General features: G+C 41.4%; 1 protein-coding gene across 6 annotated transcripts; it reads right to left on the bottom strand.

Annotated features, from left to right (window-relative positions):
- Positions 1-10,022: 10,022 nt before the first annotated feature.
- Positions 10,023-49,133, bottom strand: LOC138732940 (ubiquilin-1-like). Of its 6 annotated transcripts, XR_011339343.1 has the most exons (12): positions 48,927-49,133; positions 40,015-40,166; positions 33,534-33,646; positions 32,130-32,392; positions 29,911-30,069; positions 28,987-29,227; positions 27,337-27,479; positions 26,209-26,292; positions 17,799-17,914; positions 17,280-17,448; positions 11,127-14,542; positions 10,023-10,326 (listed from the first exon to the last, which is right to left on the bottom strand). XR_011339343.1 is itself a non-coding variant. In XM_069879736.1 (11 exons), the coding sequence occupies exons 1-11, from the start codon at positions 49,083-49,085 to the stop codon at positions 14,387-14,389; spliced, it is 1,695 nt and encodes a 564-aa protein (XP_069735837.1). In that variant the 5' UTR covers positions 49,086-49,133; the 3' UTR covers positions 10,023-14,386. The 6 variants fall into 6 exon arrangements, 5 of the variants coding, with proteins under 5 accessions (XP_069735837.1, XP_069735838.1, XP_069735836.1 ...); XM_069879736.1 differs by having other exon boundaries at positions 10,023-14,542; positions 32,130-32,332; XM_069879737.1 differs by lacking the exon at positions 11,127-14,542.
- Positions 49,134-57,884: the final 8,751 nt, after the last annotated feature.

The following is a 57,884-nucleotide window of genomic DNA, read 5'->3' on the forward strand; positions in this document are numbered from 1 at the left end:
AACAGGCCTTATGAGGAGCGGCTAAGAGAGCTGGGGTTGTTTAGCCTGGAGAAGAGGAGGCTGAGGGGTGACCTCATTGCTCTCTACAACTACCTGAAAGGAGGTTGTAGAGAGGAGGATGCTGGCCTCTTCTCCCAAGTGACAGGGGACAGGACAAGAGGGAATGGCCTCATGCTCCGCCAGGGGAGGTTTAGGCTGGACGTTAGGAAAAAATTCTTTACAGAAAGGGTCATTGGGCACTGGAACAGGCTGCCCAGGGAGGTGGTTGAGTCACCTTCCCTGGAGGTGTTTAAGGCACGGGTGGACGAGGTGCTGAGGGATATGGGTTAGTGTTTGATAGGAATGGTTGGACTCGATGATCCGGTGGGTCTCTTCCAACCTGGTTATTCTGTGATTCTGTGATTATTTTTTGGAGGAGGAGGTGGTGAAATCAGGTCCTATTCCCGATTCTGATCCCAAACTCCAATCCTTGATTATTATTAACGAGGGGGTGGCAGAACCTGATCCTGCTCTTGATGCAGATCTTGATTTCAAACTCCGGCCCCTAATTATTACTGATGAAGGGGAGAAGTCTGAAACCTTTACTGTAACAAAAACAAATGCATGTCTGCTACCAGAACTGGCTGAATTGCAGGAGCTTTCCCAGTTGCAGGTGCATAAGGGAGCACCAGGCTTTGTGATTCAAACAATACTTTGCTTCGGTGGAGGAAATGGATTTTCGGAGCAGGATGATGTGATTGCGATCCCTACTCCTGCGATCAGCCACCTCACTGGAAGCATACAAAAGGCAGCTTGCTTGCAGTTGATGTGTGCCCTGATGCTAATGTTAGCAAACTCAGGAAAAAATATTCCCCTGCTAAGAGATGTGCCTGACCCCTTAAGGCTTCACAAAGTTTCACCGAGTGAGTTAGGAAAGAGGGTTCCCCAATATTTAATGGATGGCCTGCCCCATCTGACCTGCATTGGTTGGCAAAAAAGCAGCAACCCCCGGACAAAAGCTGCCTTCCCTCTTGAGAAAAGGAAATGCCTGCAACCCCTTTAACAAAGGGAGCAGCAGCCACTACTTCAGCTCCTGTTGGGAAGATTTCCTGGCCCCCCAGGCTGAGAAAACTCCTCGTTAAAGCAGACGGTGGGCTTATTTTATAAGGCTCACAGAAAGCAAACAAGGGGATTTATTGGCTACTTTCCCCCTCGGTAAACCTAGATACTGCCCAGGACAGCCTGTCCTGGTGAACCTCCCAATTTTTTTAGAGGTACTTTGAAAAACCCACTTAATCTGTATGCATGAGTAGCCACCAATGCCCATGGAAAGGAGTATAAAATAAATACACGGTGGATTGTTCCTTCCTTTTAAAACTGGTCCTGTTTTGGACTGAGTTTTCCTTTTCTTTCTCTTTATCAGGAAAAAACTCAAGGATCCACCATGGAGTCAGGTGGACTTAGGACACGCCCTGCTATGACCTCTGCCGCTAAAGGTGGGCTGAGATTTTTTTTGCAACAAGTGTTTATTCTGTGTTTAATATGATTAATGTGGCTACTTTCACTCTACCTGTATTACAGATTTTGAGTTTCCGTAAGCCAAATATTTCCTTTCATAAGGGAGTTGTATATTTCTCTGTTAATATTCTCTGTTAATGCTGTTATTGCTCCTCAGAAAGAGAGGTCTAGACACACTAATCTCAAGTGGGAGCAAGAAAGTGATGGTGAAGGATACTCTTTTGAAGATGTCATCATCACACAGTTTTGTGAATTCTGTCCTTGGGATCCAAAATTCCATCCTTTGGAGAGACCAGATTAGTACGAGGCTTCGTATGTGCTCCAAGTTTTGTAATACTCTGGTTTTAAGCCCCCTAAATTTATGTGAGCCAGTGGGATTCTGGTTACAAAACTGAACCTTAAAACTTTTGGGATAATAAGTGGCACCCTTTTGAATGCTCCAAAACTACTATTGTTTGTGGTTTATGCATTCAAATTGGAGTCATTTATTTACCATGGCTATTAATCTAAGAGATAGAAACCCAAGGATAAGAATTGCAGTTTCAACATGATTTGTTAAAATGTTTTTTGGGTTTTTTGATTATTGCTTGTACTGCTTCACTCAGCTATTGTTGCATTAATCCTGATCCTTGTATGATCATCCATGCCATCCTGGTTGTCTTTTCCTTCCCTTCTTTCTTCCTCTATCCATTATATCCCTTGCTTCTCTCTTCCTCGGCCTTTTTCTCCTCATCCTCTCCCCTTCTTGTAAGGGTTACCACTATAGACAGCACGGACAGGACAAGAGGAAATGGCCTCAAGCTCCACCACGGGAGGTTCAGGCTTGACATCAGGAAAAAATATTTCACAGAAAGGGTCATTGGGCACTGGAACAGACTGCCCAGGGAGGTGGTTGAGTCACCATCCCTGGAGGTGTTTAAAAGACAGGTGGACGAGGTGCTGAGGGGTATGGTTTAGTGACTGATGGGAATGGTTGGACTCGATGATCCAGTAGGTCCTTTCCAACCTAGTGATTCTATGATTCTATGACTTGAGTTTTGGATTTGAGGTCTGTGACAAATGTCATGGGATGGAACGTAAAGCCCAACATTGCCTCTTTCTTTGCCTTAAACATTTTGTCTGAAGGCTGGCCATTTGCGCATTTGTTTTGTGATGCCGGCAACGACTATCGGAGGTGGTGCAGCAGCAGGCCTCCCCAAAGACGATAAATGAAACCCCTCCCCCCATCAGGCCTGGACATGAGTTGATAGCTCGTGGATCTGGGGTGTGACATCCATCCTTGGCCACATCTTTTTTAATTATCTCCAATATTAGCTTTCCTCTTAATGTTTCAGTAGAGAGGGAGAAAGAATAGATTTTGTGAGTTTGATGTTTCAGGAATACGCTGAACTCCTAGGACTGCTGAGCCCTTGGGGTATTTGATTCCTGTTCAAGAGTCTAGAATTTGAAAGTCAGATAGAGAAGGAGGAAGACTGACTGACAAGATACCTACTTGAAGCCATGGAAATTGGCACTCAACACAGCTAGCTAGAGCTATGACTCATCCATGATGTTTCTCTGGTCACAACTACATTTCTGTGATGCTTCATTTCACGTATGTGTACTTTTAGTGCAAATAGAGGAGGAGTATTACTTTCAGTCTGCTATAAGCATGCTGTGTCACTTCTTGGATCCTGGGATCCATTTTAGAGGGGGTAAATGGAAGGGGAAGCAAACCACCTATCCTACATACCATCAGCCACTTGTCTCCCATAGTGTATGGGGATACCCTACTTACATAAATAATCTTGAAAATTATTCTACCAAAACTTCATGTCTAGTACAGTGTGGTGGGTTGACCTTGCCTAGGTGCTCACCAAGCCACTCTCTCTCTCCCTCTCCTCAATAGGACACCTCGAATACTGTGTTCGGTTTTGGGACCCTCAGTACAAGAAGGACATCAAGTTGTTGGAGTGTGTCCAGAGGAGGGCAACAAGGCTGGTGAATGGGCTGGAGCACAAGTCTTATGAGAAGCAGCTGAGGGAACTGATATTTAGCCTGGAGCACTTCCCTTCCCCTCCACCCCCCCTTCTTCTCTGACCCTGGTATCTCGCAAGGTGATTTCTCTCACATTTTTTTCTTCATTCCTCCCTCTCACAGCTGATGCGCAGTTTTTTGGTTTTGGTTTTTTTTCTGTTTTACCCTTTCTTAAATGTTATCACAGAGGCAACACCAAATTCACTGATGGGCTCAGCTTTGGCCAGCAGCAGGTCCATCTTGGAGTCGGGTGAGACTGGCTCTGTCCAATATGTTCTCTTCTCACAGAAACCACCCCTGCAGATACAGCCAAAACCTTGCCCTGTAAACCAAATAGACCCAGCTTTCTCTGCCTCTCTTGCTCCCATAAAGCTCTCCTTAGTCTGGCTTCACACCATGGTTGTTGCATATGCGCATTACGTGATCGTACCTTGGTGGAGTGTGTGTTAATTTACTGAGAAATTGAGATTGTTATGTTGGAACATGATCCATTGCTTCTTGTGACATGCCTGCCCAAGGTCACTGCCCAGCTCCAGAAACTTTGCAGAAAATCAAGTATACATTAACAGCACCTAATGGTTACAAGGTTTAATTACTAGCACTGATAAGTAGCTGAGTTTGACATTGGCTCACCTAGACAGTAACACTGATTAGGACAAGTTCTCATTTCCTTGTGAACCAAAACATGAGAAATGTATCATGATTTTTGAATAGGTTCAATTGTATAGAGGTCAATGATTGTGATCATAAGGTCGAGTGCTTATGGGTAAGGAGGAGGGGGAAGGCCAACATGACAGATGTCCTATTGGGAGTCTGTTATAGACCATCTGACCAGGATGAAGAGGCTGACAAGGCACTCGGTAAGCAGCTGGCAAAAGTCTTGTAATCGCTACTCCTTGTTCTCATGGGGGACTTCAACTTACCAGACATCTGCTGGAAATACAACACAGCAGAGAGGAAACAGTCTAGGAGGTTCCTGGAGTGTGTGGGAGATAACTTTGACACAGCTGGTAAGTGAGACTACCAGGGGCGGTGCCTCACTTGACCTGCTGTTTACAAACAGAAAAAGACTGATGGGAGATGTGGTGGTCGGAAGGCTGTCTTGGGCTTAGTGGCTATGAAATGACAGAGTTTTCGATTCTTGTTGAAGTAAGGAGGGGGGTCAGCAAAACCACTATTGTAGACTTCAAGAGGGCAGACTTTGGCCTGTTCAGTCACTGGTTGAGAGAATCCCTTGGGAAACAATCCTGAAGGGCAAAGGGCTCAGGGAAGGCTGGACATTCTTCAAGACCCAAGTCTTAAAGGCACAGGAGCAGGCTGTCCCCATGCGCTGCAAGACGAACCATCGGGGAAGACGACTGGCCTGACTGAACAGGGAGCTTTTGCTGGGACTCAAGAAGAAAAAGAGTTTATCATCTTTGGAAGAAAGGGCAGGCAACATAAGAAGAGTACAGGGACCTTGTTAGGTCATGCAGGGAGAAAATTGGAAAGGAAAAAGCCCAGCTGGAACTCAATCTGGCCACTGTTGGCCACTGTTTACAAATCAACAAAAAGAGAACCAAGAAGAATTTCCATCCTTTCCTGGATATGGAGGAGAACATTGCTACCGGGGATGAGGAAAAGCTGAAGGTGCTTAATGCCTTCTTTGCCTCAGTCTTTAATAGTCAGACCAGTTATCCCCAGGGTATTCAGCCCCCTGATTTGGAAATCAGGGATAGAGAGCAGAATAAACCCCTCATAATCCAGGAGGAAGTAGTCTGTTTTGCGGATCAAACTCTATAACTCCATTAAGGGTTATAAAGTAGGTATGCGTTTATTCGTCGGCGGGTGCGAGGGGATAATCCTCCTAACTCGCACACCGAACAGTCTAACAAGCAGATAGTTATAGTGTAAAGACATGCCTATTCATAAGCGCCTATTACATATTCATGACCTTTCCCCGCTTCTTATTATAATTAGATGCGAGAAGCTTCTCCCATACTCGCGCAGGCGCAGTGTTGCGGTCTGGGGCTCAGGGCTGAAGTAGCCTTCATCTTCCTCATGAATTGTCCCTGAACCCAATCTGTGCGCAGTCGCATTCTCATCCTGGTCGAGCTCCAAGACTGCAGAGACAGGTGCAGTCAGCTTTCTGCTGTTGCTCACATTCCAGCTTCTCCCTTATCAGTGAATGTCTGCAGATGAGCTCCTTCCTTATCAACCTCCAGGGTCTTCAAGGCCTTTACTAGCAGACAATGCGTATTTCAGCAAGCTAAGCCTTCTAAGTTTTTCTAACTTTTCCTCTATATCATATGCCCGCACATCAATTCAATGACCTGCTATGTCACCTGGACACCCACAAGTCTATGGGACTGGATGAGGATCCACCCAAGAGTACTGAGGAAGCTGGTGGAGGAGCTTGCCAAGCCACTCTCCATCACTTATCAGCAATCCTGGTCAACAGGGGAGGTCCCAGATGACTGGAAGCTTGCCAATATGGCGCCCATCTACAAGAAGGGCCAGAAAGAGGATCTAAGAAACCAGAGGCCTGTCAGCCTGACCTCAGTACCAGGAAAGATTATCGAGTGGTTCATCTTGAATGCATTCACCAGGTAAGTGCAGGCCAACCAATGGATCAGGCCCAGCTAGCATGGGTTCATGAAGGGCAGGTCCTGCTTGATCAACCTGATCTCCTTCTATGACCAGGTGACCCACCTAGTGGATGAGGGAAAGGCTGGGGTGTTATCTACCTGGACTTCAGTAAAGCCTTTGACATTGTCTCCCACAGCATTCTCCTAAAGAAGCTGGTGAATCATGGCTTAGACAGGTATACTCTACACTGGGTAAAATACTGGCTGGCTGGCCAAGCCCAGAGAGTTGTGATGAACAGAGTTATATCCAGTTGGCAGTTGGTCACAAGTGGTGTTCCCCAGGGCTCAGTGTTGAGGCCAGTCTTATTTAATATCTTCATCAATGATCTGGATGAGGGGATTGAGTGCTCCTTTAGTAAGTCTGCAGATGACACCAAATTGGGTAGGCATGTCAATCTGCTTGAGGCAAGGAAGTCTCTGCAGAGGGACCTGGACAGGCTGGATCTACGAGCCAAGGCAAAATGTATGAGATAAAACAAGGCCAAGTGCTGAGTTTTGCACTTTGATCACAACAACCCCATGCAATGCTAGTCTTGTGTGGCTGGAAAGCTGCCCAGCAGAAAAGGACCTGGGGGTGCTGGTTGACAGCCAGCTAGCTGAACATGAGTCAGCAGTGTGCACAAGTATCCAAGAAGACCAACAGCATCCTGGCTTGTATCAAAAATGGTGTGGCCAGCAGGAGTAGGGAAGGGATTGTCCCCCTGTACTCAGCGCTAGTGTGACTGCACCTCGAATACTGCATTCAGTTTTGGGCCTCTGAAGTGACAGTGTGATTGTGCTGTGCTGTTCTTGGCACAAGAAAGTGTGAGAAAGAGGCAGTAAGCAGCTGGGGCCAGAAACTCTGCATTTTGGGGGTGATGTAAGTTGTTTGTTCAATGGTATAAAGGCTAAGCCCCTCGCAGCAATGGTGGGGAGACCTCACCCATGGGTAGAGGCACCACATGGGCTTCCCAATTGCCTCTCAAAATCCTCACTGTGAAAAACAAAGCCCACACCCCTGCAGATCTGGATGATAAGAAAACAATCGGTGATGTATCTTTTTAATCACTGTACTTATTCTCTTGTAATGATTAGACACATTGCCCTTACAAGCTGTTGCTGTTAACTTGTTGATCACTACTAATCATTTGCTTTCTTTCTTGCTGTAATAACTTGAGTAAAACTTGATTTCACAGAGTATTTGAGAATTTGGGCATTTATGATGATTTTTGCTAAAAGCCCCCCTTTGTGGTAAAACAGCCCCTCAGTACAGGAAATATATTGAGCTGCTAGAGCATGTCCAGAGGAGGACAACAAAGCTGGTAGAGGGTCTGGAACACAAGTCTTATGAGGAGCAACTGAGGGAACTGGTATTGTTTAGCCTGGAGAAGACGATGCTGAGGCGAGACTTATTGCTCTCTATAACTACCTGAAAGGAGGTTGTAGCAAGGTGGGTGCTGGTCTCTTTAACCAAGTAACAAGCGATAGGACAAGAGGAAATGGCCTCAAGTTGCACCAAGGGAGTTTTAGATTGGCTATTAGAGAAAAAATCTTTACTGAAAGAGTGGTGAAGCACTGGAACAGGCTGCCCAGGGCAGTGGTGGAGTCACCATCCCTGTAGGCGTTCAAAAAACGTGTAGATGTGGTGCTTCAGGACATGGTCTAGAAGGCATGGTGGTATTGTGTTGATGGCTGGCCTTGATGATCTTAGAGGTCTTTTCCAACCTTAACAATTCTATGATTCTATGAAAGTGATTTGCCCTAAAAGCAGAGATAAGAAAGGGATAGATTAGGTCTGCTCCAACAGTATGGTACGGAATCTTGTCATGAGCTCCAGGGAAAAAGCAGTGAGCCTTATAATAGGTGTTCATGATTCTCAGATTTGTACTTAGTTAATGAAATAAGGTCGTGCTCCATGATACTTCAGCAGTAGGAAACAGAGCAACTACTAGGAAGACCTCCCAGTGGGCTGGCTGGAATTGTACCCAACCCACCTTTTGGCTTTCCAGGACCTTATTATTATTAGTGGTGGTGGTGGTGGTTTTTTTGCTCAGGTAATGGGATAAATATAACTGAGAGATATTAATACCAAAGCCAGTACCAGGTCATCTTCTTGATTAGCTTGTAGGACATTTATCCTGTTTGTGAAAGTCACTCATTTAATTACTTTGAAAGTGTCTGAGAATAAAAAACCCCAAAAACATAATTTCAGTGCATTCAACTAAGATTATTTTCTCATTTTCTTTAAAATAGTTTGGGGTTTGTGACAGTCACTGCTGCTACTAGAGCAAACAGTATTTTTATTATCTATTATTTTTCCCTAAAGCAAACAGTGAGTTTTCTCCCCGAGAAGCAGCTGCTAGGAGTATTGCAGCTTCCCAGGGAGGGTGTCAGAATGATGTCAGCACAGCAGATATCTTCATGGGGGAGTTCTGACATACTCACATAGAGATTCTTGTTTTTCAGACTACTTACAGGCCTTTAATTCAGGTCCCAGTTCAGGAGTAAGGAGTAGCTGACAAGTCAAATAAAACTGTTTTGGTTTGGCATTTCTTCTATGCAAGAGCTGGTTTTGAAAATTCATTCAGAGATTAGAAAGCTAGCGTGGTGCTACAGTAGAAAACAAAGTTCCATGCTCTCTGGTGTCCATTCTTTAATGTTCCCCATGCTTGAGGGAAAGATATAATACTTCTATAAAGGAGCAAAGCATATGGCACCTTTATACCCATGGAAATACTGAATTTTGATTTTGAAGTTGATGACCAGTTTGTATCTGTGAAATCTAAAGATCTGATGCTGTTTTATTTTTGTCAGATATAATCTAAGGTATCACCAAGTATCACGAGTCCTTTTCTACTCATATCTGCTTTTTAGAAGCTGTTTTGCAGGGCCACTACTTGCAGACAGAGAAGCAAGGAAAGCCTTATGAAAAGTGCTTTCTGGAAATCAGATTTTTCTCACATTTTACCCTGATGTGGCAAGACACAGCTTTTTCGTCAACTGGGTTGACTTTTGCCTGAAACAAAATTAAGAGTAAGACAATGCTCCCCGCCCTGCAAGTAACATTGCAATAGAGATTTCTAATAAACTTCCCTTTTTGCTCTCTTCCACCACCCTCTTTTGCCTAAGCAGAGGCCACCAGTGGCAAAGCAAAACCAGACAAAGAGATGCTTTGGCACACAGGCAAAGAGCTGAACTGCCACTGGGGATATCTTCTGCCACGTCAGCATGGTTTTCACACACATCCTGACATATTAATTGAAAGATCTTTAATTTGCATGTGGGAATTATCTGATTGACTCTCTTCCATGAACTCTCTTTATAACTATGCAAATAGTCCAGCACAAGGGAGAAATGAGTCATTTTATTAACTTCTAAAGCAGTATGTTTCAAATAAAGTAGACAATGCCAAAACTTGCTGATGACACACCGAGCACTAACAACAGGTCCAAGAAACGTATGCTTAGCCCCTTTAGCAACTGAAGTCCTTTATCTTGCAGACCTATATTTATTTTTATTGCTCAGAGATATGGTTTAGTAGTGGACAGGCATGGTTGGACTCCATGATCTCAAAGATTTTTTCCAACCAAACAATTCTATGATTCTAATTTTAATTTGACTGCAGACATTTCAGTCACTGATTTATGATAACTAATTTTGGATTTGCTTTTTGATGTAACACACCTCCACAGTTTAATGCTTTTATTTCTTTATTTTAGGAAGCCTTGTCAGTAAAATATATATATGTATATATATGTATAAATATGCACGCAGGCCATTAGTTTAACTACATCCAATCCCTTGCATAACTTGAAGTGAGCACATGTACAGTACTGCCACTGTGCAGGGTTACAGCAGACATAACAAATATGACATTTAACATTACAGTTAAATCTGAAAACAGATGTTGAAAGTATACCTTTATTAACAGAACTCTACTGTTCAGCACTAATTCTCCAGACAGATCAATATAATAACTTCATAGATGATAGGTCAGAGTTTCTGAAGATATTCAGTTGCTGCTGTTCTCAGGAATTAAGGAAGTGCTCATGGCACTTCCTTATGCTATATTAGAATTTAATTGGAGTCAAAGAATGGTGGCTAATATAGAAACTCTCTAAGACAGAGATTTTAGCAGGAGACAGTCTAGTTTGACTTCACTTTCAAATCACATCCTTACTTGCATTATAAATTTTATTTCAAGAGTCTGTAAAAAAAAAAAAGATACTTTATTTTCCCCTGCTGTCAGTCTGTTAATCAAAGTTAATCAAACCAACTTATTTTTCCACAATATTTAAATGGATTACAATATTAAGAGCTGGTTTATTACTCTTAATATTACTATCATGACTGTAAGGGACACCGTAAGATGAAATTTTCAAAAGCTATCACCATTGTTTAAACACTTCTCTCCACGGGTTTAAAATTGCCATTAGTGTGGGTCAAAGTGAAGCTGAGCTCAGCTTGCCTTTAAAAATCCTATCAAGGGTCACACAGGTATTGAAATTCTTTAGTTTTAATTTTCATTCTGTCAAACATGGAGAGGGGCACAGTGATGAAATATTTTACAGCTCTGTAAAAAAGCAGTATATTTATTTTTTTACAAGTACAAAAGGCAGGAACTTGAATGACAACACTACTGCTGGCTCACTGACAGATTTTGAACAAGTACCAGGGTCTAAGACTTCATGAACTTTTGTTATATGCACTGAACACCAAGCTGGAAAGGAAAGGGGGGGAGGGGGAAGTGGTGGCGGAGAGACTATATACAAAATACAACTCTCTGGAAAGCTTGGAGATAAAGTGTAAGGGGAATCCTATTTGCTTTGAATTAGCATCTTTCATGTGTAAAGCACACCCATCAATAAAATGCATTGAACAGCAAATCAGTCAGTACAAGACTGTTGGATATTTCCTTCTTTAAAACAAACAAACACAAACACTCAAAAAAACCCTCACAACACAAAACAAAGTAATTCTCATTTCTTTTCAGAGTTGGATATTCACCTTTACTTTCTTTTTCTGGCTTGCTTTACTCTTCAGCTTCAGCCTATACCCAGTCCAATATACGCTTATGGATAGCTGCTTTAAAATCTAAGATCAAACAATTTCAAATACATATTTCAACTTTTTTTGCTATATTCAGAATTTTCTGATCACAGTTACATAACTCACAGGATTTAAGGTTAAAAACTTCTTTTCAATTGCCAAATTGTGGGGTTTTTTTAAAAGTCCTTGTTATACAAGAGATACCTTCTAGCTTAACTTCATGAAAACTCTGCAGATAGTTTCTGTGAGACTGTACAAGTCAGACCTGAATAGAATCATCCCCATATACAGTTGTACATGGATTATTATTTTTAATGTTGCCATGCAAATTTAGTCACTATGAAAATTAAAGAAATGGCACCCTTTTCTAGTACCTTTGGCTTTAATGAAGTGTTCACATTTTCCCAGTATACCATTTTACAAGCAAAGAGCTTTTCTAATATACCCACTATTAAATGCAGACTTATGCTTACTTTTGTCAGACACAATAAAACTAAATAATTTGGGAAACTACACAGTGATAGGAAAGCAGCTGTGTGATATATTACTAAGCAGTAATATTAAATTTCAAATGCTTTATAACCAAAATCAAACGGGACATTTTCAAAAATGAGTGCCTAAAAGGCTAGAGAGTGGTGAGAGTGTGCAAACAAAAATTCTATTATGCGATTAAAGTGTGAAGTATTAAAGATAATGTTTTACCCCTGCTACAAACCTTATTCCACTTACTGCCACTTTTAATAGTTAAGGTCTTCTCCAACAAAACCAAAATTACACCTACACTAAAGTGCCTCAGTGTTTTACTGCTACTCAATTACTAATTGTTATTACTAGTTGACAATAGTTACATAATCAAATTAACTACTGATTGTACCTCAAGTAGTAAACTTACTTCAATGGTCCATTGTACAGTTTAGGTTAAATTTTACTTTTTCTTAAATTCTAATAAAATTTGACTTTAAATATTACATATCTGTTTTACTTATGTAATCTGGTTCTTGTCTCAAAAGAATGTTCATGGAGGTCAGATTCAGTGCTTTAGTATCTTAGTAAAGCTGGGCAAAAATCACTCTTTTCCCTACTTCAGCTTTGCCCTTTCCATTTGACAGTGGCCTTTTTGCAAGTTATGGATTGTATTCTTAGGAGGATATACCTTCTGAATGACCAGAGATCTCACTTTTTTTAAAGCAAAGTTCTTATAAGGCATGCTATAAGGTCAAGTCAAATTAGTTACTTTGAAGATCCTAAAAGTAATTGTGAAACTAATTGTGAAAAGGTAGTGATTATTCTACAGAAACTATTCGCTATCACTTCCCTATCACAGCTTCACACTCAGTGGAGTGAAAGCTACCTACCCAAACAGAATGCACTATGAAGATCTAGCCCCTTACAGGTTTACTATCATTGGCTAGGAAACAAATGTAATAATAATTTCCTATCCAAACTTTTAAGTATTTTAAAAGGCTTTGATCATATAAAACTCAAATCACCAGCAGATTCTATTTTAATTTATTTGTTTGTTTAATACTATATGTTGCTATATCTATGAGACTTTGATCCAGAGACAGAGAGGCCTCACAACCAAGAGATTTTCTTGAACTTTACCCAGTACTGTGCATCAGTAGTATTTGATCTATTTACTTACTATTAAGAGACAAGATTACTGGGCAGCAAAAAATTGTGAGAGGAGAATACAACGCAGTTACTCCCCGTAAAATCTGCATGGTTGGCTTTGCCAAGAGTTTTGTTAATTCTGTTGTATGTAAAAGAATGTGTGCTTAACATCCTCCTTTACATTCCATTATAAATTTGTTTCATTTAACTCATTAACAATTTTGAGTCAAGGCCAGTAGGTTTAAACTATTTGCAAGCAATGTTTTCTAGAGCAAACTGGATTTATATTTGTATCAAAAGATTGTTCAGATGAAGTGTCTAATGCAATACAAGAATTAAATCAGAATGTTCAGTTACACTGACACCAAAGACCAATACAAAGCAAATGCTATTCAGTAACACACAGTGGAGTGCTTTATTTCACTACTTTATCTAAATAGTCTTCAGTATCATATGACCCTTCTTCTCTGTCCTCCACTTTATACTCCAAGTATTGTTTGCTAATCTTAGCCCAAAACCCGTAAATCCCTTGAAAGGTCAGTTGTCTTGAAAGCTGGATAATCACCAATTGCAAACACACTGAAACGAGATGCTTAAATACTTTTAAATTCATTTATTACCTGTGCACAAGAGGTAACTACCAATAAAAACTCATGAGATATACAGTATGTTTTTATACGGTGGTTAAAAGGAATGAGAATATCACATGACAGTGGCTGAAAGTGAAGTTTCCAATTACAAATCATAACGCATGTTAGAATCGCAACGGAACAAGCCAAAATGCCTCAGAAACAGTTTCAGAGCACAAGGCAGTGCTCCTTTAATTTGCACAAAGGTAATTTACAGTTAGTCTGTAACAATGTTGCAATGAGATAATGTTACAGTGCAAGTTTCTTTATGGCCAGATGTGAAGATATAACTAGAACAGCAATTCTAATGTATTTTAAATGAACTTGCCTAAGCATTTTTTCGGAGATGTTTACCAAAGACACTGGAAGATTCTACACTAAAAACCATGTCTTACTACTTATTTTTTCCCCTGGCCTTTTTTGTTTACTTATCATTTCATTCTACTGCAATGTGTAAATTTCTGGAAATGAGCTCTCTGTTGTATATGTTGTGTTTATACTTCATACAAATAAAAGTAAAAATGGTAGATTACTCAAGTGGTATAAATCTTACAGCATTTTGCTAGCAAAAAATACATGCTGAAATCACCATAAGCAGCACTGGTACCCACAAATTATAGCCTTCAATTTTTTCCTTTTTATTTTGTACCCTACATAAATTACTACTGAAGGCTAATCGTTTAGTAGTAAATAAATTGGACAGTTGTAAGTCAAAGCCTGGTCAACCAACTGTAAAAGCTGATATTGTTTCAAAAAAATTAAGACATAATGAAGAACAAGTGATGCATGCAACTGCGTGAAAATGCATCAATTCCCCATTTGAAGAAAACTACTGCACTTGACCTTAAAATGCATGACTGATTTTAGTTATAACAAGACAATCCCAAGAGTCAGAATGAAATAAAGCAACTATTTTAAAGATTTAAGAGCTATTATCAAAAATAAATTACATTTTTTCAAGTTAAAGAAACACTGCTATGAAGGCTGAGAGGCGAGCAGCCTTTCAATAGCTGCACTGATATCTCCTCCTGTTGCTATTAGGGCTTGTAAGTTTGCTTCATGGTTCAAAAAGCCCATTGCACTCAGCTGCTCCAGTTGTTGCCGAAATCTAACTTCTGGATTTTGTAACTGCTAAGAAGAAAAATCTCAAGCTGTAAAAGCATAATACACATTTGGCAAAGTACAGGATTTAAACATACCTGGTTATGAACCATTTCTTGTCTTTCCTAATTTCTGAATGCATCTTTCTCAAGTTTCCCAAACTAGACTATGGCAAATTTCATTCACAACTGAATTATTGATCAAGCAAGTCTCAAATTTTAATATCTTTAATATCTTTGCTTACGTGACATTTTTTAACTACAAGAAGACCTGCTTGTTTGATAAAAAAGGAACAGTTAAATCTGATAAATGTGTCCCAAGATGTGCATGCAGACTTTTTCTTTTTAATTTTTTTTAATGAAAGAGTCTAATCTAGTAACATGGGACAGCAGGCTTTTAGAATTTCACTGTTGGCAACAGTGAATGTGGTAGGCGCTTTTTTTCCCTTGACACAAGTTACCTCTTTAATTCTCCAAGTATTTGTTGACTAAATTTACCAAAATTCTAGTAACTTCAGACTAAAGCTAAGTGACAGCTGTGCTTTATGAGTTGATCTTGCTCAAATAAATTGCTCATAAACTAATGGCAAAATTCTCAATAATTTCAGTTGTATGATCTTCAACTTGGAGGAATTTTTTAAACAGAACAATTATATGAAAATAATATGCTTTAGGTATATAGGGTCAGAGCAATATAAGAAGCCACTTTTTGAAATGAGTGAGACTGTTTACATATCAACACAAGATTTTTGCAGCTACTGCTAATTTTCCGTTTGTCCTACTTAAAGTTTCGTCAGTTGAGAAATTCCTACTAGTATTTAAAAACTGCGTATACTCCCAAACCAATAAAATGCAAATATACTAGCTGAAATTTAAACATTCCTCTCCCCTCTCATCTGCTTCCCCCAAGCAAAACGAAACAGAACACTGAATTGGTAGCATAAGATCTGGCAGGATAAAAATATCTATGGGAACATGGTTACCTACAGCTACGCCTGGGTCCAGTCCTGTTCAATGTCTTTATAAATGACCCGGATGAAGGCATCGAGTGCACCCTGAGCAAGTTTGCGGATGACACTAAGCTGGGTGGAAGTGTTGATCTGATGGAGGGTAGGGAGGCTCTGCAAAGGGATCTGAACAGGCTGGACCGCTGGGCTGAGACCAATGGCATGAGGTTTAACAAGGCCAAGTGCCGGGTCCTGCACTTGGGGCACAACAACCCTATGCAGTGCTACAGACTAGGAGAAGTCTGGCTGGAAAGCTGCCTGGAGGAGATGGACCTGGGGATGTTGGTTGACAGCCGACTGAACATGAGCCAACAGTGTGTCCAGGTGGCCAAGAAGGCCAATGGCATCTTGGCTTGTATCAGAAACAGCGTGACCAGCAGGTCCAGGGAGGTTATTCTCCCTCTGTACTCGGCACTGGTGAGACCGCTCCTCGAATACTGTGTTCACTTCTGGGCTCCTCACCACAAGAAGGATGTTGAGGCTCTGGAGCGAGTCCAGAGAAGAGCAACAAAGCTGGTGAAGGGTCTGGAGAACAAGTCTTATGAGGAGCAGCTGAGAGAGCTGGGATTGTTTAGCCTGGAGAAGAGGAGGCTGAGGGGAGACCTCATTGCTCTCTATAACTACCTGAAAGGAGGTTGTGGAGAGGAGGGTGCTTGCCTCTTCTCCCAAGTGACAGGGGACAGGACAGGAGGGAATGGCCTCAAGCTCCGCCAGGGGAGTTTTAGGCTGGACATTAGGAAAAAGTTTTCACAGAAAGGGTCATTGGGCACTGGAACAGGCTGCCCAGGGAGGTGGTTGAGTCACCATCACTGGAGTTATTTAAAAGATGGGTAGACAAGGTGCTCGGGGACATGGTTTAGTGGTGGACAGGAATACTTGGACTCGATTATCTAAGAGGTCTTTTCCAACCTAGTGATTCTATGATTCTACCACCACTTTTTCATGGTTACATAAAATAACATTTTTCTTTCAGATCAGTAAGCTGAACTGCCTTATTCTGTGGCAACAGAGGAGGTAAGAGCAGTGCTGTACCTTTTACCAGCAGTCTGCAATTATACTAGATATGTACCACAGTGTAATGGTGCTGTTTCACACAGCACTCTTGAGATACCCCTACACTGTTACGGGTGTGACCCCTTTAAATCCAGTCTTGCTCACCACCCTACATTTACTTCTAAAGCTGCCACCTTTGCTCGACTTCTGGAGCCCTCCAGAAAGCCTGAATCCCACTTGGCACGTTAACACTATGTACACTCTGCAGTCAACCTGCAGGATGTCAGGGAAGCATGCGAGAAATTTAGGACCCAAATAACCTGAGCGTGGCTATTGTGAAGTGTGGAACAGAGGCTGTCACAGCTACAGAGTAATAACCAGTAACAAAGATACAAAGTACAGAGATAATGATGTTCAGTACGCTTAAGTTCTTTTCTTGTTTGAGCCCACATTTCACTTGCCAGGGAACTAGTCTTCCCTTTAACACCTTAATCTGCTTCTTTCCAGGCACACAAGGATATGAATATAAATGTATAACAATCAACCATTTAGAGGACATTTTTAGTCAAACATGATGTTTTCCCAGCATTTATTTGCACAGCTAGAACATCACTTTTAATCTTCCTTTGCTCTCCTTTGACCAGAAGCATTCTGTTGGATATTCAAAAAAAACAAACAGACAAACAAACAAACCACCAGCCACTCAAAACCAACAAACACCCCGAACACCCCCACCCCCCCCAACCAGAATACAGTGATCTACTTTACCTGAACATTTGCACCAGCAAGTGCCTGCAACATTTGTTGGACAAACTGCTGGTGACCAGGTTCAGCAGCCCCTGATGTTGGACTTGTACATTCACTAGTAACAGAACTAGGTACAGTGGACCCTGTAGGAACTCCGATGCTTCCCAATCCACCTAAACCAGGATTGAATCTGCACAAATAACAAAGAGAAATACATCACTGACATAGAAAATGGCTTAGTTGTAATATCTCTTTCCATTATATGTAATTATTAAGTAAAAATTCTATCAAATAAAAAATGGATGACAAATTAAGTAAAGCACCAAGACAAAGATCATAACCATCATTGCTTAAAAGTACATTGCAGACAAAAGTGTGACGGATTCTAAAACAAGTTTAGTGAAACTAGAAAATGCAAGGGGAACAGTCTGTAAAAACTAGATAAACATCTATGTGTAAAAATTAAAGACAAAAAGCTGGAAAAAAAAAACCAAACACAAGAGAAAAGCTCTTGTATACATTTGTATGACCAATTCTTACCCTGGTATAAGTCCTGGTGCTTCTGTTGCTAGTGTCTGCAAGCCCTGCTGAATCTGTAGCAAAGCCTGCATTGCTCTAGGGTTTGACATAGCTGATAACGTGTCAGGATTTTGCATCTAAAAACAGGAGAGAAACTCATAATTGAATAATATACAGTCAAAGTTGGTTTATAGAATCTGATATCCTTTCATAATTTGTTTTTCAACTTTGTATTTGAATGTTTACATTAAAAACTTCAGATTTTTTTTTTTGAGAAAACTTTCACAGGAAGCGATCAACAAACTCTCTAGACTCTTTTTAAATAAGGAGAACAAGAGAAGTATTTCTCATTACTTCTTCTAGTAGATTTTATCATCTTCCAAAGCCACAGGACTGTATTAGTTCAATGTAATTCTAAATTAGTCTTCTATATCATACTACTGGTAAGCAACAGGGCTGAATACAGTGAAACCTGACTAGTAGGTATCTAATATAGAAAGTTAAAAACCATGTTTTTCTAGCTAAATTCAGACCACAACTATTTGATCATGATAATTTGTGCATGTGTTCATCTGTAGTGCCATCAACACCTATAGACATACAAATACTCTGCAAAACATACTAGCAGACATATAATATTCAAGTACCCTCACTCTACTGGCTTTAGCATCATCAGATAAAATACATGCTTTTGATTTTTGAAATTAAATGCCTAATACCCAGACTATTTTAGATACAAAACCAAAACTAATGACTTATGCTCACGTCTGCTTATAGATGCCAAATGTAAGTGATAAGTTAATTTTTTCAGTTAGAGGTCTCGGTAGCCAGGCCTGCTCCACATAGCAGACAGGTCGATTAATCTCAGCAACCTTCACTTGGTAATTATACCTAATTCCTTCTGCTGCAAAAACATTTTTTTGATTCAAAGAACTGCACAAATTGATGTTAAGCTTCCTCTGGTGCAAAACAGAAGAGCAGAATAGGGCACAAAGATCAAATGTTGAATCTGTCCTGAAATGAGGTCTGTAATAAGACTTAAGCACAGCAAGTTTTTAAACAGTCTCTATTTGTCTCTTGGATTTGTATCTTCGTGATAGCTAAAAGTCAGAGTAGAATAACGAAATGTATAGCTGGTGAAGTTAATCCAAATCTTTAAAGGAGGAAAGCATTTTAGATTCATTGAAGTAAGCTGCTGTAATTAATTTACTTAAGAAAATAACCTTTAGGTCATGACTTAGTCTGACATTTAGAGTTGTTTTTACAGAAAACTGACCCAATGATCCTCCGAGCACTTAGGTGACTTCGATCTCCATTAATGTTAAGTCCAGATGTAGAGTAGCAGCAATTCTGGGTAAAACTTATGTAAAAGGAGTAGAAAGAGTAGTTCACAGATGTGTTTTCCTAGTTGTGTTGAGCAACTAGCCACTTATTGCAAGCGTTTTCCATTATACAGAGGAACATTTCATAGTTTCTATCACCCAATCCCATAATATAATGAAAACAGATGAGCGTGACTCTGTGCTTCCCCCCTCCCCCCCATCCAAACCTGACCTTTACCTGTAACTCTGATCAAGCCGTAACCACCAGTGGGGGTTGTGATGGCTGCATCTAGCTTATCTGGCAGGTGGCTGTCTTGGCCACAGTGATCAAGAAATGGTTGAGTTTAAAATTTTGAGTGTAATGAGAAAAAAGGACAGCAGAGTTCCTATCCCAGATTTCAAAAGAGCAAACTTTAAGCTACTCAGGGAGCTACTTAGCAGTGCCTCCTGGGAATCTGCCTTTGAGGGCTTAGGAGCCCATGAGTGCTGGTCAGTTTTTAACAACCACCTTTTAAAACCACAGAATCGAGCAATCCCATTGTGTCATAAGTTAAGCAAGCAGGGCAGAAGAGCGCTTTGTAGAGCTCAAGAGGAACACTATATAAGGTTTGCATCCTCTCAATAAAGGTGATCTTGCTTGTTGCCTCATCAACGGGGTCCGTGCCTTAATTGCTACAAATGGCGCCCAACTTGAGAAGGACCCACACCTCTCAGGGCAAACCCTGATATTCAGGGTCATAACTGCTGGATAGAAGCAGCCGTAGCGACGCCCATTTGGACGAATTTTGGCCAGTGTGGAGCACTGAAACAGTCCAGACGGGTAACACCTTAAGGTGAGCAACCGGGAACTCGCTAATAATGGGGTCTTCACTGTCCATGGAGAAGCGGAGTACACTAGATATCTTAAAATCAAGTATAAAGAAACAGGATGTTAAGTATGCTGAGCGACGACTCAGGACATTGTTAAAATAGATAAAGGGTCAGGATCCAGGTTTAGATTTGACTCCTGTGACATAAAAGTCTGGGACGCCGCGGAATTTAAATTGTGGGATGTGGCTACCAGGGACAACCCTGGGGCAGTAAGCCTGTTATCTACCTGGAGATTAATGATCGAATCGTCAAAACACTTGAGGATCACGCAAAACTTTAGCGGAACCACGAAAGACGCAGGAGGACAGTAATATTCCATATTTGGAGCCCAGGGCAGGGCCATCAGCGCTTGCTGATAATCCCTTTGATCCGGGGCCAGCAGACCACGAAAGAACTTTGATTTATTTTCTTCCACGGAGGTGCGGTGACTTAAACAGCTACAAACTTTTCATGAGATTTGATCGTGGGAGATTGGAGACTCGAAAACCTGTAGAGAAAGTACTAACTGCTCCACCGCCACTGCAGGCCACAGGGAGGCCGCTGCCCCAAGCCAAGTGGGGGGCGCCCACCGCCGCTGCCACTTTCTGTAACCCAGGCAGTTTCGGAATCGACATTGATAGCAGTTCAAGAATCAAGCCAGTTTAAATAATGCAATATTACAACAGGCACAGCTTTTGGCTTAACACTTATAAAGGTACGGGATGTCAGAAAGTTGAAACAGGCATGACCCGTATATGGCATTTATAGGCAGACTGAAGGATGCACTCGACAAGCAGGTAGACAACTGAGCAGCTAAAAAGGCCTTAATTTTGTAATCAGGGATAGAAAATCCTAATGACAAATGTAGAAAAATATGGCGTGGTCTGAAAAATCCTACAACAGCAGCTGGGATCATTTACCTATCAAGCACAGCTCATGGCTGCCGCCCTGACTGTACAGAAAGACTGGACAAAAAGACGTTCTGTTATAGACGCAGCAAGGAGAGACATTTTAAAAGAGACTGTCACGTGCAATGCCAGGATAGAGGGCCTAAAATCTGCCCTCAGTGTAGAAAGGGTAAACATTTTGCCAGTTGGTGTAGATCAAAATGGGATAAGAACGGCAAAGCGCGGTTCGGGGGCACGTACCGACACACAAGCCTCAACAGCAAGCAGCGGCTCTCACCTCAGAGCAAGAACCAGAGGCAGCACTGGGATGGACGTGACCACCACCATCGCAGAAGTGCTGCAATCATCCGCAGCCACACAATACCACTGAATGTAAAAGGACCATTGGAGGGGTGGCTTTAGTGCCTCATTATTAGAGTGATTATCAATAACTTGGTTGGGAATCTTTGTTTTATCCGGGATGCACACTTTACTGGAATAAATCAAGCAAGGGTATGAATACCATCTCCACTAGTATTAATACCAAAGAGGCCTTAAATAAGCAGGCAGGCAATATTGCCGCTAGAGAAGTTTTTGCTTAAACAATTAGCCTCAGAGAATGCAAAAACGGACTTAGTGCACTGTTATCACCTGTAACAAAGATTGTTTTACCGGAATTGACTGATGCCGACTCTATGAGAGCAATGCAAGTAATGGCTTGGACTACTTACAAATTGGTTTTGATTAATCTCAGAAATACATCTTTGGGAACTTTCAATCTCAAATGTCCACTAAGACGGCAAACAGGTAGATTTACCTGGGGATCTTGGGAATGAAAGGCTTCAGAAGGAAAAATATTTAAAATACCTAGCAAAACAAAAAAAAAAAGGAAAAGAGAGAGAGAAAAAAAAAATGGAAAAAGCCCAGCCTTGGAGCTCTGTGTGTGTGAGTGCCCCCACTCCCTTCTCCTTCCTTTCTCCCTGAATGTGAAGTTTTCTTTCTCTTTTCAGCTTCTTTGCCAAAGTCCAGAGAAGTTAACCGTCTTATCTCTCTAGGGGAATACCAATTTGTGAGAACACTCTGCATTCCAGTATCCCTTATCAGATCAGCAATTGCTGGGCCCTAGCAGACAACCATTAGGGATATTAAGACAATGAACAGAGGAAAATTCAAAAGATTAATTATGAATCATTGAGTGGATATTTTACCACATCAACCTTAAAAACAAACAAAAAACCAAAAAAACATAGTCACTAGATTTGAAATTATTACAATGACCATCACCAAGGGAAGAAAAAGAAGCATTCAGTTATTAGGCCTGTACCTGACAATCATTTATATCCCAATGACAAAAGAATATGCTAAGTGGTGCATAGCAAATATTTTGAATTTACAGGTAGCTCTAACAGATTATCCAGGAAGTATTGATATCCATTTACCAAGTCATAAACCGTTTCCTTCTTTACAAACATTACAAATAGAACAGAAGCCCTTATGTAGAGAGCGACCGGTTGACGGCCCTACAATATTTACTGATGGCTCAGGAAAAACAGCAAGAGCAGTACTAATGTGGAAAGAAAATGGACAGTCGGCAAATAAAGTCTATATAATAGAAGGATCAACACTAATAGTGGAATTATATGCAGTGACAAAAGCCTTTGAACGGCATCATAGTCCTTTTAATTTAGTTACAGATTCACAATATGTAGCCAGAGTAGTGCAGCATATAGAAAGAGGATGGTTGAAACAGGTAAAAAATGAGTGCTTGTTTCTAATGTTAAAGCAGTTATGGTTTCAAGTCACAACTAGAAGAGCAAAATTTTACGTGATGCACATTAGGAGTCACACATCACTTCCAGGATTTATAGTCGAAGGGAACAGAATAGCAGACAGACTGAGAGCAGGGTCAGTCCAAGGCCCACTACCGAACATTATTCAACAAGCACTAACATCACATAATTTTATCATCAGCCAAGGCACTACATAGGCAACTTAAAATTTCATTAGAATTAGCTCAGAACATAATAAAATATGCCCAGACTGTCAACAAATAGAATCATAGAATAACCAGGTTGGAAGAGACCCACCAGATCATCGAGTCCAACCACTCCTATCAAACACTAAACCATGCCCCTCAGCACCTCATCCATCCGTGCCTTAAACACCTCCAGGGAAGGTGACTCAACCACCTCCCTGGGCAGCCTGTTCCAGGGCCCAATGACCCTTTCTGTGAAAACTTTTTCCTAATGTCCAGCCTAAAACTCCCCTGGCGGAGCTTGAGGCCATTCCCTCCTGTCCTGTCCCCTGTCACTTGGAAGAAGAGACCAGCACCCTCCTCTCCACAGCCTCCTTTCAGGTAGTTATAGAGAGCAATGAGGTCTCCCCTCAGCCTCCTCTTCTCCAGGCTAAACAACCCCAGCTCTCTCAGCTGCTCCTCATAAGACTTGTTCTCCAGACCCTTCACCAGCCTTGTTGCTCTTCTCTGGACTCGTTCCAGAGCCTCAACATCCTTCTCGTGGTGAGGAGCCCAGAAGTGAACACAGTATTCGAGGAGCGGTCTCACCAGTGCCGAGTACAGAGGGAGAATAACCTCCCTGGACCTGCTGGTCACGCCGTTTCTGATACAAGCCAAGATGCCATTGGCCTTCTTGGCCACCTGGGCACACTGTTGGCTCATGTTCAGTCGGCTGTCAACCAACATCCCCAGGTCCCTCTCCTCCAGGCAGCTTTCCAGCCAGACTTCTCCTAGTCTGTAGCACTGCATAGGGTTGTTGTGCCCCAAGTGCAGGACCCGGCATTTGGCCTTGTTAAACCTCATGCCATTGGTCTCAGCCCAGCGGTCCAGCCTGTTCAGATCCCTTTGCAGAGCCTCCCTACCCTCCATCAGATCGACACTTCCACCCAGCTTAGTGTTAACAAATAACACCATTACAGCCTAGAGGAGCCAACTTAAGGTGATTAAGGGCTTTACAAATTTGGCAAACAGATATTACTCACATAGCTGAATTTGGAAGATTGAGATATGTACATGTCTCGATTGACAGGTATTCAAATGCGATATGGGCAACAGCACATACAGGGGAATCTTTAAGGGACATAGTGAAGCATTTTGTCAAGGTATTTGCAGCCTTGGGAAATCTCACCCATGTAAAAACAGACAACGGGCCAAGATATGTAAATGACCAACTTAAGAAGTTTTTTCAAACCTAGGGAATAACACATGTCACAGGCATACCACATTCTCCACAAGGACAGGCGATAGTAGAGCAAGCCTATCAGACGCTGAAGAATGTGTTGATAAAACAAAAAGGGGGAATGAAGGGTGAAACACCATAGAACAGATTAGGAAAAGCACTGTATGTATTGAATTGCTTAAATGTGCGAGAGAATTAGGGAATAGAACAATCACCTATAGTCAGGCATTTTTTTCGTCTTTACAGAGGGCCAGCAGCTCAACAAGAAAGGAGCCAAGGTATTATGAAAAATCTTTGGAATCAGGCCCATGGGAAGGACCGTATCAGTTAATAACATGGGGTCGAGGATATGCTTGTGTTTCCACAGGTCAAGGGCCCAAGTGGATGCCAGCATGGTGTGTCCATCCGTATTTAAGCAGAGATGGTAATTATGACGAAGATGACAGTGATACTAATATGGAGAGCAATAATGCTGGGACTGTATCAGCACTCATGGACAGGACAAGAAGTTTGAAGATGAATGCTGTTTGAAAAACTTGTTATAAGGATTTTTGGGTCGGAAAACTCGTTTGGTGGATATGGACTGACGAGCTAGCTAAAGGCTTTAATCAAAATCGCTTTTCTTTGCACTAGTATACTTCTGTGTATCTGTAGTAAGATATTTCTATGCCTCATCATGTGTCTATCATGTTGTCCGTGAAAGGTACAATGAGCAATTGATAGTTCGTGATGTTTGTAAACAAAGAAGGGGGAGATGCGGTCATGAAAGATTTCACTGTGGCATGTGTGCTGGGACAAGCAGCTGATGCCTTGGCATACCCGTGATATTAACAGCAAGCACAGAGCAAATAGCTGGTGTTCTCACGCTTGTTAGCTTGTTGAGACCTTGGAATCCTTACTAAGACCCGTGAGTTAATAAGAAAAGAATGCATTAGATGGAAAACATGAAGATAAGGGGCACAGCTGTGGTAATAGTGGGTTGCACTCTATCGCTGTAACTGCGGGTTTCTCATAGGTGGAAATTCACTGGGGTAGCTGCTGACTGGATAGAGAAACACTATATAAGGTTTGCATCCTCTCAATAAAGGTGATCTCGCTTGTTGCCTCATCGACGGGGTCCGTGCCTTAATTGCTACAGTCCCTCACAGCGCCCTTCTGGACAAGTTGTCCAACTGTGAGATAAGCAGATACACTGTGAGTTGGGTGAAGACCTGGCTGAATGGCAGAGCTGCTCAAAGGATTGTAGTGGATGGAGCTACATCTGGCTGGAGACCAGTCATCAGCAGTATTTCTCAGGGCTCAATTCTTGGGTCTGTTCTGTTCAATATTTTATCAATTATCTGGATGCAGGAGTTGAATGCACCATTAGCAAGTTTGCTTATGACACTAAACTGGGAGGTGCTGTTGACTCTCTCAAGGTCCAAGAGGCCCTGCAGAGGGATCTGGATAGATTGGAGTATTCAGCATTAATGGGATGAAATTAACATTGTTATTTATTTTACTCATAACACTGCCTACATGCAATGAGACCCTGCCTAAAGATTTTTTGCTTAGTCCTATTTAAGGACACAGTCCTCGTATCCACTGTGATATTTAAGATAAAGCAAATACCAGGATTGCAACCACAATGGTCTAAGAGGGAAAGATAGTGTTTAGGCAATCTTTATAGGCAAATATCTTCAGAACCCACTCCACTTATTTTGAATTGGCTTATGACTTGCCACTTCCAAGGCATGCTGTAAGGTCTCTTTACCCCAAATAATCAGGGCAGGGTGGAGGAGGTATGAAAAAAGTACCATGAAAGTTTATCTTAATAGTGGGAAAAGTAATAATATTTTTTCTTTAATTTGCAAAAAAAATCATGTAGGAAATAGGTTTTCTTTGGCTGGTGTGCAATAAGAAAAGTCATTTATTCTAAGCAAAGACAACAGCAAATCAAAGCAGTTGTGCTAGTCAGACAAAAACATCCACTAAAAGCCAGATTTAACTGTTGAAAGGAATGGAGAGATAAATCAAGCATTTAGTTATCAAGGGATATGCAATTCAATGTCTAAAGCTAATGAAAAAACATGTAACAGAACCTAGCTTTAAGTGAAATGAAGGAAAAACATCAGTCTATTGCAAAAATTGCTCACTGAATTTCAGACATTTATTAACAGTGCTTAGCATGTTATCTTACTTGTTGAAGGAAAGCAGGAAGCTGTTGTCTCATTTGCTCCTGAAGTTGAGGATTTCCAGCAAATAAAGGATTATTCAACATCATCTATGGAACAAAAATATTTAACATCATAGATGAAGCAGTTGATCAAATAGTAAATACTAGAGTGGATTTTAAGACAACTATTTACTACATATGAATCATAGAACAAGATAATAGCTTATTATACCCTCAAAGTAATTATCTTTGGCCAAAACTTGTTATGAAACAATGAACCACCAACCTGAGAATTGACTGAAAGAATTGGTGGCATGGAGTTGGGTTTTGTTCTTTGTTTGGTATTTTTGGGTGTGGGTTTTTTTGTGGGTTTGTTTTTCTTTGATGGTTTGAGGGGGGTGTTAAACTTTTGAAGTGAATCCTTGCCAGATCCTCACCAAAGCAACCTCATTTATGTAACAAGAAAAGCCTTTTCTGGTCAGCCTCCACTACAGATATGGTTTCCCTGTAAACATCATCTATAAAAAGCCTGGGATATTTTCCAATTAAGTGTTTAATAAACAAAAGATAATATTATCTCGGTTCAAGATTTGACTTTGGATATTTTTGCTGTAAGTAAAATTGAAAAGCACTTTTACAATATCATCCACAAAACAGCAGTAAGTATTAGCATTTTTATTGTGAGTAGGGATCACAGATGAGAAATGAAAACCAGAATAACAGCTAGATATGGCACCAACTCCTTCCCACTTCTGTCCTCCCAAGCTAGGGTATGTATTTATTTACTAGCAGATCTACCTTAATTTATAATCAAAGCATCTGTTTTGTATAACTGGTTCTTATGCTAGGCCACAAAATTTTAGGGCTGTATGAATAATATACAAACTTACAAGTTGCTACAAGAGAATGCCTGACAACATTCTGCCAACTACAAATTGAAGTAACTTACTGCAACAGATTGCTAAAGGTAACTAGGCAATAATTTCAATAAATCAGGAATTAACATACTTTAAAAACTGGACCATTCACAAGACAAGTTAGTGTTGAGAAGTTGGCACAATTACTCTGTAGTGAAAATACAACTGTACCATAAATTCAGTTCCTTTTTTTTACTTCAGTGCACATAACACATTGCTATACCAAAAGAATTACCTGTATTGCAAGATCGGGATTCTGGCTCAATGACTGCATCATGCTTCTCATATAGGGTGCAGACAACATATTTTGCATAAGTTGTGGATTTTCTGTTATCTGCTGTAACAAGCTCTGCATTCCTGGTGTGTTGAACATGCCAACTTTAAAAAAATAAAAAAAAAGGTCACTTTAGTAAAAATCTTTACTACAATCAAATTAATTAGACTACCTAGAACTAGGATACAAATGTGTGGGTTTGTTTGGGTTTGGGGTGGGGGGTGAGGAGTTTGTTTGTGTTTTTTTAAATGAGCTTTAGCTCCTTAAATACAGCTCAACATAGTTCTGCTTACACAGATGCATCTGCCCTAGAAAAAAGTTTAATTAGAATCATAGAATCACCAGGTTGGAAGAGACCCACCGGATCATCGAGTCCAACCATTCCTAACAAACACTAAACCATGCCCCTTAGCACCTCGCCCACCCGTGCCTTAAACACCTCCAGGGAAGGTGAATCAACCACCTCCCTGGGCAGCCTGTTCCAGGGCCCAATGACCCTTTCTGTGAAAAATTTTTTCCTAATGTCCAGCCTAAACCTCCCCTGGCGGAGCTTGAGGCCATTCCCTCTTGTCCTGTCCCCTGTCACTTGGGAGAAGAGGTCAGCACCCTCCTCTCCACAACCTCCTTTCAGGTAGTTGTAGAGAGCAATGAGGTCTCCCTTCAGCCTCCTCTTCTTCAGGCTAAACACCCCCAGCTCTCTCAGCCGCTCCTCATAAGGCCTGTTCTCCAGCCCCTTCACCAGCTTTGTTGCTCTTCTCTGGACTCTCTCCAGAGCCTCAACATCCTTCTTGTGGTGAGGGGCCCAGAAGTGAACACAGGATTCGAGGAGCGGTCTCACCAGTGACGAGTACAGAGGGAGAATAACCTCCCTGGACCTGCTGGTCACACCGTTTCTGATACAAGCCAAGATGCCATTGGCCTTCTTGGCCACCTGGGCACACTGCTGGCTCATGTTCAGTCGGCTGTCAACCAACACCCCCAGGTCCCTCTCCTCCAGGCAGCTTTCTAGACAGACTTCTCCTAGTCTGTAGCACTGCATAGGGTTGTTGTGCCCCAAGTGCAGGACCCGGCATTTGGCCTTGTTAAACCTCATGCCATTGGACTCAGCCCAGCGGTCCAGCCTGTTCAGATCCCTTTGCAGAGCCTCCCTACCCTCTAGTAGATCGACACTCCCACCCAGCTTAGTGTCGCCCGCAAACTTGCTAAGGGTGCACTCGATGCCTTCATCCAGGTCATTGATAAAGACATTGAACAGGGCTGGACCCAGCACTGAGCCCTGGGGAACCCCACTTGTCACTGGACTCCAGCTGGATTTCGCACCATTTACCACCAAGAGGTCATACCAAACAAGCAGTCTCACTGAGTATCTACGTTATTAGCTGTTTTCTTATCTACATATTCCCTACTTCTGGCAGTACACAAATATTATTAGTACTCTTGGTTTACTTTTCATGTTTGTTTTTCTACAGAAGACTTTGATACTAGTCAAATGTTCTACAGAAATAAACAGCAATACAAACTTTGAATCAAAACATATCTTTCTAATAAAAGTATCATTTTAGCAAACTCCTGAATATTTGCAAATATATACAATTGAAATAACAGACACACCTCCTAGTCCAAGTCCCAAATTTGGTATAGTTGAGCTCTGTCCTGTATTGGCAGAGGTGCTGTTTCCAACATTATAACTGCCACTGCTCTCACCACTGATGCTGGTACTTGAGGAACTCTGAGAGCTGGACTGAGGAGCCCAGGGATTTGGTAAAGGATCTCTATTTTCTGTACGAGATGGCCGACTGTCCCTTCCTGATGATGCATCACTTACTAAGGAAGCAAATGGGTTACCTCCAAACTACAGAAGGAGAAACAAACACATAACATCTTTTAGTCAACTATTTTTAAGTCTGATAGAAATGGCAAGTTACTTTTCCAAAATTACACAAGAAGATAAATGTTGATGCCTCTTGATCAATTATAATAACCATCCTAAAATAAGCCACTGTAAGTATTCTGATAAGATATCAACACTGAAAGAGATATTATCTCCAACAATAACAACAAAGAGAGAAGTTAATCAAATCTCATTTTAAATGCAGTGTTTAATACTACAGTAGTACTTCAGAGTAAGATTGTATCTTGCATAGTGGTTTCCGACTTGGAAAAAATTCAAAGTCTTTTTTTCTTCACACCTTAGCTTCCAAGTTACTAAACACACACTTAATTTTTCCTGGACCTCAAGAATTTTATAAGTACAGGAATTAAAAATAAATAAATTGAGAATATATTTTAATGTTAAGAAGTTTTTGTTATATAAATTATCAAACTCACAAAACAATCTTTATTCCTTCAAGTTTAAAGAACATAGGAACAAGCCACATGTTGACTTCAAGCTTCGAGAAATCAAGTTATGTTGAGTACACTGTTGAAAAGTTACATTATTTATCATCTTTAATTCAGAAAAAAATAAAGAAAACACCCAAACCTAACCTAAAAAAAATCTATTTACTTTTAGTGGCCCCTACAATTATCTCTCACCTGTTCCTGTGCTGCATTCAACATTGGCTCCTGAATATCTGTGTACATACGTCGCAAGGCATTGTAGCCACCTGGTATACTTTCAAGGTTGCTTAAGGCTCGGTCCTGGTTTCGCATCATTTCCTGCATCATTGCAGGGTTTCTAGCAAGTTCTAATGTCTGATGAAGTAGAAAATTTAATTTGTATTAATAAAAAAATCCATTCTAAATTGAAAACATCAGCATTTAACAGTATCTCCGTTACTAATTTCTAACTCCATTTGAAATTAGGATTAAAGCCAAATCAAGATGTCATTTTAGTGGGAGGGGAGTCAATGGAATATGATATTTAGCCAATATTCTGCCACAACTGTCAGTATGCTGGCTAAGTTAGAAAGCATTGACCTGACATTTGGCCTTGTTGAACCCCATACAGTTGGGTTGTCAGTTGTGTCACCTTCTTAAAAGAACACCCCTGAATTCCTTTGAGGTATGTACCTGGTGTTTCCCTCTTGGCTTCTATTACCTCAGCAGCCCCTGGCTCATCTCTGTACAACTTCAACTGTGCTCCAGTGTATCCAGCACATCTCAGAGACACAGGCTGAGGGTCCTTGCTAGCACCCTGTCCCTCTAACCTTGGCATGTCACCCCACAGCTTGTCTCGGGCAAGCTGGATATTATCCCCCTCCCCCTTCATGTCTAGTTTAAAGCTCCGTCAATGAGCCCCGCAAGCTTGTGAGCAAAGACCCTCTTTCACCTTGGAGAAAGGTGAATCCCTTCAGACACCAGCAATCCTGGTGCCATATAGGCCATACCATTATTGAAAAATCCCAAATTATGGTGACACCAGCCACGGAGCCATGTGTTAATAGACTGGCTGTGTCTCTTTCTTCCAGTGTCACTGCCCACAACTGGAAAGAGAAAGGAGAAAATAACCTGTGTTCTAGATTCCCTTACCAATCATCCCAAGGTCCTGAAGCCTCTTTTGATTGCCCTTGGACTACGCGTTGCAGCATCATCACCTCCCACATGGAGGAGCAGTAATAGGTAACAGTCCAAGGGCCATACCAGGCTAGGAAGTTTCCTAGCAATGTCCTTAACCCAGACCCCAGGGAGGCAGCAAACTTCCCTAAGAGGAGGGTCTGTCTGGCATATTTGACCCTCTGTTCTCCTCAGAAGGGAGTTGCCTACAACTCTAATCCATCTTTTCTTCCTTGTGGAGGGGGGTCTTGATATGGGGGACAGGCCTCTGGTATAGATGAACTGTTATCCACATCTCCCATTGACTGGTCTTCTGTTTCCAGACCCTCATACCTGTTATATAGAGATATCTGGGAAGGTGAGGTGGGCAAGGAGTGTGTTTGCCTGCCACCCTGAGCATGGACTTCACTTCTTTCCTTTCAGCTACCGCTTTCATCTTGGTAAGGGAGGGATACAGGATCCCCTTTATCTTGTGTTTTTTTCTGGTGGCTGTTCCTGTGTCTGTCTCAGGAATGGCAGGGCATAGCTCCACCAGTCTACCTCTATCTCAGACTCCCTGATGCTCCTTAACCTTTCTACTTCCTCGTGTAGCTCTGCCACTGGGCTGAGCAGATTCAACCACCTGGTCACACCTCACACAGCTGTTTTCACTACCGCCATCCATTAGCAGTGAAAGGCTCTGGCACTCCCTGCAACCTGAGACATGGATGGTTGCTACCATCCTGTTCTTTCTTGTCTCTTCTCATCACAACATATTTCTAACAGCATGCAGATTATAACATGAACTTGAAAAATAAATACCTTTATCTTGCAAAACCTCCATTTATTTCTTGATGCCCTCTGCCACATAAGGTATACCTTACATAACACAACTTTAGAAGCAATCAGAAGTACCCACAGTTACATAAACTGGAAATAAGCAGTATTTTGGAGAATTGTTATTTATATTAAACTCACTGTTGACTGAACAACAGAAGATTTCAAGCAGCATTCAACTCTAAACTCAGAAGATATTATAGTCTTCAGTATCTTTCAAAACTACACTGCTTTTTTTGTTGTTTAACTATCAGCTTATTTCAGACACCAGCAGCTAGAAATAAAAGCATCAGTTTCCTATAGCGACCTATTAGAGATTGTCTAACAAACCTAAACTCTTCAACAATACTTCAGCTCTCGTCTAAGGACATCCATTTTTTTCTCTTTTGTTCACAGTTAAGAGTATAATCAAAGGTCATGAACTTAGAGATCTTTCTACATACCTGTCTCATAATATCTGGATTATTCAGCATGTGACTGATTTCTGGATTCCTCTGTATCAGTTGCTGCATTTGAGGGTTAGCCATAATTAACTGCCTCATCAGGTCAGGATTTGAAAGCATGCTCTGAACAAATGGATTTTCCATTATCTGAACCATCATTTCTGGGTTGGACATAAGTTGTCGTTGCATCTGACTCTGTAACTCTGAAAAGTTTGATGCATTTAGGCCCAGGCTACTCAGGCTTGCCATACCTCCAAGGCCACCTTTAAGAGGAAAGAAAAAAAAATTAACCTTTCAGGTTCTAGTATATTTCTAAACACATCCAGGTTCTTTCCAAGTACAAAATACATAAACATAATCCACACTTCAAAATAATGAAACTCAACTGAAATTCTACCTTTGCAGGGTTGTTAAGGAGTCATCCACTAAGAGTTTGCTTCTTTACATAACGAGACACTTAGAAATCCAAACCGCATCTGAAATATAACTTGTTACAATTCTAACAGCTTTTCTTCTACTTTATATAGTTGAGGTACAAGGGATGTTTGAGTTTTGGGGCCTCAGGTTAATTTCCAACACTTTCCAACACATTTATAGTAATCATTTATAGACAGACTACCGCCACAAGGAATACCTTAATATGATGCATACTCCCTATTCTAAACAAAAAGTAGAGCTCTTCTTTCTGTTGATGCAACAAGAACTAAATAATGCTTTAAATTCTCTTTCTTCGCAGAGTTCAGCAAATGCAAAAGTTTCATATTTTTAGAAGGTACTAGTCAGTCTGGAGAACTGTTTACAACCAAAAAAAGCAATTGCTTAACAGCTTTTCTGTATTTCTTGATTTGTTTTTTAAAAAGAAAGCAAACAATGAAAGAGCACGAATAACAAAACCCAGTAACTATGGAAAGAGATAATATTTTTAAATCAATAAACTTCTGTTTCTATTCCTGAAAGAGAAGACTGATAACACGGTCAGATTTAGAACCTGAGAAATACTGCTTGTAGGACAGGAGTAACATTATTACTTCCGTTCCAAGTCTTAACTTCGTGTTATGGGTCCAACTTCAATACTCTTCAGGCCAATTCAAATGCAATGTTAAGGAGGAAACTGGAAAGAGTTTAATTACCTGTAGTGCCAGAATATGAGATCAATGGCATCTTACTACTAAAGATGAAACAGCATAAGCCTGAAGTTCTCTACATAAAAATTAAGGAAACAATTCACCCTTTGATAACTTACTGATCAGAAATTTATTACAACCAATACCACAGATTTCTGTAATGAGTAATTTTATCTTTTTTTTTTTAAGCCCCATTTACATTAGAATAAAGCTCCAGGGATACTTACCTGAAACCAAGATACCTAAGATAATCACCATGTTCTCTAAGAAATATTCTTACCCAAGCCAAAAGAGTTACTATTTGTTGAAGGTGGCATTGAGGTATTACTGCTTGATATTGATGTAGCAGTACTGCCAGTGGCACGTGTTTGTTGACCTTGATGGTCTTGTGATCTATAAAAAGCAAGTTAAAAAAAAAAATACAAGTTGAACAAGTTGTGGTAGGTTGACTTCAGACAGATAAATCCTCACACAGTCACACGCTCATTTTCTCCCCACTCTAGGCAGGACAATGGAGAGAACTGGAAGGACAAAAGTGAGGGGGAAATTCATGGGTTGAGATAAAGACAGTTTAACAAGCAAAGGAAAAAAACCACAAAAAATCAGCAAAGTGATATGAAGGCAATCACTCACCACTTCCCACCAGCAGACCAATGTCCAGCCAGTCTCTGAGCAACAGCTACTTTGGAAAAGTTCCTCCCCGAGTTTTATTGCTTTGCATGACATTATATGGTATACAGTTTCTTTGGTCAGCTTGGTTCAACTGTCCCAGCTGTGTCCCCTTCCCAACCCTAACCTAGTCACTGGAGGGGGAAGCAGGCACAGAGCAAAAAAGGCCTTGATGCTGTATGAACACTGTTCAGCAATAGTTAAAACATCAGTGTGTTATCAACACTGTTAGGTCAAAAATCCGAAACACTACACCATACATGATGCTATGAAGAAAATAAAAGACCATCTGAGCAAGACCCACTACAGAAGGTCTGGCATTTAATATAATGCAATAATAATATTTAATACAGGAACAGCATTATACCTGAGAATATTAATTTCCATTTTTATTATTTATTGTAAAGAAAACCAAACCTATTATCTCTACATATTTTCCTGGCCACAATCAAACAGAAAGTACACAGACAGTGGAAGCAAGGACGGGTAACCTCCAAGTCTCTAACTTAAACAGAGTTCAGAAAGACAAAACCCAAATAGAATCGAATCCGGCAAGGGATGTCAAAGACAACAAGAAGAACATCTATAAGTACGTAGGAGAAAAAAGGAAGATTAGGGGAAATATGGGACCACTGCTTAATGAGACAGGGGACCGGTTTACACAGGACACAGAAAAGGTTGAGGTACTGAATGCCTTCTTTGCCTCAGTCATTACTAGCAAGAGTGGTCTTCAGGAATACCAGGATCAGGGCAGTGACACTCTCTCAGTGCATGCTGGGAAATGGATGTCTGAGGGTGAAGATGGCTCACCTCCATCTGGTTTGGTCCCTTAGTTATTATGATCTAGGCAGGAGTCTTTAGTCATAACACCCTTGTAACACAGCTGCTACAGTGTATACCCCTTGATGCCCAGGACCCAACAAACCAGCAGGCAAGGTAAATAAAAAAACCATGAGCAAGGAGTGCTGCAGTGTTTTTTTCTCTCTCTTCTGGCTTTGGTTGTTCATCTGCCCCGTGACCATTATAAATGCTCTCCAAGGGGTGGTGGCTGGTCTATTACCCTTCTCTTGCTGCTGAGGCAACTAGAGCGAATGTCTTCTGGGCCGTGCCTGCTTGCCTCCTTATTGTTGCATTCCAGTCCTCCAGGCTGCTCCTTCCACAGTGTTTGCAGGCAAGTGCCAGCCGTGGCATGGGTAGGGTTCTGCTACATCCTGCCTGTAGTGGGAAGGAAGAGGCTGTGGACCTGTCATGATGGCGAAGGAGGGCTTTCCTCTGGGGCCAGAAGCTGTGGCTTATAGCAGCTCCTTTCTAGTGGGTCTCACTGGGCCCTTGTGGTGAAAGTGGAGCCCCTGTGGTGCCTTGGGGCAGCAAGTGCTCCACTGTGATGGGGCAAAGGAGGGGGCAGCCAGTAGCTCACACCGCCTGATGGCTGTAGGGGAGGCTGACACTGCTAGGCGATTAGCCAGTAGCCAGATGGGACAAGGCTATAGTCAGTGCAGCAGGCAGGGCTAGGACCAGATTTAAATCCACACGCAGCTAGCTTGCTTTCTTTGATTACTGTTGGACAGCTTGAATGCCATAAAGTCTCTCTGGTGCTCTGCCTTAAATTTCCCTTTCCTAATTTAATTTCATTGCATTTTGTCTTAAACTGTCTTCTATTTTCAGATGTCTATAATGAATTACCATTCTCTTAATCCTCATATATGCAATATATATATTGGATTGTGTATCAGCTTGTATAGAATAAAACAAATTTTCATTGTACTTGAAATTCGGGGGGGGTTCTGTTTGATTTTTAGAATACAGGAGTCTCTCCCCAAAAGTGACTTTTTATGACTGAGTATTGTCTTCCATGATGTAAAAAGCACTTGCTGCTTCTGTTTGTGTGTACTGGAGAGAGAGGCATTAATTCAAAAAACTTGGCTACAGGAAAAATACTGATCATAATTAGAATTCAAAATTTCATTGGGACTACTAAGGTCAGTCATAGAATCATAGAATCACCAGGTTGGAAGAGATACACTGGATCATCAAGTCCAACCATTCCTATCAAAAACTAAACCATGCCCCTTAGCACCTCATCCACCCATCCCTTAAACACCTCCAGGGAAGGTGACTCAACCACCTCCCTGGGCAGCCTGTTCCAGTGCCCAATGACCCTTTCTGTGAAAAGTATTTTCCTGATATCCAGTCTGAACCTCCCCTGGCAGACCTTGAGGCCATTTCCTCTTGTCCTGTCCCCTGTCACTTGGGAGAAGAGGCCAGCATCCTCCTCTCCACAGCCTCCTTTCAGGTAGTTATAGAGAGCAATGAGGTCTCCCCTCAGCCTCCTCTTCTCCAGGCTAAACAACCCCAGCGCTCTCAGCTGCTCCTTGTAAGACCTGTTCTCCAGCCCCTTCACCAGCTTTGTTGCTCTTCTCTGGACTCGCTCCAGAGCCTCAACATCCTTCTTGTGGTGAGGGGCCCAGAAGTGAACACAGGATTCGAGGAGCGGTCTCACCAGTGCCGAGTACAGAGGGAGAATAACCTCCCTGGACCTGCTGGTCACACCGTTTCTGATACAAGCCAAGATGCCATTGGCCTTCTTGGCCACCTGGGCCACTGCTGGCTCATATTCAGTCGGCTGTCAACCAACACCCCTAGGTCCCTCTCCTCCAGGCAGCTTTCTAGCCAGACTTCTCCTAGTCTGTAGCACTGCATAGGGTTGTTGTGCCCCAAGTGCAGGACCCGGCATTTGGCCTTGTTAAACCTCATGCCATTGGACTCTGCCCAGCGGTCCAGCCTGTCCAGATCCCTTTGCAGAGCCTCCCTACCCTCCAGCAGATCGACACTTCCACCCAGCTTAGTGTCGTCCGCAAACTTGCTAAGGGTGCACTCGATGCCTTCATCCAGGTCACTGATAAAGACATTGAACAGGGCTGGACCCAGCACTGAGCCCTGGGGAACCCCACTTGTCACTGGACTCCAGCTGGATTTATCTCAATTTCCCACCACTCTCTGGGCCCAGCCATCCAACCAGTTTTCCACCCAGGAGAGTGTGCGCCTGTCCAGGCCAGAGGCGACAGTTTCCTAAGCAGAATGCTGTGAGAAACTGTGTCAAAGGCTTTACTGAAGTCCAGGAAGACCACATCCACAGCCTTCCCCTCATCCAGCAGCCGAGTCACTTCGTCCTAGAAAGCGATCAGGTTAGTTTGGCAAGACCTGCCTTTCATGAACACGTGTTGACTGGGCCTGATCACCCAGTTCTCTTGCATGTGCTGTATGATAGCACTCAAGATCACCTGCTCCATGACTTTCCCTGGCACTGAGGTCAGACTGACAGGCCTGGAGTTTCCTGGGTCCTCCCTGCGACCCTTCTTGTAGATGGGCACAACATCAGCCAGCCTCCAGGCCAGTGGGACTTCCCCAGTCAGCCAGGACTGTTGGAAGATGATGGAAAGGGGTTTGGCCAGCACATCTGCCAGCTCCTTCAATACCCTTGGATGAATCCCATCTGGCCCCATAGACTTGTGGGTGTCTAGTTGGGCAAGCAAGGCTCTGACCACCTCCTCTTGGATCATGGGAGCCTCATTTTGCTCCTCTAGCTCCTGGGTTTGTACACAGATGGAACGACTTTCTTTACAATTAAAGACTGAGGCAAAGAAGGCATTAAGTACCTCAGCCTTTGGCTAGTCATTACTAGCCAGAGTGGTCTTCGGGAATACCAGGCCCCTGAGACCAGAGGGAAAGGCTCGAGCAAGGAATACGTGCCCTTGATGGAAAAAGATCAGATCAGGAAATGCTTAAGCAAAATGGACATCCATAAGTTCATGGGCACTGGTGGGATGCACCCATGAGGGCTGAGGGAGCAAGCAGATGTCATTGCAAGGCCACATTTGATAATCTTCGATCATTCATGGTGACTGGGATAAGTGCCCGAGGACTGGAAGAAACCAAATGTCACTCCTATCTTCAAGAAGAGCACTTCAAGGAGGAGGACCCGGAGAACTACAGGCCAGCCAGCCTCACCTTGATCCCTAGAAAGGTGATGGAGCAGCTAATGCTGGAAGCCATTTCCAGGCACAGGAAGGACAAGAAAGCCATCAGGAGTAGTCAGCATGGATTCACCAAAGTGAAGTCATGCTTGAACAACTTGATAACCTTCTATGATGAAATTACTGGCTTTGTAGTTGAGGGGAGAACAGTGGATATAGGCTAACTAAACTTCAGGAAGGCCTTTGACACAGTCTCTCAAAATATCCTCATAGACAAACAGCTGATGCATATGGGCTAGATAAACAGACGGTGAGTTGGACTGAAAGCTGGCTGAATAACCATTTCCAGAGGGTGGCAATCAGTGGCACAAAGTCTAGTTGAAGGCCAGGAGCTAGCACTGTACCCCAGGGGTCAATACTGGGTCCAATTCTGTTTAAAGTTTTCATTAATGATCTGGATGATGGGGCAGAGTGCACCCTCAGCGAGCTTGCTCATGACTCAGAACTGGGAGCAGCAGCTGATATGCCAGAGGGCTGTGCTGCCATCCAGAGGGACCTCGACAGACTGCAGAAATGGGCTGACGGGAACCTCATGAAGTTCAACAAGGAGAAGTGGCACAAAGTCCTGTGCCCCAGGCACCAATACAGGATGGGAGTCACCCAGCTGGAAAGCAACTTGGCATTAAAAAGCCCTGGGGGTCCTGGTGGACACCAGGTTGAACATGAGCCAGCAACGCGCCCTTGCAGCAAAGAAGGCTAACGGTATCCTGGGCTGCATCAGGAGAAGTGTTGCCAGCAGGTCAAGGAAGGTGATCCTTCCCCTCTGCTCAGCACTGATGAGGCCACACTTGGTGTCCCATGTCCAGTTCTGGGCTCCCCAGTATAAGAGTGAGACCAACGAAGGGCCACAAAGATGATGAAGTGAGTGGAACATCTCTCCTATGAGGAAAGCTTGAGAGAACTGAGACTATTTAGCCAGGAGGAGAGAAGGCTTGGTGGGGAGGGTGGGGAGATCTCATCAATGTGTATAAGTATCTGAAGGGAGAGTACAAAAAAGAGGGAGCCAGATTCTTGTCAGTGGTGCACAGCGACAGTACAAGAAGCAATGGGCACAAACTGAAACACATGAAACTTTTTTTACTTTGAGGGTGAGTGAGCACTGGGGCACCACCCAGGGTGGTTGTGAAATCTCCCTTCTTGTAAATATTCAAAAACTGCCTGGTCACAATCCTGGGTAACCAGCTCTAGGTGACCCTGTTGGACCAGATGACCTCCAGAGGTCCCTTCCAACCTCAACCGTTCTGTGATTCTCAGACATCTATAATCTCATCGCTTCTTCTTCAAAACAGTAGTTTCTAACATTGAGAAAATGGATGGGCATCACTGCAACTGTGACCATCTTTTCATCCTAATCCTGGGGTGCCTATCAATGAATTTTTTCCTCAGTCCTTACCTTGCTTTAGGGATCATGATGTACTCCTACCTGCTCAAATAGTACTAATTCCATGTCCGGGGCTGAAAGAAGAGAAGGCTAGCAATGTCTATAATACAGGATTTATTCCATACCACACTTTAGTAGGACACCCCACTGAACGCCAAATTAAGTTTAAGTCTTATTTCATCACAAGACTAATATCAGAATTTCAATATTCTTTAAGACTGTAAGAGCACAGTAACAATGTAGTTACACAAACTTTATGCTATGATAAACTCACGCAAGCACTAAAGGCTGTTTGCCCAATTTGACTCACCACACCTGTCTACTGCGGGGGCATAAGCATGAGCACTACCATGCAGTGAAACACATCAAGGACTGTTCAGATTGTCTTCGGACTGTTATTCTGCAACAAATGTAACTAAGGAGCTGATTCAAGTGATTTAATAGTAATGGCTCAGTGTAGAAGATAATATTAACTTTCAAAAGGTGTATGTATGATATCTAGGGACACAACGTTATAGAATTTGGGTTGCTTCTCTTGTTCAATAGCAGTATTTGTACCGGTTTTGAATGCATTTTAGTCAAACCTAGGTTTACCCAAGAGAAATCTATCACACTAGGAATTAAGAATATTTTTACTACTTAGAGGTAAAAAGAAGATTGCTCATCTCTCAGGTTACCTGTTTTGCGTTTTGATGACCAGGTGAACAGTGAGTCCATCGTGAATCCCATGCTGAATCAATGTATCTTGATCTTTTAAAATTTTTCCAGCAAATATCAAAACAAGTTGATCAGTGTGGGACTTGAAATGCTTAGATATTTGTTCCTTGAACTAAACAGAAGTTAATATTATATAGTTATGTAATTGAATACTGAACTATTAATTTCTTAATAATTTAAGGAAGAACTATTTTACTCACATTTATTATATTAATTTACTTGCATGATGCTTTGCTTTATACAATCTAGAAACACTTCACTAAGTTATCAACTTTCTTTTTATCCAAAGGTAGATGGGAAATAAAGGCATGCTTTTTCCATACAATTATAATGAAGTGTTTCATATCTAGACCACTAACTATATAGTAGGCAATAACAAAAATTGTCTTCCCCTTAAAGACTATACTGACATTTCAGTCAGGCACATACACATGATGCAATAAATACAAATGCCATTGAAACCAGCCATTGCTGACATGCTGAGAATGCAACAACACATTGTGTTAATTCAAACCACATTTGTTCAGGTACTGAAAGATGTAGTATCTTTTCTTCTTGGACATGTTACTGCTACCTTTCATGTGTCAAAACTAGCAATCTTTTCCATACAGTCAAAAATTATTTCTTAGGTGGCTCTGCTCTCTCATCCAATTCATGACAGCTACATGAAATGCACGGTGAATACCCACATATTTCAGCTGACCATGAAATTATACCTCCATTTAAACAACTGACCCTGGAAAAGCAATTGTATTTCTTCCTGCCTTCCTAACCAATAACAACCACGTTATGCTTTGACTGACTACTGACTGAGATTCATTATTGTATAGAAAAATACTCTTGCACAAAAAGCAATTAGTTCACAAAATGTAAAAAGGCAAATATAAGAAAACCAAATCAAATTATTCAACATGACTAGTCAGTAGACTAAATGTTTCAGAAAGGAACTTAGGCTGTTAGGAAGCCTTCCAGAAGTTCACAATATATAACATTTTTCAAGTAGTATGGTCAACTTGACTTTTAAAAGAATTCTATTCCAAACATCTTGGTGAACTCTCATACAGGAACCCCAAATATTAATCTTGCAATGCCTTATTATTAAATAATTGATTTTATAAGAGACAGGGCTAAAAAAAAGGAAAACCCAACTGTATTATACACTGAAGGTAAGTCCCTAATTGAAAAGGTTTATAGTATAGAAGGAGATAAAACAGATTCAAAAAAAATGAGCCTGAGACAAAACAGAGGTAAGAAATCTTTGTGCTTGGGTAGCAAGCAGCATTTGGTCACTTAGAAGTCTGCTCACACAAAGTTGGTTCCAGTTCTCGGAGAAACATCTTTTAAGTCAGCCTTTATACTGGTAATATTTAGACTTGCAAGCATTCTAGGAAGTCATTTAATCAGGTCCTGCTTGAAGTTGCTTACTTACCTAAATTATTCAGACGTGGTGGGTTGACCTTGGCTAGCCACCAGGAACCCACCAAGCCACTCTATCACTCACCCTCTTCAACTGGACAGGGGAAGAGAGAAAATATGATGAAAGGCTCATGGGTCAAGATAAGGACAGGGAGATCACTCAGCAATTACCATCACAGGCAAAATAGACTCAACTCGGGCTAATTAAATTAATCAAATCAGAGTAGAATAATGAGAAATAAGAACAAATTCCTCCCACCCCTTCCTTCTTCCTGGGCTCAACTTCACTCCTGAATTCTCTACCTCCTGCCCTGAGCAGCACTTAGTTACCAGAGCAGTACAATCAACTAGTTTCTGTGAATATGTTAGGTGCTAGGTATGGAGAAACATTACTTTTCTACAACTTCAAGCCCTTTTTTCAGTTTGGATAAAACTGAACGCCTTTGTGATATTGTAATGGCTAGTACTATTGAAATGAATTCAAGTATGAAATTTTGAACACTAAAAATAATTGGCCAAACCCATTGTTTGCAGTATCTACATATTTATAAAAAGGGAAGAGATGGTGCAGTAGACGAATTAAATTGAAATGTTAATCATTCCCAGCTGGCAAGACTTTGAACTTTTCCTGATTCTGGTTTTCCTAAGCACCAAACTATTAAAAAGTATTATCTCTAATTTACTGATAGTGTTATGTAGTTCAGTTGTACAAATTGAAGATTTAGTACTCCAAAGATTCTTTTCTTACAATTACCTTAATATGTATGAATTCCCATTGTTGTCTTCTTTCCCTTCCACCATTTGATGTCAATTGCATACATTTAATGAGACACTGAGATGATGTGTACTGGATTGACAATTAAAATTCAGTTTAGGGTAAAGGAAATTGAGCTAGTTGTCTTCACTGCTCATATCTAAGAGTTTCCAGAGTTTATGCTCTTTTCCTTACCATGCCACTGGAGCACCTCATTCCCTGAACTCTTTGTTGCCAGTAAGAGTGATGGAGTCCTATGAAAGCCACAGATAAGACCCTTGGGAAAAAGAATGCAATTGCTAGTCATTACTCTTGTTCTTTCACTGTTTGAATTTTAAAAAAAACTTTTTTTTTGCCATTTGCTATGGGTCTTGCAGTTTAGTTATGGCTAACAGTGAGAGATGAAGAATAGCAAAGAGGAATCTTTGCCCATAAAGGATAGTAAAAAGTCCTCTCTTCCACCCTCCTCCACTTTATTTTGCAATACAGCCAGTAGTGATTTGTGCTTAACTTCAGCCTAGAGCTAATCATCTTCCAGTGTTGGCAGAGACTGAGTGATGCTGAAGACTGAATTGTATTACTCTTTGATATTTTCTTTTTTCAGAAGCAACATATTAGATACTGACAATTTAAAACAAAAAAAAAAAACAAAAACACCCACACTTGTATTGAAAATGGGTTTCAGGATTCTTTTAGACAGATACATAAATGATTCTCTAACTTCTGCCTCAGCAAAAAGTAAAGTGTTCTGTAGATGTGCTAATCTGTTATTGATGTATCTTTGTTAACAGTAATCAGGAGACTTATTTGCAAAAATATCTTGGATGACAACCTAGGTTTTGTACGATCTGTTGTGGATGAAACATCAAATAGAAGGGCTGGTTCAGTTCATATCTTCTCATTCAGAAGTCTCAAAGTTGTACTGAATTTAAGTGATGCTGATGAAGAGACCTGACACCTTTTTTGCAGCTCTGTTGGGCTTTTAATGTAGATATGCTTCAGTTAGACAAAATTCTGGCTCAATATTCATAATAGTCATCTTATGCTGGCTGGAAAGAGATCCTTTGCACATGTGGATCATCCACATTCATTACTGTAGGAGTTCTTTTGTGGTCCTGGTACAGAGGCTGTTGTATTCATTTCTTACTGTAGTGCTGTTTTTTCAGATCATCTAATTACCATGGCTGCATGTTAGTAGAGAAAGGGAAGTGTATATGCTTTGATATCTGCATACTGGCACTATTAGACACTGTGTGGTGAAGCTCTCCAAGTGTCTTGTCTCCTTAACTACATGGATAAATAGCTGCTTCTAAAAATGTATGACAAGGTTTAGGATAAAGTTAACAATGTTGATTATACTGTATCAGCATTCTGAAGACAACTAAGTTGTGGAATTCACTGTAACAACATATTGTGGAAAATATGACAGCAAATGAGTTTGGATGAACATAAATTACTCTCTGGTCCAGCACACTATGGTAGTTCTTTATTCTTATGAATTACCTTTGTGCCAAATTATGAGAATTTCTGATGTTTTTATGTTGCAATAGAATGTGTATTTATACTGGGTTTGGCTGGGATAGAGTTAAATTTCTTCATAATAGCTTGTACATAACTGGTTTGGATTTGTGATGAAAACAGTGTTGATAACACAGGGATGCTTTAGCTGTGGCTGAACAGTGCTGGCACAGCATCAAGGCCTTTTCTGTTTCTTATACCACTCCACCAGCAAGTAGGCTGGGGGTGCACAAGAAGGTGGGAGGGGACACAGCTGGGACAGCCAATCAATTGGATAGCCCATACCATATGACGTTGTGCTCAGCAATAAAAGCTGTGGGAAGGAAGGTGGGGTATTTGTAGTGATGGTGTTTGCCTTCCCAAGTAACTATTACATATAATGGAGCCCAGCTTTCCTGGAAATGACTAAACACCTGAATAGGAAGCAGTGAACAAATTCCTTATTTTGCTTTGCTTGTCTGTACAGCTTTTGCTTTACCTATTAAACTGTCTTTATCTCAACTAAACAAGTTCTCTCACTTTTACCCTTCTGATTCTCTCTCCCATCCCACTGAGGGGGAGTGAGCAAGTGGCTGTGTGGTGCTTAGCTGTCAGCTGGGGTTATACCACGACAGTATTCTTAAGAATAATTAACCAGAAAAATGCAGAGTGGGAAGCAACTGCCTGCATAATTCCTCTGCAGAAAAGGGTGTAGAGGTTATAGCTGTTAAATGAGTCAACACTGTTAAACTGATATTTCCCCATATCAGCCGATCACTGACAATGGTTTCCCATATGAGCCAGTCACCAACTGTGGTAGCATCCCTGTAATAACGTATTTATGAAAGGGTAAAAATTACTGCACAACAGCAGCTGGAAGAGAAATAGGAATATGCAAGACAAAACTCTGCAGGTACAAACGTCAGTGAAGAAGGAGGGAGAGGAGGTGCCCCAGGTGTCAGAGCAGAGATTCCCCTGCAGCCTGTGGAGAAGATCATGGCAACACATGGAGGTCCATGGTGGAGCAGATATCCACCTGCAGTGCATGGAGGATCTCATGTCAGAGCAGGTGGATGCACCCAAAGGAAGTTGTGACCCTGTGGAAAGCCCGCACTAGAGCAGGACTCCTGGCAGGATCTGTGACCCTGTGGTGGACCCACACTGCAGCAGTCCGTTCCTGAAGGACTACACCCTGCGGAAAGGGATCATGCTGGAGGAGCTCTTGAAGAACTGCAGCTGAAGCAGGGAAAGAACATGAGGAGGAAGGAGCGGCAGAGACAAGGCATTATGAACTGACTGCAACCTCCATTCCCCATCCCCCTGCGCCGCTCACGGGGAGGAGGTAGAGAATTCAGAAGAGAAGTTAAGCTCAGGAAGAAATGAGAGGTGGGAGGAAGGTGTTTTAAGATTTTGTTTTATTTCTCTTTATCCTATTCTGATTTGATTGGTAATAAATTTTCCCAAGTCAACAATGTTTTGCCTATGATCTCCCTGTCTTTATCTCTACCCACGAGTCTTTTGGCATATTTTCTCTCCCCTGTCCAGTTGAGGACAGGGAGTGACAGAGTCACTTGGTGGGCACCTTACAGCCAGCCAAGGTTAACCCACCAGTCCTACCCTTACACTGAAACATCAAAATGAAACTCACTCTCAATAAAAGCATCTGCAAACAAGAGACTTAACAGTATTATTTAAATAGGTATTCATATTTTATTATGCCTGCCAGTCAGGAAAGATTTGCCAAGTACCTTGGTTATATGACTGATATTTTCAAGATGCATCTAAGTCAGCCATCAAGGAAGTCAATATACTTTCTTCTAAAAGTTTCTATGCTATCAAACAGCAAATTACCATTGTTCTAAATAACTTTTAATAGCTTCCAAACTCTGAGAAAAATAAAATTACTCAAGTGCTTAATAGTTAATAAAACAGGGCTTCTTTATTTCAAAGAAATATGAATAATCAGGGTATATTACAAGGCTGACTCCATAAACAGTCACACATATGTATCAATGATGCTAAAGAGTGCTAAATGGTGCTAAAGAGTTCATGCACCCAAGTTCTTTAAGTGCTGACAGAAAGCTAGATCATAATACTGAAAAAGAAGAATGGATTAGACTATATTAGTTCTAACCTCTTTTGGTTGTACCGTTCAGCAATCCCTGGACTACAGGGAAGACAGAACTGGTTACATTAAAAGAACTGAATTTAAGCTGTCTTTATGAAATAAAGCATTATAAGAAATATTAAAAGCATACAGAAGTTAGGAAAGATGTTACACTATCAAATCACCCAATGCTACCCTAACACGTACACATGATCTTTATATGCCAAATACAGCCAACTTGTGATTGTGAAAGCCAGGCAGTTACAGTGTTACAAAATGCATAATTTAATATCTTAAAGTCTACATACATGCTGGTGGATAGTAACTCAGAATCAATTATAATAACATCTTGAACTTTGCCAATGTTGCTATGTTGTGACTACGGGGTAAACAGACTAAATGAAGACAGTAGAATTGCTTTCAACATAACTGGTTCCAACACCTCATCACTCAAAGAATTCAAGTCATTCACTAAGAAGAGACAGTAATGCATGTGTAGTCTGTAACATGACCGCTTACTCTCTCTGTGCATGAGTTTTACCAAAACGCACTGTTAAGTCAAGCCCACAGAACCCACAAAATAAAACAAAGGAAAAAAAAAATACAAACAGATCTAACTGAGCTAAAGTTTCCTGTGTATTGGAATTTCAAATCAGCAGGTTTATAGGTATTCATCTTGACCTACCATGAATAGAAATCTTTGTACAGAGCAGTGTATGGGCCTGAAAGTTCAGTACCAAGTCAAGAAAGCAAGTATTTAGTCCTTGTCCCAATACTGAGCCAAGCTGTGCTCAGCATAATCATATAAGTTTGGTGGAAAACAGGCAGATGGGTGACACAATCAACTGACCTCCCAGAGCAGTTTGGTACTTGAGGGTTATTTGCCATTCTAACCTACGTACTGCCTGTTCTAGAGGCACAACATAGGATGAGCAATAATAGATCCTATGTTACTGAAGTCTTCTAACAGGAAAATGTTCCTCAACTTTGAAAGGTTGCAAACCTGACTTAAATCAATGGAGCAACATAAAATACACTTTGTGTAGCCCTAAATTTAGCCCAAATAATCAAAAATATTTATCTAAAAGTCTTAGGGTCTTGTTTTGGCTGTATTCTGAAGTGATTAAACAAAAACAAGTCACTAAGTCATAATATTAGCTACAGGAAGGCACAGCAAAATAAAATCTATTCAGTTTAAACAAGTTTAGGCCTCCCCCTCCAAAATAGGGCAGACATTGCCGGCTTGCCTATACCAACATAACAATCCACTTGCTGATCCCAGATGCATTTGAACAGAAGCTCAATTTGTTTATTTGAGGCTAACCTATTTTCAGGGTTGGCTCTGGAAATATCATATCTATTGTTATTATGTTAATACACTGTTATTATACTATATAATGGTTATTATTAACAACTTATTTTGACAGTTTAAGAAAAACAGTCAATACTAGTCACACTACTGTAACTTTGTCCGGGAACCAAAGCAAATGGCGGACCCACAGGGGCAGCAGCAGTCTTACTTCACAGGAAGTTTCAACTACAAATCTAATCTGTTAAATCAGCTCAAAGGGATAACAAGTTTAAGATATCTATCTATACATATATATAGAGAGAGAGAGATGATGAAGATACGTTAAAGCAATATGTTCTATTTAACACTTAAATTTTTATGATCATTTTCAGTAAAAAATTATGGGCTTGCTAGCTTGTGTAACTATTTCAGTTTTTAAAACAATCTAGTAGAAAAAACTGATATTCTCATTAGGGCTCACATTCAAAATCATGTTGTTAAAGTTAGGTATATTACAAATTCACATCTTAAATCAGTTTTTTTTAATAGTTCCTGAAATCCCAAATATTATTGCAATCAAACTGCTTTTCAGAACAAACGTGATCCTTAAATTACGACCAGCATGTTTTATAAAAATACAAAATACAACTCCAAAGAATTTTACAACTAGGTGGCACAAGTATTTGTAAAATGTATAGAGCCAACACCCTGGCTAGATCACTACTCAGAGCTTTTTAACTCACATTTTGCATTTCCCCTCTGAAAACAACATGCCTTCTGACTCATCAGCAACTAATGGTTTAAAGCTCGATTTCTACATACCAGTTGCACTCCTACATATCTAATGGAGTTTTTTTTTGACAAGTTTGCAGTTACCAACTGCACAAAAAAAAAAAAATACCATGACATCAAGCTGCATACATTGAATTTTAGAGACATTTTATAGAAAATTAAGTAAGCTCTGAATCTCCTTCAGGGAACTTCACCTTTTAAAGTATTTTAGCATAGTAACATCTACATCCTTCACAAGTAGAAGACTGGCTTTATAGATAGCTGCCTTACTCTCTGACCTATGATTTCTTATGATTTGCAGCCTCCTAATCTAAACAAATTAAGTCCTGACAAATACTCACATGGAAGGCCTCCAAAAAACTGAAATATTGCAGAAAACTGTCAATGATTCAGTAGGTGCCACTGTTTCTCTTGAAGCAAAAGGCACAATGAGATACTAACTTCCATAGAAACTTAGAACAAAGGCCCTAACAATTCAGAGGTTTTGGACACTAGTACACTGAAGCACAGCAGAAGCTGTGCTTTATTTGTAGTGGAAGTTTTATACAGTCTAAAGATGTGACTTTTCTAAAATTAAGCAATCTTTGCCATAGCTGTTTCTAAAGCCAATTTTAGATCGAGATAATTATTGGCACTATAGCACTGCCACGTAGGTGACTGCGTATGTTTTCCACAGTTGTACTCGTTAGCCAGCGAGCCTCCAACTGCCAGACTGCTCGCCAGGGCAACTCAGAATTACGAAACGAGCTACATCCACCTCCCGGGCCGGTTCTTAACATCACAACAGGGAGGAAACGACGGAGTTTTCTTCACTACTACTCTTGATAGCCTCAGTTAGCAATGGCTCTCCACAAGGCCGGGCCAGCCCCGATACTCCCCCAACAGCGCCGAGAACAGTTCAGATAAGCAGAAGGTGCTTTGTCATCACGAAGGGCACTCACCCTCCAGCGTAGGAGTTGGAAACCACAGGCCAGGGCTCTTCCCCCGGCTGCTCTCCGCATCCCCGACCCCTCACCTGTTGGATACTGCTGGTCTCGGGCACAGCGAACTCTTCTTTCTCCTTGGGAGTCTTCACCGTGATTTTGATGATCCGCGGCTCGGCAGCAGCGAAGCCCTGAGCGGAGGACTCAGAAGAGCTGTGGGCCCCCGCGGAACTCTCCGCGCTCTCCGACATGGCGGGTGGGGCCTGACTCGCACGATTCAAGGCGAGTCCTCCACGCAATTGCCTCGCTCCCAAAGCGGCGTACAGAAACAAACCAGCTCACCCACGGCGCGCACTGATGACGTCTCAAACTGGGGAAATTACTAGAAAGGGGGAGCTGTCTCCGCAGGCATAAGTTCGCCTTCGGCGCGCTTGCGCGCTAGGATTGTTATTTTGAAGATTTTGAATCTTAAATAGACACAGTGACAAATAGTTTCTTAAACTGCCATATGGAAGTTTTAAATTTATTTTCGATATAGTCAAGTGACTCCAGTACTCTGAAGTTCCAAATATATGCATTAAAAATGTTATTATGAGTTTTACAATGTTAAAGTACTTATGTCTTACATATAATTTATACTGTTACCTGTGTATAATATAATGAACAATGATATTGTATGAAGAAACAAAGCTGCGCCATGTCCTGTGTGACTTTCATGTTTAAAAGAGAGGGAGGAAAATTATATACAGCTTCTGAACATATGTAGTGTGAGATCACAAAAATTGCCTTTTCCTTCTAGGTTACTTGTTCAGCATCAGCTTAATGGTAAAATTTAATATCTCAAATAAAAACATTTTATCACTTTAAAAATAGAATTACTATGGAAGCATTCCATAGCTGGGAATCAGATTTTCCTCAAACTCAAACAAAAAAAAAAAAGACACCCACACACCCATAGCCCCCCCCCCCCAATCCATACTTAAATTTAGTATCACCAAATTAGATCTTTTCCCAAAACATTAGTGGTTTTCCTATCCATGAGATAGGAAATTCCAGATTTGTATCCCTGTTTTAGTATCAAATATATGAATGGCTTTTAATTCTATAGTCAAATGTCCTTTCTCCCTTATCCTTAAGTTATTCTGGAGTTGCCTTTTCCTGCAATAGTCTGATTCATCAAGTGATTTGTTGGCTTGGTCTGCTATTGAGATAATTTCTCAGAAACTATTTAAATTGATGCAGTAATTTTTTACTAAAACAATTTAAAAAACTGTTAAAAGGTTTTAAAACTGGAATAGCAACAAATAGCTAAAGCCTATCCCAAGTTTTGTCTTCAATTTATTACAGTAAAATTTATTTCAAGCATGTTTAACCACTGAACCTTTCCTTGGTCATGCTGTTTCCTTTTCCACACATTAAAACTTGACCCTACAAAGTGTTCTGATACAGCTAGTGAGATATTGTCCTATTGAGTGGCAGAATGAGGGCCATTATGAAATAACATTTTGTACTGCAATCAAGTAGCGATTTCAAGCAGAAATCAAACAGATCAAAGGACAAGGAGGTGTTCCTCATCTATGTCTCTTAGCTTATATGCTAGTTTATGCTGACTATATAATTTTACACTGCTGTATGGTATTATTACTTGGAGTACAGTTTGTACTGAAATAGTGCAAATACTATCTGCTTTAACTTAGTGTAGATTACAAGTTTTCATGTTTACAAGTCAGATGAGAGAATTAATGTGTTACTTACTAAGAATACCTGAAGGAAAAATAATTTAAATTCATATAAAATAATAACTTGCAAATCATAAAAAGCTCTTAATTAATCAAAGTGGAAGTTGTGGTGGTAGTTTCATCATCTTAATTTTGGTATAGATAAAATGGAAAAGGGTATTTATTTGCCTATACTGAAAGTGTCAAGGTAGAAAATACCCTGAAACATGCCAACATGCTCGTAGTTCAGAATACAGCTTATACACAATGCATAGAAAATGAAAATGATCCAGCAAAGGATTTTGAATTCTTACTTCTCCATATGCTGTTTTTATTTTTAACGTGATCTTTTCACTTTTCATTTCTTTACTCTTGGTTTTACTTTCCCCCCCCCACTTCTTTCCTTCCTCCTGTGCTTTTATTTCTTCTTTCTATAATCATCTATTATGATAGATGGGGACGGGGTAATCCTACTTATAGGTACAAATTGGGGGACGAGAGGCAGGAGAGCAGCCCTGTGGAAGGAGATCTGGGGGTTTGGATTGATGGCAAGTTGAAGATGAATCAACGGTGTGCCCTGGCAGCCAAAAGGGCCAACCTTGTCCTGGGGTGCACGAAGCATAGCATAGCTAGCCAGTCAAGGGAGGTGATTGTCCCACTCTACACTATGCTGGTGCAGCCCCACCTTGAGTACTGTGTACAGTTTTGGGTGCCTCAATATGAGAAGCACATCAAACTATTAGAGTATGTCCAGAGGAGGGCAAACAAGATGGTAAAAGGTCTCAAGGGCAAGATTTACAAGGAGTAGCTGAGGTCACTTAGTTTGTTCAGCTTGGAGAAGGCTGAAGGGTAACCTCATTGCAGTCTCCAATTTCCTCAAGGGGAGCAGGGGAAGGGGAGATATTGATCTTCTCTCTCTGGTGACCAGTGATAGGACACAAGGAAATGGAATGAAGCTGCATAAGGGAAGTTCAGATTAGACATAAGGAAAAGGTTTTTCACTGAGAGGATGATTAGTCACTGGAACAGGCTCCCCAGGGAAGTGGTCATGACACCAAGCCTGTCAGAGTTCAAGGATGATGCTCTTAGTTATATGATTTACTTTTAGGTAGTTCTGTGAGGAGCAGGGAGTTGGACTCAATCCTTATGAATCCCTTCCAACTCAAGATATTCCATGATTCTGTAATCTGAACAACTTTTCTGCATCAACTTCTCATCCTAAAGAATATATTTTAGAATATGTTTGATATTAGAGACAGCAGTTTAATTTTTATATCATTCCTTTTTCCTCACCTACAATTATAGCATTTACTGCAGCAGTGCAGCTTCTTTATGTACAGATGAGTAACTTCATACAGTACAAAGTGCTTGTTAATAAACAGATCAAGAGACTGCACCTCGAATCCTGTGTTCAGTTCTGGGCCCCTCATCACAAGAAGGATGTTGAGGCTCTGGAGCGAGTCCAGAGAAGAGCAACAAAGCTGGTGAGGGGGCTGGAGAACAGGCCTTATGAGGAATGGCTGAGAGAGCTTGGGTTGTTTAGCCTGGAGAAGAGGAGGCTGAGGGGAGACCTCATTGCTCTCTACAACTACCTGAAAGGAGGTTGTAGAGAGGAGGGTGCTGGCCTCTTCTCCCAAGTGACAGGGGACAGGACAAGAGGGAAAGGCCTCAAGCTCCGCCAGGGGAGGTTCAGGCTGGACATCAGGAAAAATTTTTTCACAAAAAGGGTCATTGGGCACTGGAACAGGCTGCCCAGGGAGGTGGTTGAGTCACCTTCCCTGGAGGTGTTTAAGGCACGGATGGATGAGGTGCTGAGGGGCATGGTTTCGTGATTGATGGGAATGGTTGGACCCGATGATCCAGTGGGTCTTTTCCAACCGAGTGATTCTGTGATTCTATGATTCTAAGACTCAAGGTAGACATAAATCTTGCACAACTCCCCTTCCAGTGAAGTCTCTAAACTTCAACAGCCATTTCAGACCACTAATGTGAACTCTACCATGTGCTGTAAATGTTCATTAGAAGTAAAATTCTGAGCATTCTCCCATATAATTTAAAATACTTTATACTCCTAATAATTACAAATAATGTAATTTTCAAAATTGTTTCCTTTAAATATTCCTTGTTATAGGTATCCAAGAAGAAAATTCTGCTTTCTGTCTAATAGACCTGATTTACTTCAAGTCAGTCATCTTACCAGTTTTCATTTCACCTTAAATCCCAGTTCTAACTAAACATCTTCAATTTCTGATTTTTTTCCATAGGTACTTGGTTTAGTCAAATGTAGTCACTTAAACTTGCAAAAAAACCCCTATAAACTAAAACAAACAAAAACCCCACACTCCACACACAAGTGAAAATGAACTTGCAGGGACCAGAGAATATTTTGAATCAAAATCAAAATACTGGCTCAAGCCAAGTTGAAACAAATTGAGAATACCAGTAAAAAGTTTTGAACCAGTTTAGCTAAAGTCAGTTTGAAGTTATATCTTAAGTTAAAATTATGCAATTCTGAGTTCAGACAAGGCCTCAGGTGGTATAATTACATTAAAACTTACAACCAAGATCTCCAAGTTTTGCTATAATCTAGACATATCATTCCTTATATTTCTGAACATTAAAACCAGAAGATAGCACATTCACCTTTCATGTTTTTCATTCATCGGGGAAGAAAGAAACAAAAGTATTAACTTATACTTTCATATGTCCAAAAGGAAAAAAAGAAAAAAAAAAAAAGAAAAAAGTTTCCCTTCCCATTCCTGAGTTGAGATTAGGACTCTTGTTCTGGATTCAATTAAAAAGGTTAAATTAAAAATGCTGCATGCTGAAGTGTAAATGGATAGACAACAGCCATCATCTACTGTCGTTATGGGGCTCACTTTGTGAATACCCTGCCTTTAATATAGCAAACTATAGGAATAATGCTTTGCAAGAACCAGAGTGCAACATCCTTGTTAGTTAATTGAGTGAGATTTGTCTTTACTCTCCAGAAGACATTTAAAAGCTCCATAAAAGTAGCATTAGACAGGAATAGAGCTCTGAGCTTCTGAACTATGGCTGCTAGTTCTTAGCTGGAATCACTCTTTCAAAGTCTAGAGAGACAAAAAGGAAGAAAAGAAAACAACAGGAAAACAACACTCAACAATTTGATTATCCTGAGCAGTAGACAGGCAGTTTCCAATTGGACTCTACTATATAAGCATCATCCCTGCTTATTTTTGTTGTTTTATTCACACTATTATCTCCATAAATAGGAGTCTTTCTCTTTCTTCTCTCTATTCAGGATTTCTGTCACCTCACCTTTGGTCTTGAAATTCTGGTAATTTTTATTTTATTTTTTTAAAAGGCATAATCTTCATTTGCCGAGTGCTCCTATATATGTTGCTACATACACAATTGACAGCTTGTTTCAAAGCAACTAGGATAAATATAGAATACTATTGAAGATTTGTACTGGAAAGAAGAGTGACAAACCTGGCTATCAGTAAGTTATATACATTCACAATCTAAAATTACTCAGATTATGGGAAAAGAGCAAGACAATTGCTAAATTTTCAGAAGAAAGCATACTGGGAGTGTGCATTTGTCTCCTCCCTGGCCCACCTCCTCCTCCCATTCCCCCCCAAACAGGCTGCAGCAACTACAAAATAAGCTTTCTCTTTATGAACATTCAGTTATTACAAATGTAAAGGGGACAAGTTATGGAAAAACAGCATTTCTCCCCCCCGCAACAGTCATATCATAGAATCATAGAATAGTTAGGGTTGGAAGGGACCTTAAAGATAATCTAGTTCCAACCACTCTGCCATGGGCAGGGACATCCCACTAGATCAGGTTACAAAACGCCCCATCCAACCTGGACTTAAAAACCTGTCCTCATATGGAAGGTGCTCTGGTCCTCGGATCATCCTTGTAGCCCTCCTATGGACCTGTTCCAACAGCTCCATATCCTTCTTACGTTGAGGATTCCAGAACTGGACACAGTACTCCAGGTGAGGTCTCGCAAGAGAGGAATAGTGGGGCAGAATCACTTCCCTCGACCTACTGGCCATGCTTCTTTTGATGCAGCCCAGGATACTGTTGGCCTTCTGGGCTGCGAGCGCATATTGCTGGCTCATGTCAGGCTTCTCATAAACCAGCACCCCCAAGCCCTTCTCTGCAGAGCTGCTCTTAATCACGTCATCCCCCACCATGTACTGAAAACAGGGGTTGCCCTGACCCAGGTGAAGGATCTTGCACTTGGCCCTGTTGAACCTCATGAGTTTCTCACAGGCCCACTTCTCTAGCTTGTCCAGGTCTGTCTGGATGACATCCCATCCTTCCAGTGTGGCAACTGCACCACTCAGCTTGGTGTCATCTGCAAACTTGCTGAGGGTTCTCTCAATCTTGCTGTCAATATCATTGATGAAGATATTAAACAGCACCGGTGCCAGTATGGACCCCTGAGGGACACCACTTGTCATGGATATCCATCTGGACTTTGAGCCATTGACCACTACTCTCTGAATACAACCATCTAACCAGTTTCTTATCCACCGTGCCGTCTACCCATCAAATCCATATCTCTCCAGTTCAGAGAGAAGGATGTTGTGGGGGACCGTGTCAAAGGCTTTACAGAAGTCTAGATAGATCCCATCCATTGGTTTACCCATGTCCACTGCTGCGGTTACCCCATCATAGAAAGCCATTAAGTTTTCAAATATCATGGAGAGTGGCTTGCACTTTATGGAAAGCATCCTTGAATATTTTCCAGCTCTGTTCTGTTCCCTTGTCTCAGAAGACCTCGTCCCAGGGGATCCTACTAAGTAATTCCTTGAAAAGCTGGAAGTCTGCTTTCCTGAAATTTAGGGTCCTGACTATACTCCTTCCCTGTCCCATATCCCTCTGGACTTCGAACTCCATCAGTGCATGATCACTGCAGCCCAGGCTGCCTCCGATCCTAATATCACTGATGAGTTTGCTTGTATTGGTGACCGTCAGGTCCAGTATTGCATCTCCTTGGGTGGGGGTCTCTATAAATTGGACTAAGAAATTATCTTCAACGCACTCCAGGAGTCTCCTGGATTGCCTACAGCTTGCCATGCTACTTTTCCAGCATATGTTGGGGTGGTTGAAGTCCCCCAGTAGGATGAGAGCTTGTGAGCGTGAAGCTTCCTGTAGCTGGAGGAAGAAGGCTTCATCGGTTGGTTCCCCTTGATTGGGTGGCCTGTAGTATACACTAACCACAAGGTTCCCGTTGGTTATTCTGTCCTTAATTTTGACCTACAAGCTCTCAACCTATTCGTGGCTACTCTTATACGACAGCTCTTCACATTCTATCCCTTTCCTGAGATAGAGGGCAACATCTCCACCCCTCCTTCCTGGTCTGTGCCTTCTGAGCAGCCTGTAGCCATTGATAGCCACACTCCAGTCATAGGATTCGTCCCACCACATTTCCGTGATGGCAACTAGATCATAGCTTTCCAGTAGCATGGTAGCCTCTAGCTCCTCTTGCTTGTTACACAAGCTTCGTGCATTAGTGTAAAGGCAGTTCAGCTGGGCTGCAGGTTCCATCACCTTCCCAGTGGACCCTTTATTACCTACAAGGTGTTTTAGGGAAGTGTCCTCCCTAACAGCTGACCCCTGACATCCATCTTCCCACCGCTTCTTACAGGCTAGCTTGATGTTGTCCCTCTCCCCTCCCCCTTCACATCTAGTTTAAAGCCCTATCTACAAGTCCTGCAAGCTCCTGGGCAAAGACCCTCCTCCCCCTCTGAGAAAGGTGACTCCCATCTGAAGCCTGTAGTCCTGGTTCCATGTAGGCCATCCCATTATCAAAAAACTCAAAGTTATTGCCATGACATCAGTCACAGAGCCATGTATTAATTGATTGGATCTGTCTGAGCTGTGCTATGTCATCACCCGACACTGGCAAGAGGGAAGAAAGAATCACCTGGGCCCCAGATTCCCTCAGTTTCCGTCCCAAGGCCCTAAAATCTCTTTTAATCCCCCTTGGGTTTCTTACTGCTGCTTCATCCCCTCCCACATGGAGCAGTAGCAATGGGTAATAGTCTGATCTTACCAGGTCGGGAAGTTTCCTGACCACATCACTTACCCGGGCTCCAGAGAAGCAGCAGACTTCCCTGGGAGTGGGGTCTGCTTTACATATTGGACCCTCTGTCCCCTTCAATAGCAAGTCTCCTAAAACTATGACTCTTCTGTCAGTCCTTATGGCAGTCATGGTAACATAGTGGTTACGTCATTTCGATCTCTGACCCTGCTCTGATATGGGTGCACCTTCCTCCTTGTTTTCCTCCAGTCCATCCTATGCAACTAACTTCTAAGAATAAGGGTGACATAGTGGAGAACAAATCGGCTGATAAAAGAATTTCCTTGCTAAGGGGCATGGTTTAGTGATTGATAGGAATGGTTGGAGTCGATGACCCAGTGGGTCCTTTCCAACCTAGTGATTCTATGATACGTTCTCATACAAATTTACCAGGATGTTTGGTTGAAGGCAATCACCAAGCGGATGCTCTGGCAGGCCCTGTAATCATTCCAGATTACATTACAAGAAGCACGTATGTCACATGTTTTTTTCAGTTAACGCATGAGCAAGCTCAACAAATTGTACAGATGTGCCCTTATTATCAACTAATCCCAAACACTACTTTTGATGGCATAAATCCTCATGGATTAGGTCCACGGGAAATATGGCAAGCTGATGTAACACATCCCCAAGTTTAGATGTCTAAAATACGTACATGTGTCAATTTACACCTTTTCTACCTTTATCGTTGCTTCTGCACACACAGGAAAGCGGGCAAAAGATGTAAAAAAACATTTATTATATGTGATTGCTCTTTTGGGGGTGCCAAAACCAGTAAAAATGGACAAGGGCCCAGGATGTTTCTAATATAACAAAATCCATTTTTCAACAATGGGGAATCACACATGTCACTGGCATTCCTCACTCACCGACAGGGCAAGCCATAGTTGACTTACGTTCCGTACGTTAAAAAATACGTTGTTAAACCAAAAAAAGGGAGCCTGGGATGCTCCCCTCAGGGGAGACTATTAAAAGCTATGTATGTTTTAAATTTTTTCAATCATTGCCAAGATGACATTCCCCCAATAGAGCGACACTGTATTGCTAAATCAAATGATGACATGAGTAAAGCTGAAGTAATGATACATAACCTAGGAATGGGATGATAGGAAGGTCCATGGCCATTAACAAGGGGAAAAGGATATGCTTGTGTCTCTAGATTGCAGACCACGATGGATGCCACTAAGATGTGTAGAACTTGCATTGTGTTTGGCGGTAGCAACACCAACCAATCCGTTTAGCAC

Source organism: Phaenicophaeus curvirostris, chromosome W, assembly GCF_032191515.1.
Source record: "Phaenicophaeus curvirostris isolate KB17595 chromosome W, BPBGC_Pcur_1.0, whole genome shotgun sequence".
Lineage (NCBI taxonomy): Eukaryota > Metazoa > Chordata > Aves > Cuculiformes > Cuculidae > Phaenicophaeus > Phaenicophaeus curvirostris.

What these genes read in the sequence shown, in the direction of transcription:
- LOC138732940 (XM_069879734.1), bottom strand. Translation starts at nt 49,085, where the DNA reads ATGTCGGAGAGCGCGGAGAGTTCCGCGGGGGCCCACAGCTCTTCTGAG. An exon ending in TAGTAACTCTTTTGGCTTGG is followed by an intron (nt 32,393 to 33,533) that starts GTAAGAATATTT and finishes TTCCTCTTAAAG; the next exon opens with GTGGCCTTGGAGGTATGGCA. An exon ending in TGAATGCAGCACAGGAACAG is followed by an intron (nt 29,228 to 29,910) that starts GTGAGAGATAAT and finishes CTCCTTCTGTAG; the next exon opens with TTTGGAGGTAACCCATTTGC.